Source organism: Zingiber officinale, chromosome 4A (genome assembly GCF_018446385.1).
Source record: "Zingiber officinale cultivar Zhangliang chromosome 4A, Zo_v1.1, whole genome shotgun sequence".
Taxonomy (NCBI): domain Eukaryota; kingdom Viridiplantae; phylum Streptophyta; class Magnoliopsida; order Zingiberales; family Zingiberaceae; genus Zingiber; species Zingiber officinale.
Genome location: NC_055992.1, coordinates 93,744,237 through 93,816,325, shown reverse-complemented (window position 1 = coordinate 93,816,325; position 72,089 = coordinate 93,744,237). Strand labels below are relative to the sequence as shown.

General features: G+C 36.9%; 3 protein-coding genes and 1 pseudogene across 9 annotated transcripts; 1 reads left to right on the top strand and 3 right to left on the bottom strand.

Moving 5' to 3' along the window:
* Positions 1 to 48,230: 48,230 nt before the first annotated feature.
* On the bottom strand, positions 48,231 to 50,488 carry LOC121973451 (probable 3-beta-hydroxysteroid-Delta(8),Delta(7)-isomerase). Its single transcript, XM_042524877.1, has 4 exons — positions 50,112 to 50,488; positions 49,286 to 49,429; positions 49,071 to 49,179; positions 48,231 to 48,618 (listed from the first exon to the last, which is right to left on the bottom strand). The coding sequence occupies exons 1-4, from the start codon at positions 50,266 to 50,268 to the stop codon at positions 48,360 to 48,362; spliced, it is 669 nt and encodes a 222-aa protein (XP_042380811.1). The 5' UTR covers positions 50,269 to 50,488; the 3' UTR covers positions 48,231 to 48,359.
* Positions 50,489 to 55,880: 5,392 nt separating this feature from the next.
* Positions 55,881 to 56,053, bottom strand: LOC121973913 (annotated as a pseudogene).
* A 2,771-nt stretch (positions 56,054 to 58,824) lies between these two features.
* LOC121970189 (DNA-directed RNA polymerase III subunit 2-like) lies at positions 58,825 to 63,110 on the top strand. 7 transcript variants are annotated; one of them, XM_042520727.1, is made up of 7 exons: positions 58,825 to 59,135; positions 59,224 to 59,709; positions 60,098 to 60,178; positions 60,259 to 60,414; positions 62,125 to 62,617; positions 62,708 to 62,770; positions 62,860 to 63,110. In XM_042520727.1, the coding sequence occupies exons 2-5, from the start codon at positions 59,557 to 59,559 to the stop codon at positions 62,281 to 62,283; spliced, it is 549 nt and encodes a 182-aa protein (XP_042376661.1). In that variant the 5' UTR covers positions 58,825 to 59,135; positions 59,224 to 59,556; the 3' UTR covers positions 62,284 to 62,617; positions 62,708 to 62,770; positions 62,860 to 63,110. The 7 variants fall into 7 exon arrangements, 5 of the variants coding, with proteins under 5 accessions (XP_042376661.1, XP_042376664.1, XP_042376660.1 ...); XM_042520730.1 differs by having other exon boundaries at positions 58,825 to 59,709; positions 62,125 to 62,202; positions 62,284 to 62,617; XR_006108866.1 differs by having other exon boundaries at positions 58,825 to 59,713; positions 60,259 to 62,202; positions 62,284 to 62,617.
* An 867-nt stretch (positions 63,111 to 63,977) lies between these two features.
* LOC121972502 lies at positions 63,978 to 66,072 on the bottom strand. Its single transcript, XM_042524162.1, has 5 exons — positions 65,177 to 66,072; positions 65,005 to 65,092; positions 64,244 to 64,898; positions 64,108 to 64,199; positions 63,978 to 63,986 (listed from the first exon to the last, which is right to left on the bottom strand). Exons 1-5 carry the CDS (start codon positions 66,070 to 66,072, stop codon positions 63,978 to 63,980), a joined length of 1,740 nt encoding a protein of 579 aa, XP_042380096.1.
* Positions 66,073 to 72,089: the final 6,017 nt, after the last annotated feature.

Here is a 72,089-nt window from a genome sequence, read left to right as displayed (position 1 = left end):
GCATAATGCACATGACTTGTACATTAGCTTTCCCAATGATGGGAAAACACATAACTATGTGTTTTGATGAACCTAAAACTCAAAAGAATGCACTAAATCAACATCTTGAGTTTTGTTCATCATCCTAACATCTCACTTGTATCTAATGTGCACTAAAACACATATAAGTCACCTTATAGTCTTTGTGAGATATAGATTTTGGTTTTGCCCTATTCTAGGGATCATGCATATCTATCTAGGCATTTTAGAAATGTTAGACATCCACCTAGGATGTCACTTGTCAATAAGTGTCGTTAGATGCCATTCGTCCTTCATTACAAGGAATTTAAAACTTAATGCATGATTATGTTATGGCATACATCAAAATAAAATAGCTTTCAAAAGAAAGATTTCTATAACTACATGATGTATGTATGGCATGACATGGTATTTTTTTTTTTTTTGGATTTTTCATAATAAAACATGAATGTAAAAATAGACATGATGTCATGGCATATGATGGGCAAACAATCATGGCAAGATTTAGCATAAATAAAATATACCTAGATTAACTATCTAAGTATCCTTAAAGTCTTAGCTAAACTTACACCTTAAACCTAGATTGTCCTAAAGTGCTTCAAGAAAATGCCAAAGCCTAAGTTTGCATTTCTTATTCCCTTGATTAATTTATGCCAATTAAAATAAACATGTCCTCAAATGTTGGCATATTCCATTTTTCCTCAAGAGTAGCACTTTTAAATTTAAGGCCGGGATTGCCTTAAATTGCCTAAGAACATACTAAAAACCCAACTTGATAGTTCTTATTAATTTTCCAATATGTGCCATTTAAGATTAAAATCAATTCTTCCACCATTAGGCACATTTTACTCTTTCAAGGAGTAATCAATAATTCCATTTCATTTTCAAAGGTTAACAAAAACCTTGAAAATGCTCCTTGAGTGTCAATTTCCTCAAAGTTGGGTTAACTACCCTTCTAATCGGAGTTGACACTCTCTAACCCATCTATGGGGTAGAGAAGATGCTCCTAGGAACCCAACACCTATTGGTGCTCCTTGGATGCTCTAGGTACTCACTAGGGATAACTTCCCTAGATACCTTCCTAGTGACCTTGTTGGGCTTCTTAGAAGCCTTGGTCACATTTTCTAGGTCAACTCTAGGGATAACCTCCTTTGTGACCTTGTTTGTGACTTTCTTAGACTTCTTAGAAGTCTTAGTCACATTTATTGCAAAAATACTCTTAGGGATGACTTCCCTAGTATTTTTGGCTTGACCAATATACCTAGGGTTTGTTCCATAACTATATGGAACTCTATGGTAAGAGGGCACATCCTTCTTAGCCTTTGGTTTGTATCCCAAACCTCCATGGCCATTAGATGACCTTTGTGCTCCTAGACCTAGGTTATGCTCATTTTGCCCTAATAGGATATTTTCCATCCTTTTTAGGGTCTTTTCCATTTTATCAAGTCTTGACCTCAAGACTTGATTTTCTCTCACTAAGTCCTTAGTATTTGACCCATGAGCATTTTTGTTTCTAGGCTTGTATCTAAAATCCTTAGAGTTTTCGCCTAGATTTTTACCTACAATCCTAGCCTTAGGTGTAGTAGTTTTAGCATGAAAAGCTATATGTTTTTCTTTAACACTATCATGCTTTCTATTTTCATGGTAAATAGCATTAAAATGATATAAATTTGAACTATCATGCTTTTTACCATAATGTAGAGGAGTAGGCTCAATAAATGTTACCTTCTTCTTTACCTTAGAGGCTCCCCCTTGACTAGAGCTTCCTCCATGAGCCTTGACCATCTTCTTCCCCTTGGGGCATTGACTTCGGTAATGCCCTTTTTGTTGACACAAGAAGCACACAATGTGCTCCTTGCTCTTCTTTGTCCCGGGGGTGGTCTCCTTGGGCTTCTCCTTGCCCTTTTGTGCCACTTGGCCCTTCTTCTTGGCCAATTTAGGGCATTTGCTCTTGTAGTGCCCACTTTCCCTACACTCAAAACATATTATATGATTTTTATTTTTAATTGAAACATTTATACCTTCTTGTATAGGGATGGCACTTGCTCCTCCATTTGATATTTCTTGAATTTCGGAGGTGGCACAATCTTCTTCTTCTTCACTTGACCCGGATGTAGAAGCTTCTCCTTCTTCTTGATCCGGCGTCACCAAGAATTGCTCCCCCTCAATCCTAGAGGTGGAGGCTTCATCATTTTGAATGTGAAACAAGGAGTATGCTCCCTCCTTGTTCCCTTCGGTGCATTGAGGATGAAGCTTCTTGGATTTCTTCTTCGGAGGTTGAGTATCTCTCAACCTCGGAGTCCTCCTCTTGGTCTTGCTCCAAAGAGTCACCCTCTCTGGATTCTTCATGATCTTGTACAGTGGAGGGGATCTCTTCATGAAGCTTGGCCAATTTGCTCCAAAGCTCCTTGGCATCTTCGAATTCTCCAACTCGAGCCAAGATGTGGCTAGGTAATAAGTTGACCAGAAGCTTGGTCACTTTGTCATTTGCCTCGCCCCTTTGAATTTGCTCTGAGCTCCATCTACTTTTCTTTAGAAGCTTGCCCTTGGAGTTCGTTGGAGCTTTGAAGCCTTCCATTAGAGCAAACCATTGCTCTATCTCCATCATAAGAAAGTTTTCGATTCTTGATCTCCAAGAATCGAAGCTTGCCGATGTGTATGGTGGAGCCACCCTTGTGTCAAATCCAAGTCCATCTTGGAATTGCATCTTGAAGTTGAGCTTGATAGAATCTTGAACTTGAAGAATTTGCTCCAACTTCTTCACCCTCTAGCTTTTCTTGATATGTTTGCCCCTTCCGGCGGTGATTCCGGTGAAGAGCAACCTCGCTCTGATACCACTTGTTAGGACCAAAAGTAGCTAGAGGGGGGGGGGGTGAATAGCTCGTCGCGTTCGCTCGGTGCTCGGCGTTGCTTGTTCCTTCAAAGATGTGCAGCGGAAAATACAGAAACAAACACACAACGCTAACACGGTTGGTTTTACTTGGTATCCACCTCACAAGAGGTGACTAATCCAAGGATCCACACCAACACACACACCCTCCACTAAATAAAACTCTCCTTTGTGGTAACTACCAAGGGCGGAGAAGCCCTACAATACTCAATACAAGAAGAGAGGGAAAGGATACAATAAATACAAGCTTACAAGCTTACAATGAGTACAAAACCCTAACCCTAGCTTCTCTTCTTGGCTTTGATCCGCCTCTTGACTTGGAGAGCTTCCAAGATCCTTCAAGAACTGGCGATCTGAGCTTTGTGAGCGCTGTGGAGGAGTTGGCGAGAGATCTGGAGTGAATCGGAGAAGTTCTCGTAAAGAGATGCCGAAGACCACGCTCGCCTGCGGCTTTAAACCCGACGCAACGGTCGGATCCCGATCGATTCGAATGTTCTGAATCGATCGGGGAGGCTTTGGATCGATCCACGGATCGATCCAGCGCTTATCGTGCGAAGCAGCATCGTCCCGATTGATCGGCTGATCGATCGGGACCTCTGGATCGATCCACGGATCGATCCAGAAGCTTTCTGTTCGCTGGGAAGAATCTGGATCGATCCACTGATCGATCCACAGCCTGGATCGATCCACGGATCGATCCAGCACTTGGTTTTTGCCCAAAACCAAGTCCCAAACCTCCCTAACCAACATCCGGTCAACCTTGACCTGTTGGTACATCATGCCTCGCATCTGGTCACTCCCTTGACCTGCCAGGACTCCCCACCAAGTGTCCGGTCAATCCCTTTGACCCACTTGGACTTTTACTCGTCGTGCCAAGTATCCGGTCACTCCATTGACCTACTTGGACTTCCACCAGATGTCTGGTCAACCTTGACCCATCTGGACTTCCTTCCTTGCCTGGCTTCACTCACCAGGACTTTCACCTAGCTTCACTCACTAGGGTTTTCCATCTGCCTAGCTTCACTCACTAGGACTTTCTTCTGCCTGGCTTCACTCACCAGGACTTTTCTTCTGCCTGGCTTCACTCACCAGGACTTTTCCATCTGCCTAGCTTCACTCACTAGGACTTTCACCTAGTTTCACTCACTAGGGTTTTCCATCTGCCTAACATTCCAGTTAGGACTTCCCAGTCAAGTATCCAGTCAACCTTGACCTACTTGACTCTTCTTCAATCAATATCTTATTGTCAAACATCTAAACCCAAACCAAGACTCAGCTTGGTTACCCAGGTCAACCTTGACCTGAGGGATATTGCACCAACACTTTTCTCTTCTTCTTTAGTGGTCAGATTATCCTTCCCTTGGAGCACTTGTTAGTGGCCGATTCTAGCTAGGAGAAGAAGGAGAGAAAGGAGGCTTTGCTCTTGCATCCCTTGGAGCTTGGTCGTGGTGGCCGGACCTCTATTTCTCTTGGAGAATTAGTGGTGGTCGAATCTAGCTTGGAGAAGAAGGAGCTTGGTGGTTCTCGTCTCGGAAGATCGTTGCCCACACAACGTCCGAGATTAGAAAAGGAATACAGTAGAAGATCAAGAGGTTATTTGCTTACAAAGGAAGGTATAACTAGTAATTATTTTCCGCATCATACTAGTTTTTCTTTGTATGAATTCCAAACACAAGAGGCATATGATTCTAGAGTTTCAAATTCGTGATTCGAGTTTGTGTTTTTTTTTATTTTTTGAATTTGTGATTCGATTGTTCCTTTTGGTTAAACCTAGAGTTATATAAGGAAATTAAATATTAAATTTCCTTAAAAGGCTTTGTCTAGGAAGTGGTGGTTGCTCCCATATCCAAGAAGGTCTAGTGCCTCGCCATGTTTAACCTGGAAGCCAATTTTAAAAATTAATATTTAATTGAATTTATAACATAGGTGGATTTGGATCAATAATGTTAAGCATCATTTGCGATCCTAATCTAAACCATTAAGGACAGGTAAGTTAAATTTGGAATCAATAATGTTAAGTTCCGTTTGTGATTCTTAATTTAATTTCTAAAGAACACAATAGGTTGTTTAGGAAAGGTTCGACACTTGTACAAAATTTTTGTACAGTGGAACCAGTACGATTTCCTAGGACTAACCAACAAGAAGACCATCTGATCAAGTTTGACAATACCTCCATGCTCCATCAGTATACCGATGGAGTAAAGTACCGAGTCTTCCTCACCACTCTTTCTGGATCAGCACAGAGGTGGTTTAGATGTCTGCCGATCAGATTCCTAGTGACGTTTCTACGTTATTTTGCTGGCAGCCATCGTTGCCAGAAGACGAACGTTAACTTGTTCACTGTGAAGCAAGGGCCCAAGGAGACATTGAAGGTCTACATCAAGAGATTCAACCAAGTGACCATGAATATCCCATTGGTCGCCCCGAAGATATTGGTAAGTGACTTTTCACAGGGACTTACAGAACAAAATTCTTTCGCTCACTCTTCCGGAAGCTGGCAAAAAATTTTGACCACCAGCTCAGGCGCACCAACGAATACATCAACTTGGAGGAGACCCAAGCGGCATGAAGGGAGGAAGTGCCTGTTGAACATATTTTCGCCCCTGAACGACGACCGACCAGTAGCCATCAACCACTAAAAGGCCCTCGAGCAGGAGCAACACAGCTGCACCAGGAGCCCCAGGCCCATGCTGTGCAACACGTGGAAGCAGAGCGGCCGAAGGCTACGAAAGATAGGTCGTGGACACCGTTGTTCTGCTCCTACCATCTCTCGGTGACACATAATACCCGAGACTGCTATGACTTAAGGTCAGTTTCAAGCCTACCGGCTCCTTCAGGATATCGACATCGTTCACCTTGTCCCGATTAGCATCATCGACGCCAATCAAATAGATGACCGGAAGAAGAAAGACCGGCGACCGATCAGTGTCAACACCATCCTCAACAAAGAGGTAATGTAAGTCCCACCCGAGCTTCGGCTGAGCGGGCTCGACCTTCAACTCAGGAGGGGGAAAACTGAAGCAATGTGGCAGGGGTAAAATCGAAATGATCGCGCGGGGGGGGGGGGGGGGGGGCCGATGGTAATTCCAATAGAGCAAGGAAGTCGCACGTTCGGCGACTAAAGATACATGTTGTGGGATGTAACAAGGAAAAAACCGAGGGTCCACAGATCAATTTTGGCCCTCGGGACCTAGAAAGAGTGGAGATCCCTCATGACAACTCCTTGATTATCTGAACAGTAATAGCTAATTCTACTATTCATCAAATTTTTGTAAATATAGGTAGCTCGGTGAATATCATCTTCAAGAAGGTTTCGATCAGCTGTAAATCGACCGGAGCGACTTGCAGCCTATAACGACCCCGCTGTACTAGTTCACGGACAATGAAGTATTGTCGACCGGCTAAGCTCGACTAGCCATATTACTCGGAGAGGAGACTCTCAAGAGGACAAGGACCATAAACTTCATCGTGGTGGATGCGTCGTCCGGCTACAATATAATATTAGGTCGACTGGCCATGAACGGGTTCTGAGCCGTAGTGTCCACCTTTTGCTAGAAGATCAAGTTCCCAGTGGATAATTCGGTGGGCGAAGTTAAAGGTGACCAATTGGCCACTCGGTGGTGCTATGTCGAGATGGTGAAATCCGAGGCTAAGGTCACTCGTAAGGCTCAACATTTGGAGGTGAACACAATTATGGAGGAACCTCCTGTGCTGATCTATGATGAAAAATAGGAGGTTCAGATCCATCATAGCCGATCAGAAGCCACAACCTTTGTCGTCGTCGATCTAACAAATGAGAGGAAGGTAGAGCTGGTCACATGCCTTAGGCAAAATCATAATGTGTTTGCCTGGTCAACTCACGAGCTCCCAGGCATCTCGTCGAGCTTGGTGTAGCATGAGCTTTACATCCGATTGGATGCCCGACCAGTGAAATAGAGGAAGAGGGATTTCAGCTCGGAGCAGAATCAGATCATTCGAGCTAAAATAGAAAAATTATTGGAGACCGGTCACATCCGCAAGGTTTAATTTTGTTGGTTGTTACTGGGAATATCGTACCGGTTCTCCTGTACAAAAATTTTGTACAAGTCCTGAACCATTCCTAACAACCTATTGTGTTCTTTAGAAATTAAATTTGGAATCGCAAACGAAACTTAACATTATTTATTCCAAATTCAAGTTATCTGTTCTTAGTGGTTTAGACTTGGATCGCAAACGATGCTTAACATTATTGATCCAAATCCACCCATGTTACAAATTCAATTAAATATTAATTTCAGAGATTGGCTTCCAAGTTAAACATGGCAAGGCACTAGGCCTTCTTGGGTATGGGAGCATCCACTACTTCCTAGACAAAGTCTTTCAACGAAATTTAATATTTAATTTCCTTATAGTAACCCTAGGTTTAACCAAAAAGAACAATTGAATCACAAATTCGAAAAACAAAAGAAATACAAAATCAAAAACATAAATTCGATAACCTACATTCATTAGCCTCTTGTGTTTGGTATTTCAAGATCTAAATAAAAAGATGAACTAGTTATGATGAGGAAACTAATAACTAATTATACCTTTTATAGCTTATAGACCTCACGATCTTCTGTCATATTCCTTTTCTTATCTCGGACGTCGTGTGGGCGACGATCTACCGAGATGAGAATCCACCCAAGCTTCCTTCTTCTCCAAGCAAGTTTCGGCCACCACAAGAACTCCAAGAGAAGATGAGGTTCGACCACTGTAACGACCCAAATTTCCTCCTTTTGAGCCCAAAAGTAATTCAAAAATATTTAAAAATGCTATAGAAAAAATCTAGAGATTTTTAAGAATTTTTACGTAATTTTTGGAGTTCGTTTGGTATTTTTACCAAGAGGAAGAAGTAAAATATATATATATATATATATATATATATATATATATATATATATATATATATATATATATATATATATATATATATATATATATATTGAAGCCGGGTTTTGAACCCAAGATCACGGACCCGAACACGAGTCTTAATGAACTCAGCCCAACCATCTGGTCTACGGATGTTTTGTTAATCATATATGGAGCGATATATATTTAACTAGTAGTTAGGAACAGTAAAATAAATTAGAAATAAAAGTGCGCGGCTGAGGAATCGAAGCCGAGATCTCTGACTTGGTTAAAGCTGGGCTGACCAAGTGTGCTAGCGATCGTTTGTTATTAAAGAAGGAGAAAAATTCCATTTAAGTTATAGTTGGAAACGAAAATAGCCTTGAGTATAAGTTTTAAATCCTTTTCCTAAAACCTAAAATTTCTCCCGAAATTCCCTTTCTTCTCTCACGCTCACGACGCCGCGCGACGGCTCTCTCTCGGGTGGGAACGAAGACGACTTGGGGCACGTCTCCGGCGGCCGACGAGTATCGTTTTCCGGCCGGTCTTCACCCGTGCGTGACCACCTCGACGAGTGGAGCTCGGAAACGCAAAGAAGCCGCTGGGATTCTCATCTATTCAAAACCCTAGATCTCCCTTTTCTGGCTGTGAGTTCAAGGATACAAGGGGTAAGTTGCTACTCACCTACAGTAGGATAGCTCCGATCATTTCTTTCTTTTTCCGAAAGCTTTGGGATAAATTGTAGGTGGTTTGTGCTTTTGTTTCGGATTGTGTTGTGCCGAATTCATATTTGCTAGGGATTTTGATCTTTTTCTTTACTTCCGGAGTGATGTGCAGAATTGGGTTTTTGCTAGAGGGTTAAGTGTAGTTCTGAGAATTGATTCCTCCTTTGTGCTTCTGTGGTAGCATGCTCAAAGATTGAATAAGTTTTGCATAGGTTTTTATTTTAAAAACAAACCAGCAAGCATAACTTAGTATTGTGCAATGAAAAGGATAAAAACAACTTCTCTTGAAGTGTTCTGTGGAGTTCGGTTGTGCTAGGAAAGGGGCACGAGCAGTTCCTTTTGGGGCTTGCTGTGCAATTCGGATATTGTTGCTGCCATGCAATGAACCTGTGATGGTTTAGATTTTTGAGCATGTGGTTTAGGTTCTGATTTTCCAGCAAATTCTGTGTTGATTTACGCTACAATAGGGGCACGAATAGCTTCATTTGGAGCTTAGAGCAGCCACATTTCTTTTTGCATTTCTGTAGGCGTGATCAGCTCTGTTTAGAGCTTAAAACAACCCCTTTTTGGAGTTCATTCCAATCCAGATTTCTTTATGTTTGCTGCAGAAACGCACAGCTCTATTTAGAGCTTAGAACAGTCTGTAGTGGCAATGCAGATTTATTTCTTTTCAAGCCTTTATATAGGATTTAAACGGTAGCAGATTTCTAGTTTAGTTCTGGAAGTGTTTAGTTAGATAACAGTGGCTTAGTTGTTTCCATATAGAAGTCCAGTTGTAAAATTTGAATGCCACGGAAGTGGATCTCTAAATTATGTTCCTATCCTTGCTGTTGATCCATATATGATAGTATATGTTAAGCATTTAGTTGGCATTCAATTACATGTTTCAGTTACATGTTGCAAGTTATTGATTCTGTTTATGTAGATAGAAATTCGATTTCCAAAGGAGTTAATGGTTTGACTTGAAGTTGAAGATATTATTCGATTTGATCTTCAGACAATAAGAGTATATTTTCTAGTTATGTTTGCTATGAGTTGAGCATGACTAGTCTTCTTTGCTATTAGATATGCACGAGTATATGGTCTAGTTTCTTTAGAGTGCAGATTTGAAGTTTACTACTTCCTTAACGAGCAAGAATAACTCTTTAATTTAAAGCATGTGTTTTATTAAATCTTTTTAGAAGATTATAAGTGGTTATTGTTAGGATCTTAGATGGCTAGAGGGGGGGTGAATAGCCTCTTAAAAACTTAAACACAAATTTTCTTCCAGAACTTTGTTAGCACAGCGGAAATAAGCAAAAACAAACTAATACAAGGAAGAAAACAAAACACAACTAACGCACGGATTTACGAGGTTCGGGGATAACTTGCCCCTACTCCTCGGAGTGTCCGTAAGGTGGACGACCCCTTGATCTTCGGTAGATCGCACCCCGGATAAATTCCGGCTAAAGATCCTCCTTCTCGGTGGAGTAACCTCTCCACAAAAGTCACAGAAAATGATATGAAATGAAGCATAGACTTACAGAGCTTTGTGGCTAAAGGAATGAACAAATGAACTCGACAGCCACAATGAAAAACAACGCGCAAAGACAGAAGGATTCCTCAGCCAAGAGCTCAACCACCCTTGGTCGACAGAGAGTTTTTTTTCAGAACCTTAGCAATCCTTTCTTCTTCCTCCTTCTTATTTCTCTGCTTTCTTCCGTTTTCGCATCGAATCAAGTGCATAGAATCGCCGCAATCAGTCGAATCATCGCAATCAACTCGGCGTAGCCAATCACCTCCTCCTCATCCGCCTCCTCGAACTCACACCAATACCATCCATGGTCTTCACCGGTGTCTTGAGCTCGAACCAATGCCAAGGAGTCAAGCTGATTGCAGCAAAACATACTCGGATCGCCAGTATCCGTTGATGCTTCAAATGCATCATTTGCAGTGAAATACAGCGTGAAAGGCACTTGTTCTTATTCTTGATGGAGATTCATTTGAAATCAACCAATGGCACGATACCGCAACCTGTAACTAAAAGATCTCACAGCAGATAGTTAGGTCGGTGAATCGAAGTGAATCAAGTGAATCGGCAAAATCGAGAAGCACGAAACAAATGACATGGTGTGGATCGGTCGCAGACCGATCCATATCTCTGGACCGATCGGGACACATCCCGATCGGTCGAAGAGCCTGATCGATGCGTGGACCGATCGGCCTATGTGGATCGGTCCACGCACGATCCACCCTTTCTCGCGTTTGATCGCTTCTACGATCGACCGATCGATAACCCTAAAATGCTTCACAGTGTACCGATCATGGGTCCGCACCGATCGGTTAACCCACGAAAGTTTTTGTGGTTCTGATCGGTCACCGGCCGTCGATAGCCCATGTAAAGTCTATGTGGTTATTGATCGGTCACCGCACCGATCGGTGATCTTTAGTATCACCGATGGCCGCAAACCGATCCAGACGACATCCATCGGTCTGCAGACCGATCCAATGCTCATGTGAGTTTTGCAGCTTTCCAGCCCGAAACCCTAAGGTCTTCCTGGTCCCGAGAACGAGCTACCGAGCCCTCTCTGACCTAGTCCGGAGAACGAGCTACCAAGCCCTCTCCGACTTCGTCCGGTCCAGAGAACGAGCTACCGAGCCCTCTCTGACCTAGTCCGGAGAACGAGCTACCGAGCCCTCTCCGACTTCGTCCGGTCCAGAGAACGAGCTACCGAGCCCTCTCTGACTTAGTCCGGAGAATGAGCTACCGAGCCCTCTCTGACTTAGTCCGGAGAACGAGCTACCGAGCCCTCTCCGACTCCGCGTGCCAAGTATCCGTACTTGGACTTTTCTTCTTCATATGATCAACCTTGATCAATGATCAGTCTGAGTTTAATTAATATCTGATACAAACTTAAATCAGTGTCAACATCAAAACAACAGCCAGGTCAGACTGTATCAACAGTTATAAGTAAAGAAAGGACCAAGGTCTTGATAGGATCTCTAAATTTCAGAATTTGGGATCAGCAGCACGCTAAGTGCTCGAAGAAATGCCGAGGCATTCTATAATAAAAGAATTAGAAGATAAGAAACGTTTTAGTTTTTTCCTTGCTTGTGGAAATTTCCGGTGTAGATTAAGAGGTTTCAAGTATATTCCTTTGTAGATTTGTGAGGTTCTATTGGGTTAAAGATGTTCTTTACATGATATGATAAGAATCGAGGAAGTCTTGTAGTTTAGAACGAGTTAGATTAATTTGGAGCATGTTAGTTTTAGATTTTATGAAAACATTTCAGACTCTTTTATTCCAAGTATATAGTTAGATTTTTCTTTAAGTTTTTAGTTTCCCTTTGTTTTGCTATTAGGCAATGAACATAGAATGGCTTGGATTAAGTGTTGGTTTATTAGGCTAATTGGAGATTGATCTGGTAGTGATTTTGGTTTATTTTTAGATGAAGTAGGTGGTGCCATCTCTTTAGTGTAAAGTGAGAGATGTTGAATGACTTTAGCTTGTGCAGTGATAGACCAAGTAGAGAGGAGCAGGATTATTTTAGAGGATCACCTAGACTATTGAATGGATTTAATAGAATCTGAACTTATGATGCTTAAGTAAATGTTCTTTCAATATGCACTTAAGTTATTTGGATTGAATATTCATAGTTTACAATTTCAGTTAGATCACTTCTTCATATTGGTTGAAGTAGGAACGGACTTATAAAAAAAAGAAAAATTAGGGTAAATATCCTTTTAATCATAAATAGATCATGTTGATGATGAAACAGAAAGTTTAGAAAACAGTGGTTGATTTTAGATGAGTGGGGAAACTGAGATAATTGAAATCAATTTGGAAGTTTTAATGTAGTTTAGATCTCCTCATAGTGCAGTTTTAAAAGATTATAGTGAAGTTTGATTAAGTCTTTAGAGTGTAGATTTTTATTAGGAAGAGCTGTGCATATTTTAATAAGTAGATTTTTATAAGTATAGCATGCAGATTTTTATAAGTATAGTATGCAGATTTTAATAAGCAAATTTGTATAAGTATTGTTTGCAGAATTTAAAGTGCAGATTTCATTGTGTTATTAGCTGGACATAAGCAGTTTCCTCTGCAGAATATTAAGTGCATATTTAGTTTAGTTCTTTAGCAAATGCAGTTTTCATTTATGCTATTAGTAGAGCACGAGCAGTATTTCTCATTTGCTATTAGAATAACATGAGCAGTATTGATTCCTATTTTAGTCCTTTACTACTAGATACACATGAGCAGTTTCCTTTAGTTTTCATTTGTTATTTTAACAAGCATGAACAGCCATGTATTCTAGTGGAAAAATAAGAATCCTATTAAATACTTTTAGAAGTATTAACAAGTAAAAGAAAGAAAAAGAAAAGAAAGAAAAGGGCAAGGCCTTAAGTAAATTCCAAAGTCAAGACTTTAGAGATTTTGGCACACAAGGTGTCTATTAAAATGTCAAGGCATTTAAAGAAGAAGTAATTAAGATTATAAGTATTTTACTTTTAAGAAGAGGCTAGTACCCGACTTCACAAGGTTGTCGTTAAACAAATCCATATGTCCAATTCCAAGGTCTTGGCCCTGGTAGACCAAGGTCTGCTCTTTTAGGATTGGTGGCTCGCTACCCCAACCTATTAGGGAACGCGCATAAAATGGTACTATGTCTGGGCCCAAGAGAAGTTGATTACTATTTTGAAGTATTAAAAGTATAAGCTTTTGAACAAGTAAAATAAGTTTCACATCAGTATAAAAGTATTAAAAAATAAGTTTCACATAATTATTAAAGAATAAGTCTTTAAGCAAGTGAAATAAGATACAGAAGGTGTTTAGAATTCAGTAAGTTAAGTTCTTTATGCAAGCATGATAGTATAGACTCGCCTTACATGTTTAGCCTTTCAGTATGTTTCTTTACTAATAGAAGAGCATGAGTTAGCTTACTGTTATTTGCTATTTATGAGCATGATTAGTTATACATATTTAATATTTCAGTTAGTATGATTTCTTTGCTATGTATGAGCATGAGTAGCTTTACATGTTAGCATTCAGTTTTAGCATGTTTTTATTTATATACATGCATATCGAGTTTTTGTGAGTTAGATAGCGCTCACTAAGCTTTATGCTTATAGACTGCATTTCCTCCTACTGCAGATAAAGGAAAAGCTAAAGTATGAAAGGAAGGCGACAAGGTGGTGGTGATAAAGGTGTGTGATGGCTGGACTATGGAGAGATCAAGAGTTTGCTAAGGAGTTGTTAAAACTTACCTGTTTAGAGTTTCCTTTTCTTTTCTCCTTAATGCTATGATGAAGTTGAGATTGTAATTGAGTCTATTCCGCACTTGTGCCTTGTTATGTTTTATTGTTGGAGTATTATCTGTTTACTATTGCTAGAGTAGTTTCCTTCTTCTTATTGAGTTATTATACTGCGTGGTTGAGTGATTATATGTTCCAGCCGCCTGTGGCTGAGTATACACTGTATGTATTGTTGAATATGGTCACCGGTACAAGGGAGATTCTGCCGAAATTTTTCGGTAGGGTTTCCATGTGATTTTTAATCATACCGGTTAAGTAGAGTTAGTAGTTAAGTAACGGTCATCCTTAGAGAGTAGTAGTAGTAAGAAGGGTAGTCGTTACAACCACCACCACCAAGCTCCAAGGGATGCTAGAAACAAAGTCTCCTATCTCTCCTTCTTCCTCTAACAAGATCCGGCCACCAACCAAACTCCTTGAGATGAAGATGCCGCCGGCTAAGGAAGAAGAATAGGAGATGAAGAGGAAGAGAGGGGTCGGCCACCAACCAAGGAAGAGAGGAACCAAAGAAGATATCTTGTGTTGAGGTGAGGCACCTCTACCCTCTCTTTTATATTCCTTGGTCTTGACAAATAAAGAAAGTTTTATTAAAACTTCCTTATTCTCTTTTCCAATGAAAGGAAAGTTTAATAAAATTTCCCTTTCAAACTATTATGGCCGGCCACAATAATCCCTCCAAACAAGGAAAGTTTTAAACACAAAATTAAAACTTCCTAATTTGTTTCCGGAAATTTTTAAAATAAAAATTTCTCTTTTAAAAATTCCCTTCATGGTTGATTATAAAAGAAACTTTTATAAATTAAAATCTCTCTATTAAAACATGTGGATGATTTACAAAAAGAAAAGTTTTCTCTAAAATTAAAATCTTCCTTTCAATCTACAAATAAGGAAAGATATCAAATCTTTGCTCTTAATCTTTTATAGAAACTATAAAAGGAAAGATTTAATTTTAAAACTCTCTTTTAAAATCATGAGGATGGTTACAAAAAAGGAAAGTTTTATCAAAAATTAAAATATTCCTTTTAACTACAAATAAGGAAAGATATCAAACCTTTCACTTAATCTTTTGTAGAAAACTATAAAAGGAAAGATTTAAATTTTAAACTCTCTTTTAAAACCATGGCTTCCACATAAGCAAGATTTTAAAAAATAAAAACCTTTTAATTTATTGTGGCCGGCCACACCAAGCTTGAGTTCAATCTAGAGTCGACCACCTCTAGGGAAGACGATTTCACCCGAACCCGATGGAGGATTTGACATCCGACCCGAATGGAGGAGGGTATGGAGGGGCTATAAATACCCGATACCCAACCCGAATACCCGATTAAATAATATATATACATATATTAAAGAAAATTTTCTTTTTCCAAAATCAACTTACTATTTTTGTTGATATTAGAAGTAGACTATATAAATGTTTAATCTATTTTTTTAATTATATATATATTTTTTAATAGCTTGTTAATTTTAATATATTTTTGTTGAATGATAATAGTTGGATAGAAAGAAAAAAAATTATAACTATAAAAGATATCCAATCATTTAATGGGTATGGGTATACCCATCGGAGATCCTATACCCGATGGGTATGGGGACGGAGGATATAGAATCCGACCCGAACCCGACCCATTGCCATCCCTAGCCAGCTCTCACCTTGGTTTTGCCGGTCACCTTAAGGTGGGTAAGAAGGTGGGTATAGGTGGGTATAACAATTTATAAATAAGAGGCTACGACAGGGACCGAGAGGAGGAATTAGTTTTGGTCTCCCGATGAACTTGAGCTTCCCGTGTTCATCCCGAACACCCAACTCGAGTTCATCAATAATATCTCATTCCACTAAAGAGTTATTATTGAACTACCGCATCAATCCCATATTACTATATGAGCTCCTTTTTATCATGAGTATGTTAATCTCTCTGTGTTTAAGATATCAAATGTCTACTTATTAAATGAGTTACTGACAACTCACTTAATTAATATCTAGCTCCAAGAGTAGTACCACTCAACCTTATCGTCAAGTCGGACTAAGTCTACCTGCAGAGTTTAACATGACAATCCTTATGAGCTCCTCTTGGGGACATTATCAACCTAGATTACTATGATACAGTTTCCTTCTATAATCAATAACACACACTATAAATAATATCATTTCTCAACTTATCGGGCTTCTTGATTTATCGAACTAAATCTCACTCATTGATAAGTCAAAGAAATAAATACTAGATATATGTGTTTGTTATTATATCAGGATTAAGAGCACACATTTTCATAATAACAAAGGTCTTGTTCTTTTATTCAGTCAGTATAAAAAGAACTTACCTTAAATGGTCCTGCTCAATACATTCGGAGTGTACTAGTGTAATTTTATAGTTAAGATAAACTAATATCAAATTACACTATGACTATTCCAATGGTTTGTTCCTTTCTATCTTAGTCGTGAGCTACTATTTATAATTTATAAGGAATTGATAACATGATCTTCTGTGTGTGACACCACACACCATATTATCTACAATATAAATTAATTGAACAACTACACTTAGCATATAAATGTAGACATTTGACCAATGTGATTCTTTATTTCAAAATAAATATTTACAAAAAGCTAGGCATTTAGTATACACTCTAACAAATTTCTGAGCTGGCTGGCCAACCTTGTGTTGGTCTCTAAGCAGGGCAACAAGTGGTGAGTCTACATCGACTTCCGCAACTTAAACAAAGCTTGTCCAAAAGATTTCTATCCCATGCCATGAATTGATCAAATGGTGAACTCCACGGCAGGTTGCAAGCTGATTTGCATGCTTGATGCATACCAGAGCTACAATCAAGTGTCGCTCGCCAAGGAAGATCAAGAGAAAGTTAGTTTCATTACAGTTGATGGGACCTACTACTATAACGTCATGTCATTCGATCTGAAGAACGTCGGTGCCACTTACCAAATATTGATGAACAATGTGTCCCGACAACATATCGATGGGAATATAGAGGTATATGTCAACAATATATTAATAAAATCACTCTGAGCCACTGACCTTTGCGCAAACGTCAAAGAAACCTACCGAACCCTTAGGGCGTATAGATCAAGCTAAATCCAAGCAAGTGTATGTTTAGGGCAAAGAGTAGTCTCTTTCTCGGGTACATCATGACCAAGCGAGGAATCGAGGCAAATTCGAGAAAGGTAAAAGCACTGCAAGATATGCCCCCGCCCTTGCAACTTAAAGGAGGCACAATGGCTGACCAGACATATCACCATGTTGTCAAAATTCATCTTCAAATCATTCAATCAGAGTCACCCACACGATAAAATTCCAGTGGGACGCAAAATATGACAAGACACTAGAAGAACTTAAGAAATACCTTACCTCCCTACCTATACTGGCAAAGCCCATCGCCGGCGAGCCGCTCTGGATATATTTGTTGTCCATAGAGCATGCGGTTGGCTCGGCATTGGTACGGTAGAACGACTCTGAACAACAGCTGGTGTATTTCTTAAGTCATATAATGAAAGATGCAGAATCCTGCTACACCTGTCTCGAAAAATTGGCATACGAGCTAATACTCACCGCTCGGAGACTTCGTCCATACTTTCTCTCACATCCCATCATGGTGATGACTAACAGCTTACTAGGAAAAGTCCTCCTTAACCCAGAGGCATCTGGATGGTTGATCAAATGGACCATCGAGCTGAGTGAGTTTCATATACAATATCAACCTCGAACGGTGATTAAAGCTCAAGCCTTAGCTGATTTCATCACTTAGGTACAGAACACCGAGTCGGACGTGACTTGGAAGATATATGTGGACAACTTATCAACTTGGCAAAGCAGTGGAATCGACATCCTCTTAATATCACTACGCAAGGATAGGATGCAGTTGTTCAGATGGTTGAATTATCGGTCTACAAATAACGAGGCAGAATATGAGGCCTTGATAGTTGGCCTTCAAGCAGCCCGACATGTGGGAACCACAAGAGTCCTCATCCATTCAGATTTTTAGTTGGCAGCTCAGCAACTATCGGGGACCTTCGAGATAAATAATGCGCTCAGCTCAAGATGTATGCCGAAGCTTTCAAGAAATTGAAGATAAGTTTCTAAGAACTAATAATACAGAAGGTCCCCCAGTCGGACAACTAGTATGCTGACGAGCTGGCTAAGTTACCAAGTTCTTTATCTCCAGTCGTCATAGATAAGCCGGTCGAGTAAGCTTTACTGGTTGCACATATCAACAGGATATCTGGAATGGACTCCCTGAGTGACTGGAGGATGTCATTGATAGAGTTCCTCCGATCGAATGCTACACCGACTGACAAGGAGGAAGCTAGGTTGTTAAAAATGAGGGTCGTTCGGTTCACACTAATTGGAGATCATTTATATAAGAGAGCTTTCTCGAGGCCGTTGCTTGAGTGCATCGGATCGGGTGACATTGAGTGCATCCTGTAAGAAGTTCACCAATGCTCCTGTGGTAGTCATCCGAGTGGCAGATCACTAGCTCGCAAGATCCTGGTAGTCGGATATTTCTGACCCACATTGCAAGACGACGCCGCTCGAATGGTAGCCACTTGCCTGTCCTGCCAGAAATACTAGAACATCTTGCACTGAACTACCGAAGAGTTGAAAGCATCCACTGTGTCCTGTCCGTTCGACCAGTGGGGCATAGACATCGTTGGGCCATTTTGCATGGCAACTGAGCAACAAAGGTTTCTACTCGTGGTAGTAGATTATTTCTCAAAATAGGTGGAGGTCGAGTCGCTCACTAAGATAACCGAACATATGGTCATCAAATTTATATGGCAAAACATCTTGTGTCGGTTCAGCATCCCTCGCAAGCTCGTCTTGGACAACGGAAGGCAGTTCTCAGGGCGGAAGCTCAAAGAGTGGTGTGATGGCTATGGCATCCTATAGGCTTTCACTTCAGTGGCTTATCCATAGAGCAACGGCTAGGAAAAAATCACCAATAAGGAAATCCTTAAAGGGCTCCGGGCTCAGCTCGACCATGTCGGAGGCAGTTGTGTCGACAAACTCCCAAGCGTATTATGGGCTTATCACACCACACCTAGAGAGGCGGCAGGCATAACACCATTCTATCTGGTGAGATCGTGGTGTTGGTCGAAGTAGGAGCAGAGTCTGACTGGGTGCAGCTCTACGACGAGGAAAACGTCTATCAGAAGCTCATGGAGCTCGACTTGGTGAATGAAGTATGAGATAAGGCCGCCATCCTGTTAGAGTGTATACTAAAAGCCTAACTTTTGGTATAAACATTTATCTAGAAATAAGAATCACATTGGTCAAATGTCTACATTAATGATAAATGTAGTTGCTCAATTAATTTATATTGTAGATAACATGGTGTGTGGTGTCACATACAGAAGATCATGTTATCGGTTCCTTATAAATTATAAACAGTAGCTCACGACCAAGATGAAAAGGAACAAACCATTGGAAGGTCGTAGTGTAATTAGGTATTAGTTTATCTTAACTATATAATTACACTAGTACACTTAGAGTGTATTGAGTAGGACAATTTGAGGTCGTTCCTTTTATACTGACTTTATAAAGGAACAAAGACCTCAGTTATTATGGAAGTGTGTGCTCTTAATCCTAATATAATAACAAGCACATATATTTGATATTTATTTCTTTAATTTATCAATGGGTGAGATTTAGTTTGATAAATCAATAAGCCCGATAAGTTGGGAAATGATATCACTTATAGTGTGTGTTGTTGATTATAGAAGGAAACTGTGTCCTAGTGATCTAGGTTGAGAATGTCCCCAAGAGGAGCTCATAAGGATTGTCATGTTAAACCCTGCAGGTGGACTTAGTCCGACATGACGATGAAGTTGGGTGGTACTACTCTTGGAGCTAGATATTAATTAAGCGAGTTGTAAGTAACTTACTTAATTAGTGGACATTTGTTATCCTAAACACAGGGAGACTAACACACTCATAATAAGAAGGAGCCCAAATTGTAATTTGGGATTGGTGCGGTAGTTCAATAATAGTTCTTTAGTGGAATGAATTATTATTGATGAAATTAAGTTGTGTGTTCGAAATGAACATTCATCGGGAGACCAAAACCATTCCTCCTCTCGGTCCTATCGTAGCCTCTAGTATATAGAGATTTATACCCACCGATACCCACCTTCTTACCCATCCAATGGGGCCGCAAGCTAGCTTGGAACCCAAGCTAGAGCCGGCCAAGACCAAGTGGATGAGCCGTAGGTGGGCCAAAGCTTGGGTCCCAAGCTTAGGTGGCGCCACTAGAATATTAAAAAGGTTTTTATTAAAATTATTTCTTATGTGGATATCATGATTTTAAAGAGAGTTTAAAAATTAAAATTTCCTTTTATAGTTTTCTACAAAAGATTAAGAGAAGAGATTAATCTCTTTCCTTATTTGTAGTTTAAAAGGATGGTTTTAATTTTGGTAAAACTTTCCTTATTTGTAAATCATCTACATGTTTAAAGAGAGTTTAAAATTTGAAATCTTTCCTTATTTGTTGATTAAAGGAGGATTTTAAATTTTAAGAAAACTTTCCTTTTTAACCATGTTCGTGATTTAAAAGAAAGTTTAAAAATTAATAATTCTCTTTTATTAGTTTCTACAAAAGATTGAGAAAAGATTTGATATCTTTCCTTATTTGTAGATTAAAAGAGATTTTAATTTTTAGAGATAAATTTCTTTTTATCCACATGTTTAAAAGAAAGATTTTAATTTATTAAATTTCCTTTTTATAAACCAATCATGAAGGGATTAAATTATTGGAGAAATTTTATAAATTTCTGGAGACAAATTAGGAAGTTTTAATTAATTAAAACTCTCCTTGTTTGTAGCTTTTATGTGGCCGGCCAAATAAAATTGAGAAAAAAAAATTATTTTAATTAAATAATTTTTCCTTTTCAATGGAAAAAGAATTAAGGAAATTTTTATTAAATTTTCCTTATTTGCCAGGATCAAGGATTATAAAAGAGGGGGTAGAGGAGGCTTCAAGGCGAAGGACTCTATTCTATTTTTCTCCCTCTTTTCCTTGGTGGTGTGGCCGGCCCTATTTCTCTCCTCTCCTCTTGTTGGCCGAAATTTATCTCTTGGTGGAGCTTTTGTTAGTGGCCGGATCAAGGAAGGAGAAGAAGGAGAGAAAGCATCTAGCATCCCTTGGAGCATGGTGGTGGTGGCCGAACCTCTTCATCCTGGAAGATGTTTTGATGGCCGAAACTTGCAAGGAAGAAGAAGGTGATTGGTGGTTTCTCATCTCGGAAGAACGTTGCCCACACAACGTCCGAGGTTAGAAGCGGAATACGGTAGAAGATCAAGAGGTCTTTCTAGAAGGTATAACTAGTAATTTTTTCCTTTCCGCATCATGCTAGTTATTTATGGAAATAATACCAAATACAAGAGGCTTACGATTCTAGTATTTCGAATATGTTTTTCGATGATGTGTTTTTTTGTTTTATTTTTCCTTGTGATTTGATTGCTCTTTCGGTTAACCTAAAGTTATTTTAGAAAATTAAATATTAGCTTTCCATAAAAGGTTTTGTCTAGTCGGTGGTGGTTGCTCCCATATCCAAGAAGGTCATGTGCCTCGCCACGTCAGTACTGGGAACCAATTATGGAAATTAATATTTAATGGAATTAATAACTTAAGGTGATTTGGGTCGAACGTGTTAAGTTCCGCAGGAGATCCAAGTCAAAACCTAAAAGAACAAATAGATTAAGTTTTGGATCAAACGTGTTAAGTTCCGCAGGCGATCCAAAATTTAATTTAAAAGAACACATGGTAGCTAGGAAAAAGTTCAGACCTTTGTACAAAATTTTTGTACAGTGGAACCTCTAGGTTTTCCGAGTAGCAACCAACACATCCAACTCATGGCGTACCGGCAACGTATGAAGAGAGCTACAATTGGAGGGTGATTCCGAGGTCATTCTAGGTCGGTGACTTGGTATGAAAGAGAATAAAATCGGTTGCCAATTTCACCAAGCTAGAAGCCCCGTAGGGAGGACCATATAAAGTCATTCAGAAGCTCTGCTTGGAAGCTTAATATTTATAAGATGAAAATGGGAGAAATCTCGAACGACCCTGGAGTGCAAACCATCTCTAGCCCTACAGGGCCAGGTGAGAGGTATGTGATTAAGTTCAGATACACTTGTAGAAATATTTATTCCATGAATGCAAGAGAATATGAATGAAAATATATCAAGTGTCCCAGAACCTGGAGTTGTCTGGATAAGTATAAGAAAGTAGAGTCTTTGTGTCAAATATAGAAGTCAACAACCGAGCAGCGGCTACAAATCCTGGTAAAGTTAATATCAACAGTCGAGCAACGACTATTAACCATTGAGAAGTGTGCTTAAAGCCGAGCGGCGGCTATAAACTCTAGCCTATTGGTAATCGAAAGTCGAGCGGCGCCTATAAACTCTTGTGAAACAAAAATCAAAAAGCTGAGTGGCGACTATAAACCCTGGTAGAGTTAATATCAACAGTCGAGCGACGACTATAAACCCTTAAGCAGTGATGCTTAAAGTCGAGTGGCGGCTATAAACTCTCGTTTCAAAATTATTGAAAGTCGAGCGGCGACTACAAACTTAGGACCAACGTGAAACAAACAACCGAGCCACGGTTATAAACTCAGGAGTCAATAAAAATAACAATCGAGCGGCGGCTATAAACCCGGGAGTCGATGAAAATAACAACTGACTGACGACTATAAAATTGGGAGCCGGCGAAAACAAGAGTCGAGTGGTGGCTATAAACTTGGGAGTTGATGACAACATCAGCTGAATGGCGACTGTAAACCCAAGAGTCGATAAAAATAATAGCCGAGCGGCAGCTATAAAACCAAGAGTCGATGAAAACATTAGTATAGCAACGACTATAAACCCGAGAGTCGACGAAAACATTAGCCGAGTGACAGCTATAAATCCGAGAGTCAACAAAAACAACAATCAAGCGGTGGCTTTAAACCCGGGAGTCAACAAAAACAACAACTGAGCAATGGCTATAAACCCAGAAGTCGACGAAACCATTAGCCGAGCGACGACTATAAACCCAAGCACAATGTAATTTAAGAGTCAAGCGACGACTATAAAACCTTGAGTCTTGATAATCAACCAGTCAAGTGGTGACTATAAACTCTGGATAACTAATATTCAATAGTCGAGCAACGACTATAAATCCCGGTTCAATAGCTGAGCAACGGTTATAAAATCTAGCGGGTGTCATCGAGACTTTTGAAAAAAAAAACGCAAGTGTCAAACATTCCTAACCTGACCAAGCGAATCATAAGTGGGTGGAGAGTAATCTTCGCATGAAAGAGTAGGAGATACTTGACCTGATTGAGCCAAGCGCCCATTCTTATTTTCTATAGAGGGGTGTCGCTCGGTCACGGCTCATGGGATTCAAACATTTGCACGGGGTAACTAAGTTAAATGGAACACGTTGAATCGACGAGCGGGGATGCATGGATTAGTACTTGGTAGTTGCGAGGATGAAACACGATATGGAGTTGAACGGGAGGACATTGATTCACACTTAGAAGACCTCGAGGGTGAGACGCTCTACGTGCCAGACGGAGGAACGTTGATTCATATGTGGAAATTTTTACAAAAAGCTAGGGGAGTATTAAAAGAGCTGACAAGGAACTTAAACATTAAATCTACTCCAAATTGGCAATAACTTCCTCAGGGAGCAAGGCCATGAGCTTATCTTTCCAAATGGATGAAATGGAGATATCGGCAAACAAGTGGCCACCTTCATTTAGTTGTTGGATGGTGTCGGTTATGTTGGTTGCTACTCGGAAAGCCTAAAGGTTCCACTGTACAAAAATTTTGTACAAAGGTCTGAACCTTTTCCTAGCTACCATGTGTTCTTTTAAATTAAATTTTGGATCGCCTGCGGAACTTAACACGTTTGATCCAAAACTTAATCTATTTGTTCTTTTAGGTTTTGACTTGGATCTCCTGCGGAACTTAACACGTTCGACCCAAGTCACCTTAAGTTATTAATTCCATTAAATATTAATTTCCATAATCGGTTCCCAATACTGACGTGGCGAGGCACATGGCCTTCTTGGATATGGGAGCAACCACCACCGACTCGACAAAACCTTTTATAGAAAGATAATATTTAATTTCCTAAAATAACTTTAGGTTAACCGAAAAGAACAATCAAATCATAAGGAAAAGAAAAACAAAAGAACACTATATCGAAAACAAATTCGAAACTCTAGAATCGTATGCCTCTTGTATTTAGTATTATTTCCAAAAATAACTAGTATGATGCGGAAAGAAAAATTACTAGTTATACCTTTAAGAAAAACCTCTTGATCTTCTACCGTATTCCTCTTCTAACCTCGGACGTTGTGTGGGCAACGATCTTCCGAGATGAGAAACCACCAACCACCTTCTCCTCCTAGCTAGGTTCGGCCACAAAAGCTTCACCAAGGAAGAAAATCAAAACACTAACCAAGCTCCAAGAGATGCTCGCTTCCTCTCCTTCTTCTTCTTCTTCTCCAAGTAGTATCCGGCCACCACAAGAGCTCCAAGGAAAGAGAAGGGTTCGGCCACCACAAGAAGAAGATAGGGAAAGGATGGCCGGCCACACCAAGGAACCAAAAGAGGGAGAGAAAATAATAGAGGTTGTGTCTTGTGAAGGCACCCTCACCCCTTCTTTTATATTCCTTGGCCTAGACAAATTAGGAAATTTAATTACAATAAAATTTCCTTAATTCCCTTGACATGATTTAATTGAGAAAAATAAAATAATATTTCCCCAATTAATCTCTAATGACCGGCCACATCAAGAGGAAATAAATTAGACAAGTTTTAATCAACAAATTAAAACTTCCTAATTTGTTTCCGGAAATTTTAAAAATAAAATTTCTCTTTAAAAATCTCTTCATGGTTGATAAAAGGAAATTTCTATAATTTTAATTTTATCAATATGTGGATAATTTTAAAGAGAAAATAAAATATCTCACCAATCTACAAATAAGGAAAGAGATTTAATCTCTTTCTTTAATCTTTTGTAGATCTTTTACAAGAGAGATATTTTAATTTTAATTCTCTTTAATAAATTATTTCTTCCACATTATAAAAATTAAAATTAAAATCCCTTTAATTTAATTTGGCGGCCCCACTAGCTTGGGTTCAAGCTAGGCCACCCAATTTTATACCTAGGCCGGCCTACCTTGGTTCCCAAGCTAGCTTGGCCAGCCCTTATTGGTGGGTATAGAGGTGGGTATAGGTGGGTATAGAACTCTATAAATAAGAGGCTACGATAGGGACCGAGAGGAGGAATTGGTTTGGTCTCCGATAAAATATCCCGTGTTCGCCTTAAACACACAACTTAATTTTATCAATAATAATTCATTCCACTAGAGAATTATTATTGAACTACCGCACCAATCCCAAATTACATTTTTGGGCTCCTTCTTATTATGAGTGTGTTAGTCTCCCTGTGTTTAAGATAACAAATGTCCACTAATTAAGTAAGTTACTGACAACTCACTTAATTAATATCTAGCTCCAAGAGTAGTACCACTCAACTTCATCGTCATGTCGGACTAAGTCCACCTGCAGGGTTTAATATGACAATCCTTTTGAGCTCCTCTTGGGGACATTCTCAACCTAGTATCTCTAGGACACAGTTTCCTTCTATAATCAACAACACACACTATAAGTGATATCATTTCCCAACTTATCGAGCTTATTGATTCATCGAACTAAATCTCACCCATTGACAAATTAAAGAAATAAATATCAAATATATGTGTTTGTTATTATATTAGGATTAAGAGCACACACTTCCATAATAACTGAGGTCTTTGTTTCTTTATAAAGTCAGTATAAAAGAAACGACCTCTAATGGTCCTACTCAATACACTCTAAGTGTACTAGTGTAATTATATAGTTAAGATAAACTAATACCTAATTACACTACGACCTTCAAATGGTTTGTTCCTTTCCATCTTGGTCGTGAGCTACTGTTTATAATTTATAAGGTACTGATAACATGATCCTCTGTGTGTGACACCACACACCATGTTATCTACAATATAAATTAATTGAACAACTACATTTATCACAAATGTAGACATTTGACCAATGTGATTCTTATTTCTAGATAAATGTTTATACCAAAAGCTAGGCTTTTAGTATACACTCTAACAATCTCCCACTTATACTAAAAGACTAAGCTATCATATCTGCTGTCATGCATCTGATTCTCATCCCTTCAACATGCCCATCAAAAGCTCTTGCCTTAAGGACCTTAGTGAAAGGATCTATAGGTCATCACCTGATGCAATCTAGGCTGCAACAACTTCTCCTCGTTTATACGATTCCTCGTATTGGGTGGTACTTGCGCTCTATTGTGTTTACTTGCCTTATAGACCTATGGTTTCTTCGAGTTTGCTACTGCACCAACATTATTACAATAAATTATAATAATTTTTGGACAAACCAGAAATCATATCTAAATCTATCTTGAGGTTATTGAGTCATTCAGCTTTTATGGCTACCTCAGAGGCTTGCCATATACTAAGCTTCTATGGTGGAGTTCAGAAAAACACCTATGTTTATCACTCTTCCATAGTTATGACTTTACCTCCTAAAGTAAACACAAAACCCCGAGGTTGACTTATTATTGTCCCTATCCGATTGGAAGTCAAAATCCATGCAACCCACAAGGACTAAATTAACTGCCTTGTAAGCTAGCATATAATCTCTAGTGCCTCTAAGGTACTACAATATATGCTTTATTCGTCCATCTCTTGTCCTTCTCAGGTTACTTGATATCTGCTAACTATGCCCTTGGCAAAACAGATTTCGATCGCGCATAGCATACATTAGGCTTCCAACAGCCGTAGCATAAAGAACTGCCTTTATTTCCTTTATCTCCTTTGATGTCTACAGAGACATATCTTTAGATAAAGTTACTCCATCCTGAAAAGGTAAGAAACCTTTCTTGGAGTTTTGTATGCTTAAAATGAGCAAGGATTTTTTCGATGTATGAAGCTTGGGATAAGTAAAATATTCTTTTCTTGTGATCCCTTATTACTTTGATCTCAAGAATATATACATTCTCCCAAGTCCTTTATATCGAATTGTTTGGACAACCATACCCTTACTTCTGACAACATTTTGATATTGTTTCCAACTATCAAAAATGTTATCTAAGTATACTACAAGAAATATCACCACGTTTCCATCACATCTTTTGTATACACAAGACTTATCCGGTTACTAAATCCATAGATCTGGATTATTTTGATAAACCGGATGTTCCAAGACCTTGAAGCTTTGCCTCAGTCCATAGACTGATTGAGCTTACACACAAGATGCTCTTAGCCCTTTGCAATGAACCCTTCTGGTTGCTTTATATGGATGTTTTCTTCAAGACTTCCATTAAGGAATGCTGTCTTGACATCCACTTGCCAAATAGATAAAAGAATCCGGATAGACTTAAGCATGGCTACCAGTGAAAAAGTTTCCTTTTTCATCTAGCCTTGCTTTGAAAGTTTCTACCTTCCTGTCTATCCCTCTTTTCCTAATATAGACCTTTTTACACCCAAAGGCTTTTATACCATTTGGTGGTTCTATAAGCTTCCAGATTTTATTAGAATACATATATTATAATTCTGTTATTCATTACTCTTTGCTAAGATATTACATCTTTATCTTGGAGTGCTTCGTCATATGTCCGGAGATCAGGTTCATGTCCTCCAGGGATCGAGTCCAAAAACTCTCCCAAAACATAAATCTTTTTAGGTTGCCTAACAACCCTCCCACTACGATGAGGCACTATCTGTAATTGTGTATCATTTATGATACATGTTGCAGTTTCTTGTGATATTTCATCTTGTACAGTTGGTACTAGATTAGACATGTCCTTTATTATTTCCTTAAGAACAAATTTACTTATGGGCATGAAGTTTATTACATAGTCCTTTTCTAAAAATCGGTCATTGATGCTAACAATAACCTTCTGATTTTTAAGACTATAAACCTACTTTCATTTCTCTAGGATAACCCACAAACAAGTGAATTCCTGTCCAACTTATCATTGTCTCTCTTCAGCATATGTGCTGGACTACCCGAATCCGAATATGCTTCAAAATAGGCTTACACCTATTCAGCAATTCTATATGAGTAGAGAGTTCTGACTTTGGAAGGTATTATGTTCACTTCCGTTTCCAGAGTATATCCTTAAAATGAATTTGGTAATTTTCTAAATAACTCATCATCAATCTACTTATTTCCATAAGAGTCCTATACCTTCCTTTTTCTACACTATTCTGTTGGGATATACCTAGGTGTAGTTAGTTGGGATTGAATCCCTACTTCTGATAAGTGACTCCTAAATTCTCCCAAGAGGTACTTGCCACTACGATCTCACCGTAGTATCTTGATACTTTTACCTTGACATTTCTCCACATCAGCCTCATACTCTTTGAACTAATCAAAGCACTTAGACTTGCGGCACATCAAGTAAATATATCTGTATCTCAAATAGTTGCCTAGATGAAATATTTGAAACAACCTCTTGCCTGGATGCTCATAGGATCACACAAATCAGAATGAACCAATTCCAATATATCTTTGACTTCATACCCCTTAGACTTAAAAGCTTCTTGGTTTTTTTTCCTTCTAAGTAAGACTCGTAGGTTGGAAAGATTTCCACTACTAATGAACCCAAAAGTTCATCAGCTACCAATGAATCATACTCAAGTTAATATAACCTAGCCTTAGATGCCAAAGATATAATTGGTTCATTTTCGAAGGTTACTTTCTCTTAAAGTTAGAAGATGTGTTTCCATTTGTTGCATCGTGAGAGTTATTGGATTTATAAATTGCCAACCAACGTACCAGAACAGACAACTTCCCTCTTTTTCTTAATAACAACTTTGTTATTAAAAGAGGCAGAATATCATGTTCTTTGAATAGTTTAGAAACTGAAAACTAGTTCTTTCTAAACTTGGTGCGTAAAGACAATTACTCAAAAAATCCATGTTTTATTTTTATCAAAAAAATAAACATCTCCCACTGCAACAGCTGCCACTTTTACAGCAGTGCCCATGTGGACGGTGTTTTTATTTTCATTTAGTTGTCGGGTTTCCTGGAACCCTGCAATAAATTGCGGACATGATTAATGGCATCTGTATCTACACTCCAGGTTCTGGTAGATAACACCACTAAATATGTTTCAACTAATGAATAAAATACACCTATATTGTTCTTAGTTCTAAGAGGACAGTCTACCTTAATGTCCAAACCATATTTCCAATCAATTATAATTAGGACCACTAAGTCTATCCTAAAGTATATCAGCTAGGGATTGACCATCATCCTAAGAATCACAAAAATATTTGGTTAAGACCAACTCCTTAAAAATCCCCATGAATTTTGTATGCCACGTTAGTGTGGACGTATACAAATTCAAAGAGGAAATTTTATCATTTAATTTTATTATCTCGTCAACCTTACTTTATGACGAATAAAATTAATAGTTGGTCTATCTTTAATCAAATATTTGGTCAAGACTTCTAAATTTAAAATAATATTGATTCCTCTAACAATACTATTTAAATTTACCAACACCTCAAACACAGTAAATTTTGCATGCCACGTTAGTGTGGACGTATACAAAATCAACATTTATAAGAGGAGGGTCTTACCCATTAACTATCTTGTCAACGTAACTTTATGACAAATAAAATTATCTCAAACACCGTTAATTTTGTATGCCACGTTAGTGTGGACGTATACAAAATCAATCATTTGTAAGAGAGGTTTTAACCCTTTAATTTTATTATCTTGTCAACCTAGTTTTATGACAAATTAATAGTTGGTTTCATTTGGTCACACAAATAATAACAGTGACTCCGATGGGGAGGATACTATTAGATGTGTCTAAGTGTATACCATTACTTAACACTAAGTCCATTAATAAGATTATGCCCCTTCCGTTGGGGAAGATCACACGCTCTTAATTAACTTCCTATAGTCATCCAAAAATGGAAGTCTGTTCTAGTGATCTGCAAACTAGCTCATCCGTTATGGAGGAAGACACTCAGAGCCAACGCGCAAGCTTGTTTGCATCACTTACAAACCAGTAATGGAGACCATGGGATTTACTTAAAAATCCCTCTCCCACTTAGTTATTTATTAATGAGGAATTTTAACTATGCTAGCCTACTAATCTTGTAAACTAACAAGCACACATAGCACAATATAAAAGCAATAAATAGAAAATCTAATTTTCAACTATTATGACTTTTATCTCTAGTTGTCCTCCGTGTGTTGTCATCCCAAGCTGTTGCCATATTTGGCCACCACCACCGGGTCTAGCTGTCGCATCCATCTTGCTCCTTGTTTCGCTGCGCCTCTGGTCCTTAGAAGGTTCCACGCTTTGCAAGATTCGATCCGCGACATAAATAGAATTTTACAATTTTGATCCTATATTCCATAAAAGGAATGTACATGTATCTAGATCAAAAATAAAATCCTAATAAAACTAAATACAGCTCCTGCTGTATTTTATAATACAATCATGCACACATATAAATGCCCTTGACATGTCCAAGGGTCCAATCACACACATAAAACTATAAGCCATAATAGTTGGATCCTGCATCCACAAAGTTAGCACATCCTACTATTATCCTGCCTAAATTATGTATGACAAGTGCATAATTAAACTAATACCAAATACACAGAGGCAAAACCCTAGCTCTGATACCAATTGTTGGTTGCTACTCGGAAAGCCTAAAGGTTCCACTGTACAAAAATTTTGTACAAAGGTCTGAACCTTTTCCTAGCTACCATGTGTTCTTTTAAATTAAATTTTGGATCGCCTGCGGAACTTAACACGTTTGATCCAAAACTTAATCTATTTGTTCTTTTAGGTTTTGACTTGGATCTCCTGCGGAACTTAACACGTTCGACCCAAGTCACCTTAAGTTATTAATTCCATTAAATATTAATTTCCATAATCGGTTCCCAATACTGACGTGGCGAGGCACATGGCCTTCTTGGATATGGGAGCAACCACCACCGACTCGACAAAACCTTTTATAGAAAGATAATATTTAATTTCCTAAAATAACTTTAGGTTAACCGAAAAGAACAATCAAATCACAAGGAAAAGAAAAACAAAAGAACACTATATCGAAAACAAATTCGAAACTCTAGAATCGTATGCCTCTTGTATTTAGTATTATTTCCAAAAATAACTAGTATGATGCGGAAAGAAAAATTACTAGTTATACCTTTAAGAAAAACCTCTTGATCTTCTACCGTATTCCTCTTCTAACCTCGGATGTTGTGTAGGCAACGATCTTTCGAGATGAGAAACCACCAACCACCTTCTTCTCCTCCTAGCTAGGTTCGGCCACAAAGAAAAAGCTTCACCAAGGAAGAAAATCAAAACACTAACCAAGCTCTAAGAGATGCTCGCTTCCTCTCCTTCTTCTTCTTCTTCTCCAAGTAGTATCCGGCCACCACAAGAGCTCCAAGGAAAGAGAAGGGTTCAGCCACCACAAGAAGAAGAGAGGGAAAGGATGGCCGGCCACACCAAGGAACCAAAAGAGGGAGAGAAAATAATAGAGGTTGTGTCTTGTGAAGGCACCCTCACCCCTTCTTTTATATTCCTTGGCCTAGACAAATTAGGAAATTTAATTACAATAAAATTTCCTTAATTCCCTTGACATGATTTAATTGAGAAAAATAAAATAATATTTCCCCAATTAATCTCTAATGACCGGCCACATCAAGAGGAAATAAATTAGACAAGTTTTAATCAACAAATTAAAACTTCCTAATTTGTTTCCGAAAATTTTAAAAATAAAATTTCTCTTTAAAAATCTCTTCATGGTTGATAAAAGGAAATTTCTATAATTTTAATTTTATCAATATGTGGATAATTTTAAAGAGAAAATAAAATATCTCACCAATCTACAAATAAGGAAAGAGATCTAATCTCTTTCTTTAATCTTTTGTAGATCTTTTACAAGAGAGATATTTTAATTTTAATTCTCTTTAATAAATTATATCTTCCACATAATAAAAATTAAAATTAAAATTTTTTTTAATTTAATTTGGCCGGCCCCTCTAGCTTGGATTCAAGCTAGGGTCGGCCACCCCAATTTATGCTTAGGCCGGCCCTAGCTTGGTTCCCAAGCTAGCTTGGCCGGCCCCTATTAGGTGGGTATAGAAAGTGGGTATAGGTGGGTATAGTACTTTATAAATAAGAGGCTACGATAGGGACCGAGAGGAGGAATTGGTTTTGGTCTCCCGATAAAATTAAGCATCCCGTGTTCGCCCCGAACACACAACTTAATTTTATCAATAATAATTCATTCCACTAGAGAATTATTATTGAACTACCGCACCAATCCCAAATTACATTTTTTGGGCTCCTTCTTATTATGAGTGTGTTAGTCTCCCTGTGTTTAAGATAATAAATGTCCACTAATTAAGTAAGTTACTGACAACTCACTTAATTAATATCTAGCTCCAAGAGTAGTACCACTCAACTTCATCGTCATGTCGGACTAAGTCCACCTGCAGGGTTTAACATGACAATCCTTTTGAGCTCCTCTTGGGGACATTCTCAACCTAGTATCTCTAGGACACAGTTTCCTTCTGTAATCAACAACACACACTATAAGTGATATCATTTCTCAACTTATCGGGCTTATTGATTCATCGAACTAAATCTCACCCATTGACAAATTAAAGAAATAAATATCAAATATATGTGTTTGTTATTATATTAGGATTAAGAGCACACACTTCCATAATAACTGAGGTCTTTGTTTCTTTATAAAGTCAGTATAAAAGAAACGACCTCTAATGGTCCTACTCAATACACTCTAAGTGTACTAGTGTAATTATATAGTTAAGATAAACTAATACCTAATTACACTACGACCTTCAAATGGTTTGTTCCTTTCCATCTTGGTCGTGAGCTACTGTTTATAATTTATAAGGTACTGATAACATGATCCTCTGTGTGTGACACCACACACCATGTTATCTACAATATAAATTAATTGAACAACTACATTTATCACAAATGTAGACATTTGACCAATGTGATTCTTATTTCTAGATAAATGTTTATACCAAAAGCTAGGCTTTTAGTATACACTCTAACAGGTTATGCTTAGATCGAAGAGCCATAGGATCGATCAGAGAATAGTTGGTTAAAGTCCTTCGAGCGAAGATACTTAACTCGAAAGTCCTCGAGTCGAGCAGGCTCGTCCTCTTGAAACTTAGCCAATTGGGCCTTGGATGCTTCCAACTTAGCTTTCAGAGACTTTAGCTCAACATCTTGATCGGCAATTTTCTGTTGTTCCGCCAATTAGCTCGATTTCTCTTGCGCTAAAGCTGTCTCAGTTTCTATGAGCTTCTTGTTCAAGGCCCGAGCTTTCAGGTTTTTCTTTTCCAAGCCCTCTATGGCGCAGAGTTTTTGGGTGTTCCCCGATTTGGCCTTGGCGTCAAAGTCCTGGGCCTGCTTGTTGAGCCACTCAAGCTGCTAATCCTGCTCCTGGCTCTTATTCTTTTCCACTGATAGTGTCCACTTGGAGCCCACCAACTGTTCGGATGACTTTTATAAATCCTCCTTCAGCTGATTGACCTCAGTGGTGAGCGCTTCAACAGCAACTCAAGATGCACTTGCTCCACCGATCAAGGCCCGCAGGTGCTTATTTTCGTACTCAAGGTAGGCCAACCTCTGGCACATCGTCAAACTCTCCACCCATAACTGTAAAAAGTATGAGTTAGAACGACGCAACAAAGACGAATAACGACTCTTGGGAAACGTACCATGGTGGATTTCTGAGTGAAGTCGTCAGCCAGCTCCTCGGGCATAATGGTCATCGCCTTGCTCTAGGCGTCCGCCCAAGTCTGAGCCAGAGAACCCAAAATATGGATTGTATGCTCAGGTGAACAGGTCATATCATCGTCGGGGGAGCGCAAGGTGTCAGTGGGCAGGCGGATCAGAGCCGAGATGTGTCTACGACCTAGCCCTTTGGCTTTGACTTGGACTTTGAGGGACGGATGGTGGAGACTGGGATCCCTAGATCAACTAGCGATGGAAAGAAGGAAATCGGTTGTGCTAAAAGTGTGTCTGTCGACAACTCAAGCACTGATTGAGTCCTGTCGGATGAAGTTGGCTTGGGCAAAACTGTCGCCCTCTCGGGAATGGCAGAGGACCAACTCGAAGTAGGCATTTCCTTGGGCGCAGATGTTGAGGTTCCCGATAGGGCTATAAACGAGCTGAGCCGAGTCGAGCTTTGGGGTGTTCAAGCTTGTTTGATAAGATAACCGAGCCGAGCTTAAAATGAACCAAGCTTTTGAAATGTGTGTTCAAGCTTGGCTTGGTTTATTTTTTATGAGCTTGAGCTTGTTTGAAGCTTGGCTTGAGCTTGGTTTGTTTAGATGTTATCAAGCCCTCAATTCAAGCTTGGCTTGAGCTTGGTTCGAGCTTGGCTTGAGCTTGATTTAAGCTTGGTTCGTTTAGATGTTATCAAGCTCTCAATTCAAGCTTATTTGATTGTTTGAAACTTTTAATTGTTTGATTGATTATTAAGATTGATAATTTAAATTTATTTATTTATTTATTTATTTTATTATTTATTTAGCATATTGAAAAGAATTTTATTAATAAATATGGTTCGTGAACATTGTTCACGAACGTTGTTCACAAATATTGTTCACGAACATTGTTCACAAACGTTGTTCACGAACGTTAACGAGCTGAACACATATGTGTTCAAGCTTGTTTGTTTAGCTTAACGAGCTGTTCAAGCTTGTTTGTTTAATTAATCTAATGTATATTGAAAGAACATAAACAAGCTCTTGCCAAGCCGAACACCAAGCTTGTTCACGAACGCTTGGTTCATTTACAGCCCTAGTTCCCGAGCAGGAGGTCCCCGTCGAGCGTAGCCTCTTTCTCTGCTGGCGTTAAAGCAGTGAATTGCCAGAACCTGTCGAGTCGGTTGGCAGTGACTCAGATGGTACGACCACTTGTACCATGATGCACCGCTCAAAAGGAAGCTCCCCTGTGGTAGTAGCCGCACTACTCCCTACCACTCGATGATGCATATCGGTGGAGCTATCGATTGGCGCAAGTCTACGGTTTGCCAACTCGGTCACACTATGGGTATAAATCTCAACCTCGGAGAGCTTGCTCTTGTCGCTCAGCGGGGACTTTATCATGACTTCGGCTGTAAAAATGAAAGTGAAATCAGTTAGATTCTAAGACGACATAGGAAGAGAAAGTTTATCTAAGGAGTCAGTTAGCTGTGAGCGGAAGAGACTTAGTCCAAAAACATATAGAACGCCTTCGTACAACAACTTGTGCATGTGGTACTTCTGACCAGCAAGATGAGCGACCATCTCAAGGTAGGTCAGCTCCTAACGATACTTGCACAAAGCAGGAGGCTTCATCAACTCCATTTGCCACCCGAGCAGGAATGATAGCCACTCGAGAAGGCGAACCAAAAAGTAATGTTCCTTACAATACTTGTTGGAGGAATGTATTTTGTCAAAGAATATAGAGCTCACTCGGGCATGTATCAGAAACGTTTCCGCCTCTAATAGCTTAGGATAGTAAAAATAATGAAAAATACTAGGGACTAGCAGGATGTCGTAAAGGTGGAATAAGATTGCCACCTTACACAAAAGCCTAAAGGAGTTCGACACTAATTAAGGTAAAAGAATATGAAAGTATCTATAGACTTCAAAGAAGAAGGGGTGGATCGGGAAGTGCAGACCGGCCAAAAATTGGTCTTTAAAAAAAAGTGAGACGGTCATCCGATGGCGTATGTGAGCATGCATATACAGTGGGAATGATTATTTGATAGTTATCGAGAATATTGTAAGACATTTGCATCTACATTATTTCGTCGCCGTTAAAATCGAACTTAGTGGATGTATACCATAGTCCAATGACGGAAGGAGGAGGAGGAGAGGACAAGCCATGGAGAATCAATGAAAAGCAAGGAGCGGAAGAACAAAGAAAGAAAAAGTTTACTAAAAAGTATCGCCAGCGATGAACGATGGAGAAGAGAATTGGCAAAGAGCGTGTGCGAAGAAGAAGATGAAGTGAAGTACGAGAATGACGACGAAAAAGGGTTTATAAACCCTGGTAACAACTGCTCTAGACCGTCCGATCAAGGGCTACGGAAAACAAAGCCAAGATTTGAACATTGAATTCAAAACGTTGCTTGTCACATCAATTAAGAATATTCGCATATCACATCAAACGTGCTACGGCAGAAGCAGGACACATGGTGCTTAGCAACAAGGAGGTATTAATGAGGTTTAATTAAAGTGCATGGACGGCGTGCTCAACATTAATGACCAGAGATTTGCGCAGTCTTCAAGAAATTGGTATGACGTCAGCAACTATTAAAAAACACTCACTCGCCAGAGGAAGCAGTGGGAAGTTGAAAAAATGCTAAGTGCTGCTCACGTGTTGGGGTTGCAAGGTTACAAGCATAGTCCCACATTGAAAACACATGGGAAAGATCATGGATTTATAAGAGAAAGATATTTCCATTGGCCTGAGGCCTTTTGGGTAGAGCCTAAGAGCAAAACCATGAGGGCTTAGGCACAAAGTGGGCAATATCATGTAATTGTGGAGATATCTAAATTCTTTTCGATCCAACAATTGGTATCAGAGCTAGTTTTCTACCTCTGTATGTTTGGTTTTCAGTTAAATTATGCACAGTTCATACATAAATTTAGGCAGGATAATAGTAGGATGTGCAAATAGATTAACTCTGTAGTTGTAGGCATCCTAGTTCCAACTATTATGACCCTATTGTGTTTGTGTGTGATTGGACCGTCGGGTATGTCAAGGGCATTTGATGTGTGTGTATGATTGTAATTATTAAATACAGCAGGAGCTGTATTAGTTTTAGGATCTTTATTCTGTTCGATCTAGATTACATGTACATTCCTTCGTGGAATATAGGATCGATAAATGTAAAATTTTATTTTTTTTGCGGATCGATATCTTAAACACAGGAAGATTAATGCACTCATGATAAGAAGGAGCCCATAATGTAATATGGGATTGGTGCGGTGGTTCAATAATAACTCTTTAGTGGTATGAGTCATTATTGATGAACTTGATTTGGGTGTTCGGGTTGAACATAGGAAGCTCAAGCTCATCGGGAGGCCAAAATCAATTCCTCCTCTCAGTCCCTGTTGTAGCCTATATATATATAAAACCTTGTATCCACCCAAGCTCATCTTCTAGTCCATGTTAGGGCCGGCCAAGCACATCTTGGTGTCCAAGATGTGGTCGTCCAAGCACATCTTGGTGTCCAAGATGTGGCCAGCCAAGCCTTGCTTGGTGCCCAAGCAAGGGGTCGGCTACAGGGGAATTAAAAGGGAGTTTTAATTTTTAAAATATTTCCTTTTATAGTCATCCTTAAAGAGATTTAACAGAGATATTTTAATTATAAATCTTTCCTTTTATAGACATCCACATGGTTTTAAAAGAGAGTTTTAAATTTTAAAATCTTTCCTTTTATACCTATCTACAAAGGTTTAAAAGAAAGATTTTTAATCTTTCCTTTTTTGTAGTTATCTATAATGTTTAAAAAGAGATATTTTAATTTTGACAAAACTTTTCTTTTTTTGTAACCATGATTTAAAAGAGAAGTTTTAATTTTAATCTTTCCTTTTTTTGTAGTCTTCTACATTGTTTAAAAAAGATAGATTAATTTTAAAACTTTCCTTTTGTAGTCATCACAATAGGAAATTTAAAAGAGAGAGATTTTAATTATTATTGAAATTTCCTTTTTTGCCATGATTGGAATTAAAAGGAAGTTTTAATTATGTTTAAAACTTTCCTTTTTAGCCATTACCAAGGATTATAAAAGAGGATAGATGGTGCCTTAGAGGAAGAATAATGATCTACATGATTCCTCTCTTTTTCTCTCCTTGGTGGTCGGCTCCTCTCTTTTCTTCTAAAGCTTAGGGTCGGCAGCACACTTTTGATTCCATTGGTGGCCAGTTGCTTGAAGGAGAAGAAGAAGAAGAGAAGGAGGGAGTCTACCTTATATATCCTTGGTGGTCGGTGGTTCTTTGATTCCTTGGTGGTCGACCCTTCTCTCTTTCCCTTCTCCCTTTGTTTTCTTCTCTTAAGGCCGGTGGCACATCAAGCTCCATCTTCTTGTGGCCGGTTTACTTGAAAGGGAAGAAGAAGAGAAGAAAGTTTCCTATTTTGACATTCCTTGGTGGCCGGAATTTCTTGAAGGAGAAGAAGTGGTTCGGGTGGATTTCATCTTGGTAGATCGTCACCCACACGACGTCCAAGAGGAGGAGAGAAATACAGTAGAAGATCAAGAGGTCTTGTTTACAAAGAAAGGTATAACTAGTTCTTAATTCCATAGTGAAACTAGTTTTTCTTTGTATGGATCCTGAAATATCAACACAAGAGGCTAGCGATTTCGTGTTTCATTTTTTGTGTTTCGATTTAGTGTTTTGATCTTGTGCTTCTATTGAGGTCTCTGTAGTTAAACCTAGGGTTATTGTAAGAAGTTTAAATATCCAATTTCTTTGAAAGGCTTTGTCTAGGAAGTGGTGGATGATCTCATACCCAAGAAGGCCGAGTGTCTCGTCATGTTTAACCTGGAAGTCAATCCTTGAAATAGATATTTAATCAACTTCTGTAACATGGGATAAACTTGGATTAATAATGTTAAGTATCGTTTGCAATCCAAGTTTTAACTACTGAATAACACATGAGTTGAACTTGAAGTAAAAATGTTAAGTTCCATTTCCAATTCAAGTTTAACTCATGAGGAACACATAGGTTGTTAGGAAAGTTTTGTGCTTGTACAAATTTTTGTACAGGGAAAGCGGAATGGAATTCCAAATAGTAACCAACAATAATTAAAAGCTCTCTTCTTTAAATTTCCTATTATGATGGCTACAAAAGGAAAGTTTTAAAATTAATCTCTCTCTTTTAAATAATGTAGAAGGCTATAAAAAAGGAAAGATTAAAATTAAAACTTCTCTTTTAAATTATGGTTAAAAAAGGAAAGTTTTGTCAAAATTAAAATCTCTCTTTTTAAACATTATAGATAACTAAAAAAAAGGAAAGATTAAAATCTCTCTTTTAAACCTTTGTAGATACCTATAAAAGAAAAGATTTTAAAATTTAAAACTCTCTTTTAAAACCATGTGGATGGCTATAAAAGGAAAGATTTATAATTAAAATCTCTCTTTTAAATTCCTTTAAGGATGGCTATTGATCGGACCGACCGGAGGTGACTCTAACCAAGCAAGGAAGGCGAGCATCCGGCAGCTCCAAATCCATGCAGTCGGCTGCAGCCAAGAGCGGGCGAGCGGACCCGAAATCAGTTTCGGGCCCGGGGACTTGGAAGGAGTTGAAGTATCCCACAGACGGCGCCAATTTGATCCTGTCCGAATGCTGAATCAACGGACGCTGGGCACGTGACGCTCTCCGAGTCGCTGATGTAGATCTCTGGCTAGTCGTACGAAACTCCGGCGAACCTGCACAGAAGTCGGGCCAGGAAGGGGTTCCCAGCGGCGACCCTCCGACGCTCAAGTCAGGCAAGCAAGCCGTGAAAAAAGTGGCTCCAAAGGTGTTGAACGCGTACCTCCGGCGAAGTATAAGGCTCTTTATATAGAGCGGTGAAAGAGCTCCTGCACGTCCACCGAGGCGCATACGTGTCCGCAGCCCATACCTCGGTATGTGTCTGTCAGAAAGCTTACCTGACGTCATACTGCTACAGTCCAAGCACGTCTTCGATGGGACAACAGAATACCTCGTTGTCAGACTTGGAGTATGGCCTAGCCATAGGACTTGACAGCTGTCATAAGATGTTCTTGTCCTTCTCTACCGACCACAGGCCGGGGCGTCCGTCCGGCCAGCATTCCTCTTACGCCCGGCCGGACGGCACTTACATCACATCCGGCCTTCTCTCTTCATCGGCATGCTGGGGAGATCTTCGGTAAGATGTTATGTAGGGACTACTAGCAGTATGTTACATTATGTCTTCGGACGATCATGACGTCCGCTCGGCCCTTCGTTACTGTTCAATCGAGCGCCGGAACCCCGATCTCTGTCAGGGCACCTTTTACTATCGGATGTTCATCGGTCGGCCGGTCGGTCTGCCCTTTTCTCATGAGTCCGGTCGGCTCCCCTTCTCCGATGGACCACCTGGCCCTTTGACTTACATGTGGCATTGACCCCTCGCTATGGGGTCCCGTGTTCTAACCGTCGGATCAGCTATAAAAGGAAAGATTTTAAAAACTAAAACTCCCTTTTAATTCCCTTATGGTCGGCCCCTTGCTTGGGCACCAAGCAAGGCTTGGCCGACCACATCTTGGACACCCAGATGTGCTTGACCGGCCACATCTTAGACACCAAGATGTGCTTGGCCGACCCTAACATGGACTAGAAGATGGGCTTGGGATACAAGGCTTTATATATATAGAGGCTACAACATGGACCGAGAGGAGGAATTGGTTTTGGCCTCCCGATGAGCTTGAGCTTCCTGTGTTCGACCCGAACACTCAACTCAAGTTCATCAATAATAACTCATACCACTAAAGAGTTATTATTGAACTACCGCACTAATCCCATATTACATTATGGGCTCCTTCTTATCATGAGTGCATTAATCTCCTTGTATTTAAGATATCGAATGCCCATTAATTAAATGAGTTACTGACAACTTACTTAATTAATATCTAGCTCTAAGAGTAGTACTACTCAACTTCATTGTCATGTCGGACTAAGTCCACCTGCAGAGTTTACATAACAATCCTTATGATCTCCTCAAGGGGGCATCATCAACCTAGATAACTAGGACACAGTTTCTTCTATAATCAACAACATACCATATAAATAATATTATTTCCCAACTTATTAGGCCTATTGATTTAACAAATAAATCTCATCCATTGATAAATTAAAAAAATAAATACTAAGTATATGTGCTTGTTATTATATCGGGATTAAGAGTACGCACATCCATAATAACAGAGGTTATGTTCTTTTATACAGTCAGTATAAAAAGAAACAACCTCAAATGGTCCAGCTCAATACACACATAGTGTACTAGTGTAATTTTATAATCAAGATAAACTAATACCAAATTACACTACAACCATTCTAATGGTTTATCCCAATTCATCTTGGTTGTGAGCTTCTATTTATAATTTATAAGAAACTGATAACATGATCTTCTGTGTGACACCACACACCATGTTATCTACAATATAAATTAAATGGACAACTAAATTTTACTAAATGCAGACATTTGACCAATGTGATTCTTATTTCAAAATAAATGTTTATACAAAAAGCTAGGCTTTTAGTATACATCCTATATCACGAGCACCCCGAACAAACGGTGCAAATTGAGATATAGTCGAGCGACAGCTCTAGACTCATGTTAGTGAGATATAGCTAAGCGGCGGCTCTAAACCCATGTCAGTGAGATATAGCCGAGTGGTAGCTCTAAACTCATGTTAGTAAATGATAGCCGAGTGATGACTCTAAACCCATGTCAGTAAGTGAGAACCGAGCGGCGGCTCTAAGCCAAGAATGCCCGATTGGCCGTGGAGGTCACTGAAGACACTGCTCATCCATTCAATCAAACTTATTGTTGGTTGGTCCTAGGAAGATCGTACTAATTCCACTGTATAAAAATTTTGTACAAGTATCGAACCATTTTTAACAACCTATTGTGTTCTTTAGAAATTAAATTCGGAATCGTAAACGGAACTTAACATTATTGATTCCAAATTCAACTTATCTGTTCTTAATGGCTTAGACTTAGATCGCAAGCGGAACTTAACATTATTGATCCAAGTCAGACCTATGTTACAAAGTTGATTAAATATTTATTTCTAAAATCGGCTCCCAGGCTAAACATGACGAGGCACTAGGCCTTCTTGGGTATGGGATCATCCACCACTGTCTCGACAAAACCTTTTATAGAAATTCAATATTTAATTTCCTAAAATAACATTAGGTTTAACAAAAAAAAACAATCGAATCACAAATTCAAAAAATAAAAAAAATGAACTCGAATCACAAATTTGAAACCTAGAATTATATGCCTCTTGTGTTTGGAATTCATACAAAGAAAAACTAGCATGATGCAGAAAATAATTACTAGTTATACCTTTCTTTGTATGCAATGACCTCTTGATCTTTTACTGTATTCCTCTTCTTATCTCAGACGTCATGTGGGCGACGATCTACCAAGACGAGAACCACCCAAGCTCCTTCTTCTCCAAGCTAGTTTCGGCCACCACAAAAACTCCAAGAGATGTGAGGTTCGGCCACCACCACCAAGCTCCAAGGGATGCTAGAAACAAAGCATCTTTTCTCTCCTTCTTCTCCTAGCTAGAACCGGCCACCAAGGACTCCTCTTGTGTTAATGCCATCGGCCACAAAGGAGGAAGAGAAAAGGAGAAGAGCAAGAAGCAAGGGTCGACCACCACCAAGGAAGAAAGGGAGGAAAATAGAATAGAGTTGTTAGCCATAAAGGCACCCCTACCCTCTCTTTTATAATCCTTGGTCTTGACAAATAAGGAAAATTTAAATAAAACCTTCCTTAATTTCTTTGTCATGAAAAGAAAATTTTAATTAATTAAAATCAAACTCCTTTTCTTAAATCATATGGTCGGCCACCTTAAAGCTCCAAACAAGGAAAGTTTTAACAACACAAGAATTAAAACTTCCTAATTTGTTTCTAAAAATTTTAATAAAAATTTCTCTAATAATTTATCCCTTCATGGTTGTTTATAAAAGGAAATATATAAATTAAAATTTCTCTATTAAAACATGTGGATGATTTCCAAAAAGAAAAGTTATCTTTAAAATTAAAATCTCCTTACAATCTACAAATAAGGAAATATATCAAATCTTTTCTTAATCTTTTGTAGAAACATATAAAAAAATATTTAATTTTAAACTCTCTTTTTAAATCATGAACATGGTTACAAAAAAGAAAAATTTTATCAAAATTAAAATCTTCCTTTCAATCTACAAATAAGGAAAGATATCAAATCTTTTCTTAATCTTTTGTAGAAAGTTATAAAAGGAAAGATTTAAATTTTAAACTCTCTTTTAAAACCATGGAAACCACATAAGAAAAAATTTAAAAAATAAAATCCTTTTAATTTTATTGTGGTCGGCCACCTAAGCTTGGACTCAAGCTAGGGTCGGCCACCACTTGGTTCATCCAAGGATTAACTTGGTCGGCCCCTTGCTTGAGCTCCAAGCAAGGCTTGGCCGGCCACCTTAGGATGGGTATAAAGGTGGGTATAGGTGGGTATAATACTTTATAAATAAGAGGCTACGATAGGGGCCGAGAGGAGAAATTGGTTTTGGTCTTCCGATGAAATTAAGCTTCCCGTGTTCGCCCCGAACACCCAACTTAATTTCATCAATAATAATTCATTCCACTAAAGAATTATTACTGAACTACCGCACCAATCCCAAATTATATTTTGGGCTCCTTCTTATTATGAGTGTGTTAGTCTCCCTGTGTTTAAGATGTCGAATGTCCACTAATTAATTGAGTTACTGACAACTCATTTTAATTAATGTCTTAGTCCAAGAGTAATATCACTTAACCTTATCGTCATGTCGGACTAAGTCCACCTGCAGAGTTTAACATGACAATCCTTATGAGCTCCTCTTGGGGACATTATCAACCTACATTACTAGGACACAGTTTCCTTCTATAATCAACAACACACACTATAAGTAATATCATTTCCCAACTTATCGGGCCTTTTGATTTATCAAGCTAAATCTCACCCTTTGATAAATCAAAGAAATAAATACTAAATATATGTACTTGTTATTATATTAGAATTAAGAGCACACACTTCCATAATAGCTAAGGTCTTGTTCTTTTATTAAGTCAGTATAAAAAGAACTTACCTTAAATGGTCCTACTCAATACACTTAGAGTGTACTAGTGTAATTTATTAGTCAAGATAAACTAATACCTAATTACACTATGACTATTCCAATGGTTTGTTCCTTTCCATCTTGTCGTGAGCAATTGTTTATAATTTATAAAGAACTGATAACATGATCTTCTGTGTGTGACACCACACACCATGTTAACTATAATATAAACTAATCGAACAACTACACTAATCATGTAGACATTTGACTAATGTGATTCTTATTTCTAAGTAAATATTTACAAAAACTAGGCTTTTAGTATACATTCCAACACTTATAACCTCCTTCGACTAGACTTAAGAGGAAAGCTTGCAATACGGTAGTAAAAGGAGCCCACCAAGAACGAGTTAAAGGTACGTCAAGCTGCCGACGTGGAGGTTAAGGCCAAGGCGATCAAAGGCACAAAATCACTGAGTCACCAAGGTTGGTCGAGCGAAAGGAAGGCCCGATCAGATCGATCTTCCAGCTGGACGTTGGCAACACCCCAACAACCGGATGACCAGAGAGAAGCGAACAGATGTGCGCGATGGTGATGACCAATTGAGAGTCAGTCCGACCGGACCTCCTATCCAGCCGGAGGAGGAACAACCTACCAAGCCGAGCGACCGTGTAAAATAATAGCTGAGATCAACCAGGCAGGGAATCCGGGTCGAGTGGCTCCCCTGCTCAGTCAAGCAATGGGACCCCTTGCTTTTCTCATTGTATCCTTCTGGAAGTTGGTACCATTGATAGCATGGCATGTTCAATAGGCAAATCGTACGATGAAAGCTTTCACTGTCATATCAAGGATTTGCACATCCTATTAATTAATGGTGTCAGAGACACTTTTCTGACATGTTTTTTCATAGAACAGTTGGGAAAACATGCACGCGCCTTGAAAAGTGTGCACATCTGCTACTAGAGTACTATATAAAGGAGGGGTCATGTACCAGCGGAGGTATGTGTTATTTGTAATTAGGCTCCTATTGTTGTTACAATTCTCTTTGTCATCCTTCTACTATTCCGGTGACTGACTTGAGAGTCAGATGGACAATACTGGAGACCCCTTCCCTGACACAGCACTGACGTTCTTGATTTTACAGAGCGGAGTGGAGTCTTCATACGGTCAATCGTAGAGGCACATCCCCAGCCAGCTGTCTTCATCGCTTTATGATAGGATTACCATCGATTGACGGTTCGAAATCGTCAGTTGATGGTTCAAGATTATTATATTAAAATTTTTAATTTTTAAATTTTAAATTTCTTTAAAAAAGGATTTGTACTTAGCTAAGTTGTCTACTTATCCCCTTAGGATATAGGAAAATCAAAATACACATAGTTTTTTTTTACATTTTTATCTTCTTACATTAGAAAGTGACGTTGTTACTCACTTTTATTTTTCGTTACCGTTGTATTTGTTCCTTCGGTATCAAAATCTTTGGCCTCGTCATCTAAAAGTTGCATTCTTTGGATTCTTTTCTCGACTCTTATCCAATTATTGAGTAATACTTAGACTTTTAATGAATCAGGAGACAAAGTTAATCGTCGTTCATCTAATATGTTGCCACGGGCACTAAACATCTACTCCACATAAATAGTTGACATTAGACAAGCTAAAATTTCTTAAGTGATCACAAAGAAAACATGAAAGCTTTGAGCCTTTTGTGACTATCACTTTAGAATATCGAAATTTTTGTTATATGCTTCATTAAAATCAAAAGAAATCATAAAATAATTCTCAAATCATGTGTGGAACTTGAGAATCTTCATGGACATTTCGTCCGTTCTTTTAATAAAAGTTGTGTTTTTATAAGTTTTAAACTATTACTAGTAGTTTGTCTGTGTTTCAAAAATACTAGTTTATATTCTATATTTTACATAATACTAATTATAAATATCATATAAATAACATTATATAGAATATTAATGGGATTAGGAAAAAATAATCTTTAAATAGAATTAAAGTATCATGATACAAAGTTAATATTTCTAATAAAATTTCTAATTTAAATATATGATATAAAGTAAATGTAATTAAATAAATTTTAGGAATAACTTTAAAAAAATTCCAATTTAATTTCAGATAATATATAAGATAAAAATTCATTATTAATATATTCATTTAAAACTAATATTATACTAAAAAAATTCTCTAAAACTAAATAAGCAGTAAAATAATAAACACTAAAAGGTTATTTAGTTAAATCGTTAAATATTTTTGAAATTTCACAATTACTACTATAAATATTCTATTATTGTTAAAATAAATATATTATTATCAGTATTTTATGAAAAAAATGAACATAATAATTCTTTATATTGAAATAAATCTTGTAACAATTGTTATATTAAATTCTAACGTATTGTACATCACGCGAAATTTTTTTATGTCTCATTCCATTAGTTTTACAAAACTTACCCTATTATTTCATTATAGATGGATGCGACTATAATAAGAAATTACAGTTCTAATTAGTTTAATGTGATTTTCTAAAAATTTTAATTTATCTTCAACACATAAATTTAAAATATAGTATGCACGACGAATATGAAAAAATAAACCACCAATAACAAGTTAACAAACAAATTTTAAATCTTTTAAACAAATGGTAGGGCAAAAATAAAAGGACACTCTATTTTATTGGAACCATCAAAAGTACCCCTTTTTACTTTTATTCAAAAGATCATTCTACTCCACCAATTTCCCTTATAATATTAGGACACAACTGCTCCTCTGGTACACTATTCCCATAATATTATCTCATACCATCTAATTCATTGACCCTCCTCTTGTACACTATTTCTATAATATTATCTCATACCATCTAATCCATTAACCAATTATATGAACAAGACAAGTACGTGTTTCAGTAGCTACGAATTCATAGCTGCTATGATATTACAGTAGTTATAGTTTCATAGTTGTTACAGTAGTTATAACTATTAGAACCCCAAGATTATTTTTGGTGTGATCAACCAAGTTAGGTTAGGTCCTGTTATGTTCTGATCCCTGTGTCTAAGTATGCAGGAGCTTAGGAGTACAGAAAATCGAGCGGAAGGCGCAGCTAGCGAGAAAAATGACACGGGATAGAGCTAACGGGCTCGGTGCGTCTGAGGGACAAGGTGCTGCGGAAGAGTACACCGGTGGACAAGAAGGATGCGCGCGGCGGTCCGAAGGACGAGAAACCGGGGAGGAAGGCTGCTCGAGGAGAAGGTTGAAATTGGGTTCGGATGAGTCTTATTTCAATTGACTGAAATCACCCAAGTTGAAGAGCGAGAGGAAGAGAAAAAGAAGCTGAAGCCTTCTACTGGAAGGCACCTTCACTGTGCTTGGAAGATGCCCTCAAGCCTTCATAGAAGGCACATTCTTTACGCACGGAAGGAGCCTTCAACTATCATGGGCTATGGAAGGCACCTTCGACCAGGCTAGTTCGAGCTGTTGCAGTGGATAAAACTTTATCCACCAGCGCCTCGCTGGAGGCGCCTTCCAGCCCTATGGAAGGCGCCTTCAGCCTGCGGATAAGTTTTTTCAGAGGCTATAAAAAGACCCCTAAATCTAGAAAATATGTAATAACTTGAGTATTCATTTTCTAGCAATAGTCTCAGCTGTTAATGTGTGTAAAAGGCTTCTCAGCCTTCACTGAAGGAGATTCTTAGTGAGCTTTCATCTGCCTTGGATTAACAACCACCCCAGTTGTAATTAAGTAAATTCTGAGTCTCTTTCATTTAGTTTCGTATTGTTTATTTTTATACTATTGTTGCTAATCTAAATTGAAAGAGGAGAAAGGTAGTTTGTTTTAGTGTTTCAGGTAATTCAACCCTCTCCAGCCGACCTACCGGGTCCTACAATAACAATTATAGTTCGTAGCTGTTAAAATATGAGTGTTATTGAGCAAGATAAGTGTATCTTATAATGACTATAAAATCGTAATTGCTACATTGTAAATATTGTTAAACAAGATAAATCTATATTATATCAATTATAAACTAAGTTATTATGTGAATATTATTTTTTTATATAACACTTTATTTTATACATATGACAATAATAATAATAATAATATATTTAAGAACATCCCTATCATTCTAGAGGGTTGATAGGTGGACGTTCTTTCAATTAAAAATAAAATTAGAAAAAAAAACGCCACCTTAATGATTTCTAAAAAGCCATTCTGATTTTTTCTAAAAGAAAATGAATAAATACTTATTTAAAAATAGAAAAATAACCTTTGTTGTAAAATGTTGAATTTATCTTGCTAAAATATTAAACGGACAACACTCATACACCCGTCAACGCAGAATCCCGGGAAAAAACTGACTCAAATATGTGACTTTCATATCACACAGCAATTTTACTATTGCATGCTACCCTTTATAATATTCCTACCAAAAAGATATAATAATAGTTATTCGATATCTATTTTAATTCCTAAACTAAACAACAAAATATTTATATTTCTTACTTATTCCCCACATCTATTCCGAAAGGAATAACTCTTTTATTCGACATCTATCCAAAATTGGGAATCAAAGGCATCATAACAAGTCTCAAGTTCCATAAAGACAATGCCACAACACAAAAGTATTGCATGATTTAGAAACTTCTTCATACAGCTTTTAACTTCTTCCCTGCTTGAGTCGCTGTGGTTATCTTCTTCCAAACCCTCGTTGCGATAAGCAGCGGTATGACAACCCACCAGACGTTTGCCCCCACGTAGTATGCCCAATAATAGGCCGGGCTAGTTGCGAAATTGTCTCCCTCCAGAAAAGCAGCAATGAAGTAAAAAAGGCAGCCATAGAGATGTCCAAGAGAAACTGTAAACTGAAGAATGTAGCTGTAGGGTTTTCTTGTAGCAATTGCGTACCTGGAAAGTACCACATCAAACTTAAGTTACAAAACTGACCATACCGATAAGAATAACGAAAACTTCTTGGCTGAAGCTTAAGCTTTGTTTAGTTATTCTGTCTATTACTCTTGGCTGAAAATATTATTCTGTTATCGCAAATCTTGCCATACTGTTCAAGTGAACATGTAATACAACATTTATCAACTTCTAGTTGATATCAGACTACTAGCTGCCTTTTTGTTTTAGCTTACTACACGAGAAGATAGCTTATAGTGGAGTAAATTACAAAAGAATAATAAACCATCAAATAAATTGTTTCAATACAGAATTAAAACACAAGATAATTACTTTCAATTAATTGTTGCAAAACACAACTTAGACCTCCCTGGTATATCTAAACACAACTTAGACCATCCCTGGTATATCTAAACTAATATTTACAACTAGAGAAAAGCAGATCAATGTCTTACACTGCAAGAAGACTGGCAGGACCCTCTAAAACGGCAGTGATTATTTCAATAGTGAGAATTCCTGTATCTCTTCCTACGTATCTCGAGTCTCCTTTGCTATATTCCTTCCCTGATGTTTCAGATGATCATAAAAGATACAAACTTCAATTTAAATTATGCCCAAACAGCTTCAGATATGTATGTTAAACAAAAAAAAACACTGGTTGAGCACTTACAAAGTTCAGCTAAATAATGTGGAGTTTTTTCCTTGTAGAAGTCAGGAGAGAAAACAAAGTAACCCTCAACAATTAGATGTGTCAGTCCCGTGAATGCCCACCAGCACATAAGCAACCTATCAATCTTTGTCAACTTTGATCGCCCTGTCATAGAAGAACATGTAACTAACAAAGTAATAGCACGAACTTTAATATCGATCCAACTTTGCATTGAATTTAATCGTGTGATATGCTGCTGTTCTTTATTTATTTATTTATTTATTTCACAATGGCTTTCCAAGCGGGTCAACTAAACATTGCATCAACCAAGAATACAACATCGTTCGAAACTTTATCAAGAAGACTCCTCTTGCAGATGGGACAGCCTTATATAAGGATCGCGAAGAATTCAGGGAGTAAAGACAACAAAATGTTCAAAACACCAGCAGATCTTCTCTCGGAAGCATTGCTACAAGCAGAAGATGGTATGGACAGAATTAGAGAGTGTTTTCTTGCAAAAAAAAAATATCTAACCAACTAAAGCGAGATGAGACATCTCTCACACTCCTTCACGCGTCTAATAGTAAAAAGTATAGAAAGTGAGAAAAGTGAACATGAAGAATAAATTAGTCAAATCGTAGACTCGGATTCAAACTTTTGTAACTGGTTAATCTCCACACAAGCCGCGGAACTCCGCCAAAAGGAAGACAAAATACAATATTTAGACAGTAAATGCGCCGGAATATAAAATCTTTTGATGAGTTACTCCGTCAAATTAGTCACAGGCAATTGAGAAGAACAAGGAAAAACACAAACAGAAGGGGGTAGGGATCGAGACTCCAAGTACCGGAGAAGAACCAGACGAGGGAGACGAGAAGCACGGTGCTGCCGAGGTAGGGGATGACGATATCCATCTGAGAGAGGAAGCAGGGTACGTAGCCCGGCAACTCCAGATCCTTGGGCACGTAGGGGTGCGCCCATCCTCCTCTTTCTTCGCCCTCCATTGCTTCGCCTCTCTCTTCTAATCTGCCTCTTCTTATCGTTCGCTTCCTCTTTACCGACTCCGATCGCAGCAGAACAGGAATAACAGTATGCGATTTCGATCACACCAACGAACTCCCTCGCCGCCGATCTCGCACAGTCTCAGTCGATCACGGTTTCCCTATTTAAATGGATTAGGTTGATATTCATACGCCTCCTTGGCTAATTAATATTTCCGCGAGAGTTTTTCTATATATAGAAACTTGGGAAAGCGTCCCTTATTTAGATTTTTTGGTTTTTTAAAAGGTCACGTTTCTTTATTTATCTAAGCGAGTACTCCAATTTTAAAACTACCCAAAGTATTAAAAATATTATTATTCTCTTCCTATCTTTTTCGTCAACCTTCTGAATTTCTCCTCTCTTTCCATTTTCTATTATATTCCTCTCTTCAATAGATCTAATATGGTCCAAAGGCTAGTCGAGGTATAGACAAGGTCTAAAATTTAAATTCTGACAAAGCTGAGATAAATGTCTCCCTTATATATTAGTCATTATTCCAAAGATTAATAGTCGTCCGTGATTTACCTCCTCCGTGTTAGTCCTGGGACGGGTTGGCGGGAGCGGGGGGCGAGCGTATTCGTCTTTTGCCATAATATGGTCCAATATCAAATTCAGTATGAACCTAATATTAGATTATATCAGACTCAGACTCAGCCTGGGCTTGATATTTTCGATATTAGACTTATACTAGGCCTAATATTTTCTCATATCATGCATTTGGTTTCTGATATAGAAAATATCAAGTCCAATATAGGTCTAATATTTTTCCATATCAGGTTCATGTAGGGTTGTAAATGAATCAAGCGTTCGTGAACAAACTTGATGTTCGGTTTGGTAAGAGCTTATATATGTTCGTTCAATATACATAATATTAATTAAATAAACAAACTTGAACAACTCATTAAACTAAACAAACAAGCTAAACACATATGTGTTCAACTCATTAATATTCGTGAACAATATTTACGAACCATATTCATTAATAAAATTATTTTCAATATGCTAAATAAATAATAAAATAAAACAAATAAATAAGTTTAAATTATCAAGCTCAATAACTAATCAAATAATTAAAGTTTTCAAACAATCAAACAAGCTTAAATTGAGAGTTCGATAACATCTAAACAAACAAAACTCGAACCAAACTCAAGCCAAGCTTGAATTGAGAGCTCGATAACATCCCAACAAGCCAAATTCAAACTAAACTTCAAACAAGCTCAAGCTCATAAAAAATAAACCAAGCCAAGGTTGAACAATCATTTTAAAAGTTTTGTTCATTTTAAGCTCGACTCAGCTTGACTACCTTATCAAATAAGCTTGAACACCCCAAAGCTCGACTTAGCTCGGCTCATTTTTAGTTGTAGGCTCATTCATTGAAAAATAACGTAGGATTTAGGAGGTTGGCGGGAGAGGTTGGAAGAAAATAATATTATTTTTAGTGTTTTTTTTTATAGTTTTGAAATAGAGTGTTTCTTGTTGGTAAATAAAAAAAATATGACCGTTCTTTTGATAAAAAATTATAAATTATTTTTCCCTAGCCTTGATGGGACAAGGAAAGGTTTATTAATAGAAGGGAAAAGGAGAGAAAGAAAGTAAAATATTTTTTCCCTTTGTTTTGGAAGAGAGGGAAGGAGGAAAGGGAGCCGGATTAAAGTTAAACATATAGAATATTTCTTAAAATAAATATATATGTGAAAAAAAATAGAGATAAAATTAAAATGAGTGCTCCTTCCCCTCCTTACATTTAATTTGGATTTAAGAAATTTTAATATTCTCAAACATGTAAAGGTAAGCCGTATCCATCTCTCCTCTTTCCGTTCGTAATTCACTCCATTTTAAATAGGCTTCTCATTTATCCTTACCCTTCCCTTCTTTTTCTCTCACCCATTCTATTTCTCTCACCCATTCTAGACAGAGCGAAAAATAAGGGATGCATTGTCCCCAGGGCGTAGTACAGATGGGGAGTGTATAGTTCTATGATTTAAAGGTCTAGAGGTCGATCCTCGGGGTGTCACTGTCTGGGTTAACGTCTCCACTATGTATTTTCCACCTGTGTACCTGTATTTACCTCCCTCTATATCCGTGGGACCGACTCTAGGGGGGCCGCTGATGTAGCGGTTCCATATTTTTTTTGAAAAATAAGGGACACATTTATTAATTTACTTGCCACAAAGTAAATAATAAAGGTGTCCCTTATTTTTATTATTAAATAATTAAAAAAATTTGACGTTTTAGTATATTAAAATACTTGTATTTAATAGATATTTTAATAGCTATAATTATAATTGTTATAATACAAAATAAAATTCCTCCAAGTTATGTTAAGAAATATTTTTTTTTTCTATTAACACAGCTCCGCTCGACATTAGAATTGAGCAGGACTTACACACACCCCGTAAATTAGAGATCCAATAACCCGTTAGGGTTTGAAAACATGATCTATAAAATAGTATAGCATGGTGATACGAGAGACTACGGTATAGAAAATCTTAATCCTAATTTTATTGTTTTTTATTTTTGTAATATTATTCTATCCTTCTGACTTAAACATCGAATCGGTGTCGTTCTCACTGAGATAATTCTTGATGAGCCCTCTCATTGTGACAAAAAGATGAATATGTTCGCCCCAACGCCTCCGTCAACCCGTCCCAGAGTCAATACGGAGAAGGTAAATCACGGGCGGCTACTAACCTTTGGAATAGTGACTAGCACATAAATGAGGTATTTACCTCAACTTTACCAAAATTCGAACCCCGTACCCCATTGTGACAACACCTCATGCGCTAGCCACTAGCACATAAGGGAGCCCTCTCACACTTATTAATCAATGCATTAGCGACCTCCAATGAAGATATAGATTTTTGCCTCACCAATGCTCTATGCAAAACAATTTTATTATGATCATAATCATTGCAACTAATTGCATATTGTAACAATTAAGTTCATTACTACTATAAGTTGTAGCGAGAGTGTTAAGCAATTTTGATAATTTTAAAGTGATTTTGATTAAGTGAATAATTTTGATAAACTTGATAATGAGTGCTTTGAAATAATGATGTTCTTATATGTAACAAGTTTTAATCAAATGGAATACAAACAGTTAATTAGACTTATTATAACAACTAGGACTATAACTATTATAATGACACTGAAATAATAGTATTTTTTATAATGACATTGAAATAAGAGTATTTTTAGATTAAAAAATATGATGAACAACTTTTTAATATTTTTTTTTTCCAAATTAGAGCATCCTTTAGAAGAGGCACCCTTTGATTTGTATCGAAAATTAAATGGACATCTTGTAGGACTCTTGGCTGTTGACTAGAGGGAGGAGGGTGAATAACTCTGTAAATAAAAAATGAACCTTCCTCGAATTTTAAAACTTTATTTAACTAGCAATTGTATAAAAAGTAATACAAACTAATTAAAGAAAGAAGAGACATAAAAAATTACTTGGTTTGTAATCAGCAAATTACTAATCTAAGGAAATCAAAACTCACTAAAATCTCCTCTTGCTGAGAAGTCTCTTACTGTAGTCAAATCTCATAACTACAAAGTTAAACTGAATTAAAATCGATTACAAGTGTTGTTTTTAATTAGCTTCTGGGATCAGAACTGTATTTATAGTCTTGATCGGGGCGCCTAGAAGGATTCCAAGTGTCTGGGGGATAAAATTTTATCCCCGTTGTGGCGAATCGTGTCACGTTGCGTTTGACTAACTTTTCAATTTCAGGGGCTCAAACTGTGTTTCCAGCTCCCCGGGGCGAGGCACCCCAGGGTCACCCAAGTGATCCGAGCCTCGAAGCACAATCAACTGTAGGTTGATTTTTCCTCCGAGTTTTCCACTCTGACTCTTCTTGCTTAGGTGATTTCGGTCATCCGGAATAGGGCTCACCTGAACCCATCTTCCGACATTCTCAAGCAATCTTCTGCTCCGGCTTCTCATCCCTCGGAAACGTCGCGCGTCTTCTTCTCGTCCACCAGCATACTCTTCCGCAACGCCTCGTCCCTGGAACGCACTGAGTCCGTCGACTCTCCCATGTCGTTCTTCTCGCTACCTGTGTCTTTTGCTCGACCTTCTGTGCCTCTAAATTTCTACACAATTAGACACAAGATATCAAAATATAACAAAACCTAACTTGACTTGGTTTGATCATATCAAAACTTTCACGGCGTACTTACACACCTCTATTTTTGTTATCGTCAAAAGAGCACTATTGAGAAAAAAACTAAATTATTATTGTTTTAATTTGATTAAAATTATTCAATAGTCGTTTTAATTAAAATTGCTATAGCATAGAACAATTGGATAATATACTATACAAAGCCTATAACTGGTTAAAAGTATTGAATAAGAATTTAGTAATTAAATACATTTGTCACTATATATCTTAAGGTTAAAATTTTGTAAAATAAAGTGCATTTTAATATCTAACTTTTATTTTTAAAAAAAAAAATAATTTGTTATCCCACACATCATTTTTTATTTATACTAGTGTGATCGTACACACGCGTTGCGTGTTTAATATAATAATATATAAATTATTTGAGTTTTTAAAATCCGAATTGTTTGGATTTTCTAGTGTTATCTTAGAGATAAACTATTGTAATGGGCTTCTCTATGAAAAAAATTATTTTAATTTAATATTATACTTATCTTAATAAAAGAAACTAAGAAAAATATATTTTTTAACATCGTCGATCTAAAATATTTATAGAAGTTTCTTTGATCATAGTGTTGTCAATTCTAAGATGTGGGACTAAAGAGAACTATATTTTTTATATAAAACAACCAAAGAAAATTACTAATAAACTTTGAAATTATTTTTAGTGTGAATAGAAAAAAGGACAGTAACGTAAATTCATTTTAGGCTTCACCAAAGTTAGTTAGTAAAGGGGGGAGATTTTTAATAAAATAGTAAGATTATAATCCAACGATTAAATCCTAAAGCTAAATTTTATTAGCACAACTGAAAACGTAAAAAAATTGACGAGCACCCATAGTGGATACTAATGACAGATATGCAGACTAACACCAGCCTATATATACATATCATGCCCATAATGGATTTAATTACATAAGAATAATAAACCAACGTTGCATGAGTATATTATCCTATCATTTAGCATTGCACCATTATCTCGAGGACATGATGAATATATTATAGAACTCAATGATAAATTTAGAAATTCAAATATGGAGAGATAAATCATGATAAACAAGGGGTGATATCCTCCATCTCCATCGGTGGAATCCCATAATACTAGGGGTTCCATCACCGATAGGGAGGGCGACCGCCGATGTCACCCCCCCCCCCCCACTGGATCCGCCCTTGATTGAACTTTTAAATATTGGCACAACAATATAAAATTATTTAGGGCATCTCTAATGGTAATGTCACGTCAAAAGTAAAACATACACTCATCTCTCCATTATATAAAAAAAAAACTTTCAATATCTACGAGTCTAACACTTTTTCATTATGCTAGTCATCACACACACATGTTGCATGTATAATATAATACATGTATACGTGTAAATTAATACCTTGGACTTGAGAATTGGACTTGGTAAGAGTGCATCGAACTCATGCAGTGCAACGCAAGGGTGATGCTCAAGAACTCTAATAGCAAGCTAGTGTAACGAACTCTCCCTCATAAAAAAATAATTTAATTTTTTATATCAGATATTAAATTGATAAGAACAAATACTACACTTTATCTTAACTAAAAGCTAGAAGAATTCAGACTTTTAACTACGCATTTTAGCGTCGCCATATGTACGTAAAATGCGTCGCAGAACATTTTGCGACACAAACATGCGTCACCAGCATGCGTCGCAATTGGTTCGTATGCAAATGTCAATATGATCTTTGGCGACGCATTAAGGCACACGTCGCCAAAGGTTACAACATTTCGCGACGCAAGTATTGGCGACACCTTCTTTTATTACGTCGCCAAATGACGTCGCCAAAGGTGATGTCATTTCGCAACGCTAATATTGGCGACACCTTCTTTTATGCGTCGCGAATATGTTCTAACATGTCACGACACATGAAATGCGTCGCGAAATGTATTTTTGCTATATTTTTTTCTTTTATTATTTGTGACGCAATCTATGCATTACAAAATATATTGCTCATTCGGTTACAACATTAAATGTGTCTAAAATACATCATAAAAGTACAATTTACTATTAATTAGTCAAATATTTTTAAAACATAAACACTGCAACTAGCTGTCAAATATTTCCCAAAAAACATATAAGTAGTGAAATGTGCATTACATAATGTTGCAAAATAAAAAACTACATAGTCGATGATGGAGGCGGGGGAGGTGGTGGAGGAGGTCGAATTGAAGAGCATGTTGGTGGAGGCTGGAATGAAAAGCCAGGAATGACCTGTTGAAGTTGGTGCAATAATGCTTCAAATTTTTGATGTTGTTCACGTATAGTCAGATTCTGTTCATCGATTGTTTTCTGCATAGTTGTAAATTTTCCATAATCATCATGATGTTTTGAACTGATGTTTGTAGCTCTAGAACCACCCACTACAGATAGTTTAGGTAATGGACATAAACCCTTCACGTAACGAGACCGTGAGCCTAAGACTTGCGTCATGATATTGACATCCTTTGGCTGGTATACATTATCAACCGTAGAGGTAAACTCTTCACTTTCTGATTGAGTCAATCGAAGATCTACCATTTCAGCATAAAAAAAAATATTAGTATGAAAAATAATGGATTAATGAATTTAAATTTTATGAACAAATACATCAACAATATGTAAAAAAATTATAAACAAATTAATCATCGAATATACAAATAAATAACCAAATGCTATTTCATTTTACATTAATTCGATGAAGCAGAAGGAATTATGTGAAGTACGTATCAACTATATATGCAGACAACACAATCAAAATACAATTGGATCAAGTAGCAAATAATATATATAAATATTCATTAAACAGAATTCTTAAAACAAAATATTAAGAAACATGCAAGCACTGTTAACGTAATTAATTAGTTAACAGTCAAATAAACCTATTTTTTATGAGTGACTTTAAAATGGGTGAGTATATGATATTGAAAATTTGTGCTTTACAGTGAGTATATGAGATACTGGATTTCTCTTTTTTTTTTCTTTCTATCCTTTCTTTCAAATGAAACACAACGAAAGGGATATTCCATCTTTGATTCTTGTATCAATGATGCTTGAGCTATGTAAGTTTATATGTCCAAGATACGATAATTACATTACAAATTACCAAATTACTTGCAGGTGAAGCATGCACATTACTTGTAATTTTTGTAAAATACTTCAGTGAACAAATTAGTTAATCAAGCTCGAAGGAAGATAAAACAAAGCCAATATTTGATGGAAAATGTCTTTTGAACGTCAATCTTCATACATCTACAACTAGTTAAAGTTAGGCAAGTTTCAAAAACTATTCCATAGCTATTAAATTAGAGAATTCAACAACAGGTATTACATATAGTACAGTAGCTTAGTAGGAGTATACATTTTTCAGTAAATCATGTTATGGCCTTTTCTGATTGAAATTATGTCTCATCTACTTGAGTTGCACTAAGTAATAATAATAATCAGAGAGGATATCTAAATATAGCTTCAACTTGAATGTATTAAATACTTACATGTTTTTGTGCAGCCCAATCATTCTTCCATTGTCCTCCTTTGTGAAAAAATTTCTCGAATGTGTCAACCACACTCGGAAGCTCTCCCGTCACAGGATCAACCTTAAAAAATGAAACAATTTATTATCATATAAATTATGATAAGAAATTTTATTTTCAAATAGAACTTACAGCTGTGTGATAATGTTGAACCAAAGTTTTTGATCCATGTGTACCTTCAAGTGGCCTATTAAACCGATTATTAGTATTCTTTTCAGATATTTCCTATAAAAAAAAAAGATAATATTAGTGCAAGTAACAATAAAAAAAATATTTATCAACTAAATTTAACTATTACTAACCATTTGTTTTTTTGTGCCAAAATAATTACAAAGAAAATCTTAATCATCTTGGTTTACTCCCTTGTACGGCTTCCTTTTTGGTGAATCTTTATTTCCAAGTCCCCTCGAGTTGTTTCCAATGCCTCCTCATCTTACACCTTCTTTCTCGAATAGCTCTCATGGCAAGCCGCTCTACCTCCGCAATCACCAAGTTCGTCTTTTCATATTCAAATTTGTTCTGCCAAAAAAAATTCATAAATGCATAAATTAATATAATAATAAAAACATAATACATTAAAGAACATAATGTAATTTTCCAATCACTACTAGAAATATGATCTATTATGACACTTTCTAAACCCTAAACACTTTCTTAATGACATTTGAATTTAAATGTCATTATATATAATTTTTAATGACATTTATCAAAATAAATTATTTTAAATATTAAAATATCGTATTAAACTATTTATAGGGACAGATTTTTATTAATGTCACCATATAATATTCTAATAACCTTAGTTAAGCCCTTTTTTTTCCATGCAACATAACCTAATCGATCACTCTTCTTCCCACTGTACACGCCGATTCTATCTTCTTGTTCTCACCGTCGCACTCCTCTCTCCTACACTCACGCGTACCTGTCGTCGTTCCTCTCCCTTTCTCCTCCCTAACCTGCTATCGCTGTCGCCTCTCTTCTCACCTGCTCCTCTCACCATCGCCGCTCCTCTCATCCATGCTCACACATCCCTGTCATCGCCACTGCCAGTCGACGCCACCCCTGCCAGCCGCTGGCCTCCATTGTGCGTCTCCACGACGATTTCTCCGCAACACTGCCTCCCCGCGATGTAAGAATTTCCTCCGCAACACTACCTCCACCACGAAGAGCCCCAACCTTCATCCCTCCTCCTCATAGGGTTTCTGTTCTCCCCTAAGGTAATGGAGGCACCGCTGAGGCTGTTGCGACTTTGGTGCTTGGTCCAGAACTATGATTAGGGACGCCGTGGGGAGGATTCGACGATGGCGCGTCTGTTTGAGTGGAACTCTAACTCCCAGATCGATTTATCTCGTCCTTACGCAGAGTTCTAGATGGGCACACATGAGTCGGGACCTTCCTTTGCGGGCTCGGATTCGGAGGAAATTCCACTTAAGAAGTGGATTCGGGAGAACCCTGGTGCTCTGGGAGAAAAGGTCTTGGCGAACTAGGGAACAGACTGCCTTTCTTGTTCAAGATATTGTCAAGTGCACCCAAATAAGGAGTTAGCAAGGATGCTTCATATGATGCAACCAAATGTTTACAAGGACCCAAACCATAAGCCAGAGATGGTGATCACTTTGACAGAGTTCAAAGCGCTATGTGGTTTTGTCAGCATGGAGGAACTCAAGGATGTCCTTATCGATGTGCCTAGAATTGCAGAGCTGGTTGGTAATGATGCAACAAGCAAATAGGAAATCTGTTCTTTTTTTTCTTTCCATTTTCATCCAGTTAATCTGTTCTGATGATTCCAGAGTCATGAGCATGAGAACTTAGGTCTTGCATACACTTGGTTTGCTTCTTTGTTAATCATCGCCATCGTATTTCTATTATATTGTTTCTATTGCTTTCTTAAAAGATTGTGGTACTATTCAATTTCGCGTGATGCAATACATCTTTATCACCAGTTATTAGACAAAGACACAAACCAAGAATTACAGGTTTTATGTTTATTTGAAGTTTTTCCTTATTTTGGGTTAATTATTGATCTCTCTTTATTCTCGTTAGTAGGCATATAAAATTGTGGTTTCTGAAACTTTTGTCATTGTATTGTAGCTTGGAATTCGTACTTTTGATGATTTTCTTTGGGATGGATTGGTTGAATATCTTGATGCCAATGAAGAGAACAATGCATTGGTTCGTTAATCTGCTACTGCCATGCTCATTTTGTCATTTGAAATTGTCATATTCACTCTCGGGTACACTTTTGTTGACAGATAGCGTTGTATGAATGTGAAAATGACACGGATGATTCTGAAAAGAAAAAGTGTGATATAACCCACATAGAGATTGAGCCTTTGACACTTTTAGGTGTTTGTGCTGGTTTAATTCCTTATCCTCACCACAACCAATCTCCACGTAATGCATACCAGGTTTGGTTGAACTGCCTTTTATTTTGATTTCAGCTTAGCTCCACACTAATTCTGAAACAAATTCTTGTTGTAGTGTGCAATGGGGAAACAAGCTATGGGTAATATTGCTTACAATCAGACAAGTAAATTATAGATACAACTTTAGCAACATATTGATTTATGTCAAAATTCTCATATCCTATGGTCATAGCACATATGAGTACTAACTTACCCAATTATTTGGGGAAGTGAATTTAGTCTCTATCTGAATTCTTGGACATTTTAGGACTAGATCTTTTAAGGCAAATGCATTGATTTTCTGCCTCAAGCATTGTTATTGAGCTTTTCTATATGCATATTCCTACATCCTGTTAAAATGATTCGGCTGATCCCAATTCATTCAACTATGGTTGTCAAAGTTTGTATTGTTATATGGATCACATAATTTAAAACTTCTGAATATTCATTTGCGTTTGACGGATAGGAACAACAAAATTGAATTAGTTGGAAAATAAAAAAACATGACATGACATTCCAACCAAGCAATTTATTAGTTTATTGATATATCACATTAAATTTTTTTCTCATTATGAGAAACTTAGATCATGATCTAGGTATTACTTCGAGGATGTGCGATTGTGTGTGAGGAGAAGAGTGTTGTTCGACATTCTTGTGGAGGAACATATTGCAAGAGAGCAATGGAGGAGAATGAAGCTTCAACTTCTTCCGACATTGTGTAGAGAGTCATCAATGGTGCAAGGCAAGGAGAAGAGCATTGTTCTTTGTTGTTCGCAAGGAGGACAAATGAGCAAGTGACTAGATGAGCATGAAGTTTCATTCCATGCTTGGGAATGAAGGCTTTCTTCAGCGTTCAAAGCAAACTTATTAATCAATGAGCATGAAGGTTCATTCCACTCCTCAACGAAGAAGGATCACTGAGCAAGTGACTGGATTATTATTATAAATAATAATAATAACAATCTATAGTTATAAATAGTTTGAGAATTAATAGTAAAGTATTAATTAATTAAATTAATTAATCTAACTCATTTTATTCAATCATATGATTAAATTAATTAAATTTAATAACATAATTAATCAAATTATTTGAGATTATATTCAAAGTTAGTCATTTTTTTTAATTTAATGGAAATAACAGATCAAATTTGATTAAATTAAATCAGAGTATAACTTAATTAACCTAGTTATTTGGAGTATTCTGAAATAGTTAAGAGTTTTTTACAACACTTTGGAATTCAACCTGGAGCCCAGTGGATCTGGCCTATTTTCTAGTTTGGTTCAAGCTTATTGGTTCAGGTCTGTTTATCCCCAACCCTAACGACAGTGGTTACTTTCTATTGATTTTTGTGTTGCTTGAATATTTCATTTAGTTCTTTTGGACAAGATGCTGACAACAAAACGAAGAAGTTTTTTGCTAGGTGAAGTAACTGATGCCAATGTAAATGCATAGTGATCTTAGGTTTGTTGTATTATTTGTTAATGGACTGCTGTCTGTTATATTCTGTTATGTTATGCATATATGCATGTTGCTCCTGATTTTTAATTGACTTATGCACATATAGCTAAGTGCTAATGTCTTTTATAGTGTTAGATCTTATGGCATTTCAGAATCACTTACAATTGCCCTAGCGATAGAAATGCTGGCACTGGATTGTATGATATTTATATTTGCCAAGATATTTATTCTTTGACCTGTATTCATTCTGACAGCTTTGTCGAGCGGATACTTTGCTTTATTTGTTGGTGTATCCCCAACGCCCATTGCTGACAACTAAAACAATTGAACTGGTGTGCATTTTCCCTGTTATGATGGGTATGCTTTATGAGTTGTTTCTAACATTTTTTACCATATTGGATACGATATGCTAGGAGCTGGGCAGAATGCAACTGTTGTTGTTATGAGTTACAGTGGATATGACATTGAGGATGCAATTGTCATGAACAAGTCGTCTCTTGATCGTGGTTTTGGCCGTTGTATATCAATGAAAAAGTATCTTTTGATTCAACAAAAATTGTGGCAAAAGGAGTGCTTCTCAACATGGATCCAAATAATATAGTAGGGAGACAAAAACTAGGACCAAATTGGTGTGAAGTACAAGTACTAGTTGTCCTAGAACCCGAAGAAAATTTAATTAGATCTTATGATCTTTTACAAAGATTTGAGGATACACTTGGAGGAATGATTGCTTGACCTTGTCATCTGGTATGATTTAAACCTTTTAGTGAAATATTATTAATTTTTTATATTTATCATGTTATTAAAATTTTAAATAAATATGAAATGTATCTGCAGTTGGCAATAAGCGAAGATTTCTATTAGTGCATATAGAATGATACTTTATATGTTTCTCGTTTGGTAAGATTTTCAATCTTTAAATTATGCTTATTAGGTTTATATTTTCATTGTTTAATTTACTTATACAAATTTATTGATTATATTTGTAGGTGACAGGTACTTGGATTTTGCATATGATGGTTGAAGATGGTTGATAGTAAATTAGTTGAGTTTTTATTTTATAAGGCTTAGTTTTAAAAATCAATGATTTATTAGTATTTAGTTAGCATTGGATTCAATACTTTTATATCAGTATTGCATTTGTACTTTTATGACGATGGGATGAATTGTGATGATATGGTGAATGAATTGGATATTTTGGATGTAAAACGTTTTTATCCTTATTGTGGTGAATTGTGATGATGGTTAAATTGTGATGATGTGCAACTTTTTCTATTATGTGATGAATGTTTTGTATTCTGAATAAATATTAGTAATTTATTGTGGTGTATTTTAAATGTTTTTTATTTAATATTTTTATAAAATATTATAATTGACATTTAATAATGTCATTATAGATTATATAAGACGACAGTTTAAAATATCCTTATAAATTATCATTACTAACATATTTTATTATCCTTATATAAAAATTTAAAATATTTATAATTGTCAATATAAATTAGTTTAGGTGACATTTATATTTGTCCTTATTTAGATAATAAAAGGGCATTCATAAATGTCCATGAAATATTTTTTCGTGACATTTTCGATTGTCATTATATTCCTATATTTAAGACATTTTTGAAGTTAGCATAAATATTTTATAATGACATTATACAAATGTCAGGAATACTAGAAGGTCTATGCTAACATCGCATTTCAATACTTTTTTTGGTGATGTCACCATAGCTTTAGTGTCACTAAAAGTATATTATAAGGACATTTATGTGTGTCCTTAAAGACCTTAATTCTAGTAGTGAATCTTACATCAAGACGGTCAAATATGAGTTGTTTTTCGACCAAAGAGACATCCTCCCAACTCGTAATACGAGGAGATATTGTGTCTCGAACTATTTGAGCTATCAAGTTATTAAACCATTTTCCATTTTCTCCAAGACTACCTCCAGTATGCTCTTCAAATTCAACCTTCAATTTATCTTTTTTTTGCTTTTTTAATGCCTTCTCGAGAACTCTACTACAATATTGTTGTCTCCATGTCATTTGTTTACTTCTTCCATCACCTCCTGATCCACCCCCATTAGCACCTGAACTACTACCATCCAAACTAGACATCCTGTAAAAAAAATAATAATAACATGAATAAATGAATGCATTGATAAATCATGAATAAATGGAGTATATATACAACATGAATAGAATAAATAAATATTAATTCATATAAATATATTTCTTACTTCTTTTTCTGAAGTTGTGCCATTAGTTTCAATGTCAATATTATCATCATCGTCAATTTCAACAGTACTGTCATCTTCTTCATCATATTCTTCTAATGTGTCATCTTCAAAATCATCGTCATCAACTACAAATCACCTATATTTTGCTGCAACTGATCGATATTGATAACCTCGGTTGGTTCGATATCATCACGATAGAAGCTGACGTTCTCTAACTCTGGTAATTCTACCACTAGTTGCAATGGTTGCGAATTAAGTTCTTGCACTATGTGAGCATCAGTAGTAGTTTTGTCAACATCATTTTCAACTTCCATATTTGGATAGTCCCACACATTATGTGGGGCATAAGCTTGCACCAATTTCCACATTGGATCATTCTTGATATCATTCAAGTAATACACTGATTTTGCTTGCGATGCAAGTATAAATGGATCATTCTTGTACCATTCTGCCCCAGTATAGATGCTCGTGAATCTATTGTCTTCTTGAATTCTTCTTCTCCTAGGATCAGTGTCAAACCATTTGCACTTGAATATCAATACTTTACAATCTTTTAAATAACACAACTCTATCACGTCTTGAAGAACGCCATAATAGTTCTGCCCTCCTATGCCAGGTACAAGAATACCACTATTTTGTGTGGTTCGTCTAACATCTCGTTGTTCCACAATAAACTTAACACCATTGATAATAGCACTAGAGTATGAATACACAGTAAAATTAGATATATTAGCTAATGCATATAATTCATCTGTGGCCTCAGATGATCCAACTGCTCGCATTTCATTAACCTACAGAATTTTTGAAGAAGTATTACATATAAATTTAATTTGATTTCTAAGATTATTTAGAATTGAACCATTTATCGTACTAATGTAAATAGGTCTTTTTACTTGCCTTATCTTTAAACCACAATGGAAATTCAACTTCTTGTTGTTGCTCCAAATTACGCACTCCCCTTGCCAGCAGACCATTTCGATGCTCTCTACATGATATTTAAAATAATATTATCAGCTAAAAATATGCATTTAGGTAAAGACAATAATTGAAAGAGTTACATATGACTTACTCAAGGTATTTTTCAACTTCTTGGCAATTATTTAGCACATACCACTCTGCCTTAATCCGTAACGAAGGTTCAAGAACCATGACCTCTTTCTTGCCCAAAGGTCGACCAACATGCTTGAATATAGAAATAATTCGAGACGAACAAGTGTTCACCCTATCATCATTTCTTTCAGGGCGATTATATCGGGTTTCGATATCTCGAAAATACATTGAGCAAAAGGTTAGAGCCTCATTAACAATGTAAGCTTCGGCAATTGACCCCTCTGGATGTGCTCGATTGTTAACATATTGAAGATCTAGTCTTGCCTTTTCCGTGTCTTTTGATTTTCCTTCTATATTCAACAACGTACTGAGAACATTATCACTTACATTCTTCTCGATGTGCATTACATCTAAGTTATGCCGAAGTGGTAAGTGTTGCCAATATTCAAGCTGAAAAAATATGCTCTTTTTCGACCAATTAAGCTCGATGGGAGAACGCTTGCGCTTTATACCTCCATATTGCTTATGTTTTCCCGGAATACCAACATGCACATGTTCTAACTGAGCTAATATTTCTTTAGCAGTTATTTCACTAGGAGGAGATCTCCTTTCCGTCTGACCATCAAACTGTTTGCTTCGTCTCATTGGATCATTTAGAGGAAGAAAACGTCTATGTCCAATATAAGCTATCTTAATCCTTATGCCTTTTGAAGGAGTTTCTTCATTACCAGTTGGGCATGCTTTATACCCTTTTGTACTCCATCCAGACATTAAAGCATACGCAGGGAAATCATTGATGGTCCACAAAACTGCCGCACGCATTAAGAAAGTATCACTAGTTACTGCATCTCCAGTATTCACACCTTCCCACAATTTTTTTAAGTCCTCTATAAGTGGCTGAAGGAACACATCCATGTCTTTTCCAGGAGATGTCGATCCAGGTATTAATAAAGACAACATCATGTTTTCAGACTTCATACACTTCCAAGGTGGCATGTTATATGGGGCAACTATAACAGGTCATATACTGTAAGTAGTGTTCATGTTGCCAAATGGATTAAAACCGTCAGTTGCCAAACCAAGACGCACATTTCTAGGATCCATGCCAAATAATAGAAATTTATTATCAAACATCTTCCAAGCAGAACCATCTGCAGGGTGTCTTAAAACACCATTCTCTTTTGGTCGCTCAACATCATGTCATCTCATATCTTTTGCGGTATGCCTAGAACTATACAAACGCTTTAATCAAGGAGTTAGGGGAAAATATTGCATCACCTTTTTTGGTACCTTTTTCCCTTTTGCATTTTTGTCAACCCATCTACTCGAGCCACATATAGGACAATTCTCAAACCCAACATTTTCTTTCCAGAAAAGAGCACAATCATGTTCACAGACATGGATTGACTCGTACCCTAGTCCCAATTCACGGAGCTTTCTCTTTGCCTCATAGTGTGAGTCGGGTAATATTGCTTGAGGAAATGCTTGTTTCATTAACTTAAGTAACATATCAAAAGACTTGTTACTCCACTTGTTGAGTACTTTCACATGTATTAATTTTACCAAGAAATTAAGTGCCGAGAAATTTACACATCCAGGATATAGTTCTTTTTCAATTTCCTCCAACATATCATCGAAATTCTCAGTTTGGAAACCTTCTTGTTGAATAGGCTCACTGGATTCTCCAATCTCTACTGGTCCTGTCAAATCAGCTAGAACATTTGTCATTTCATCTGGGGCATCAGTATCAGATAAATCTTCATGCTCTATTGGTGGATGTTCATATTGCTCACCATGATAATCCCACACTTTGTATGACTGTTGTATGTCATATCGTACTAGGTGTATCTCTACTAAGCCAGGTGGATGTAGCCGATGATTCAAACAATTATTACATGGACATCTTATTTTCCCCTCTTCATTGATGTACTCAACAGCATGTGCTACAAAAATCTTAACACCATTTTTATATTCACGAGAGATTCGATTCGTCAAACTCATCCAACTTTTGTCAATCGTCATTTTGTAAAACTGGAGCCAATTCAAAATATATAAAATAAATGAAAAATGTTAAGATGCGGGTAGCATCTAATCTGTACACAAGCATGTTCATTAAAGGATAAAATAAAATAAAATTTATTAAAGAGAAAATTCTATAAAAGAAAATTACTTTCTATGAACAGTTTTTGATAAAATAATATCAAACATAATGAAAAGCTTAAAGGATCAGTTGACTCAGCTTCTAGATAGGTTGACAAATTAACCAGTTAAGTTTAAATCTATAAAAGCTTAAAGGATCGGAACAGACCATTATTCTTTTCTAGTTGAAAACAACAATAGATTAGAATTTAGACAATTCTCTTAGTTTTTCTTTGTCATCGTTCCTCAGTTCATTGAAGAACTTTAGAATCATTGTTCAGACATCGATTAAAAGCAAAAGAAAAGAAAGGACAAGAATAAATAGAGCATAGGTCTGAGCTTGCTTTATGATGACATGGATGTCTTAGAATTGCAGAGAAGCTAGGGACGCCATGGAGTATCATGGCGATCTACAAACAATATGTTAACAATCGAGCACGTCCAGAGGGGTCAATTGCCGAAGCTTACATTGTTAATGAGGCTCTAACCTTTTGCTCAATGTATTTTCGAGATATCGAAACCCGATATAATCGCCCTGAAAGAAATGATGATAGGGTGAACACTTGTTCGTCTCGAATTATTTCTATATTCAAGCATGTTGGTCGACCTTTGGGCAAGAAAGAGGTCATGGTTCTTGAACCTTCGTTACGGATTAAGGCAGAGTGGTATGTGCTAAATAATTGCCAAGAAGTTGAAAAATACCTTGAGTAAGTCATATGTAACTCTTTCAATTATTGTCTTTACCTAAATGCATATTTTTAGCTGATAATATTATTTTAAATATCATGTAGAGAGCATCGAAATGGTCTACTGGCAAGGGGAGTGCGTAATTTGGAGCAACAACAAGAAGTTGAATTTCCATTGTGGTTTAAAGATAAGGCAAGTAAAAAGACCTATTTACATTAGTACGATAAATGGTTCAATTCTAAATAATCTTAGAAATCAAATTAAATTTATATGTAATACTTCTTCAAAAATTCTGTAGGTTAATGAAATGCGAGCAGTTGGATCATCTGAGGCCACAGATGAATTATATGCATTAGCTAATAGATCTAATTTTACTGTGTATTCATACTCTAGTGCTATTATCAATGGTGTTAAGTTTATTGTGGAACAACGAGATGTTAGACGAACCACACAAAATAGTGGTATTCTTGTACCTGGCATAGAAGGGCAGAACTATTATGGCGTTCTTCAAGACGTGATAGAGTTGTGTTATTTAAAAGATTGTAAAGTATTGATATTCAAGTGCAAATGGTTTGACACTGATCCTAGGAGAAGAAGAATTCAAGAAGACAATAGATTCACGAGCATCTATACTGGGGCAGAATGGTACAAGAATGATCCATTTATACTTGCATCGCAAGCAAAATCAGTGTATTACTTGAATGATATCAAGAATGGTCCAATGTGGAAATTGGTGCAAGCTTATGCCCCACATAATGTGTGGGACTATCCAAATATTGAAGTTGAAAATGATGTTGACAAAACTACTACTGATGCTCACATAGTGCAAGAACTTAATTCGCAACCATTGCAACTAGTGGTAGAATTACCAGAGTTAGAGAACGTCAACTTTTATCGTGATGATATCGAACCAACCGAGGTTATCAATATCGATCAGTTGTAGCAAAATATAGGCGACTTTGTAGTTGATGACGATGATTTTGAAGATGACACATTAGAAAAATATGATGAAGAAGATGACAGTACTGTTGAAATTGACAATGATGATAATATTGACATTGAAACTAATGGCACAACTTCAGAAGAAGAAGTAAGAAATATATTTATATGAATTAATATTTATTTATTCTATTCATGTTGTATATATACTCCATTTATTCATGATTTAACAATACATTCATTTATTCATGTTATTATTTTTTTTTTTACAGGATGTCTAGTTTGGATGGTAGTAGTTCAGGTGCTAATGGGGGTGGATCAGGAGGTGATGGAAGAAGTAAACAAATGACATGGAGACAACAATATTGTAGTAGAGTTCTCGAGAAGGCATTAAAAAAGCAAAAAAAAGATAAATTGAAGGTTGAATTTGAAGAGCATACTGGAGGTAGTCTTGGAGAAAATGGAAAATGGTTTAATAACTTGATAGCTCAAATAGTTCGAGACACAATATCTCCTCGTATTACGAGTTGGGAGGATGTCTCTTTGGCCGAAAAACAACTCATATTTGACCGTCTTGATGTAAGATTGGGAAATTACATTATGTTCTTTAATGTATTATGTTCTTATTATTATAATAATTTATGCATTTATGAATTTTTTTTGGCATAACAAATTTGAATATGAAAAGACGAACTTGGTGATTGCGGAGGTAGAGCGGCTTGCCATGAGAGCTATTCGAGAAGGAAGGTGTAAGATGAGGAGGCATTGGAAACAACTCGGGGGGACTTGGAAATAAAGATTCACCAAAAAGGAAGCCGTACAAGGGAGTAAGCCAAGATGATTGAGATTTTCTTTGTAATTATTTTGACACAAAAAAACAAATGGTTAGTAATAGTTAAATTTAGTTGATAAATATTTTTTTATTGTTACTTGCACTAATATTATCTTTTTTTTTTATAGGAAATATCTAAAAAGAATACTAATAATCGGTTTAATAGGCCACTTGAAGGTGCACATGGATCGAAAACTTTGGTTCAACATTATCACACAGCTGTAAGTTCTATTTGAAAATAAAATTTCTTATCATAATTTATATGATAATAAATTGTTTCATTTTTTAAGGCTGATCCTGTGACGGGAGAGCTTCCGAGTGTGGTTGACACCTTCGAGAAATTTTTTCACAAAGGAGGACAATGGAAGAATGATTGGGCTGCACAAAAACATGTAAGTATTTAATACATTCAAGTTGAAGCTATATTTAGATATCCTCTCTGATTATTATTATTACTTAGTGCAACTCAAGTAGATGAGACATAATTTCAATCAGAAAAGGCCATAACATGATTTACTGAAAAATGTATACTCCTACTAAGCTACTGTACTATATGTCTGTTGTTGAATTCTCTAATTTAATGGCTATGGAATAGTTTTGGAAACTTGCCTAACTTTAACTAGCTGTAGATGTATGAAGATTGACGTTCAAAAGACATTTTCCATCAAATGTTGGCTTGGTTTTATCTTCCTTCGAGCTTGATTAACTAATTTGTTCACTGAAGTATTTTACAAAAATTACAAGTAATGTGCATGCTTCACTTGCAAGTAATTTGGTAATTTGTAATGTAATTATCGTATCTTGGACATATAAACTTACATAGCTCAAGCATCATTGATACAAGAATCAAAGATGGAATATCCCTTTCGTTGTGTTTCATTTGAAAGAAAGGATAGAAAGAAAAAAAAAAAGAGAAATCCAGTATCTCATATACTCACTGTAAAGCACAAATTTTCAATATCATATACTCACCCATTTTAAAGTCACTCATAAAAAATAGGTTTATTTGACTGTTAACTAATTAATTACGTTAACAGTGTTTGCATGTTTCTTAATATTTTGTTTTAAGAATTCTGTTTAATGAATATTTATATATATTATTTGCTACTTGATCCAATTGTATTTTGATTGTGCTGTCTGCATATATAGTTGATACGTACTTCACATAATTCCTTCTGCTTCATCGAATTAATGTAAAATGAAATAGCATTTGGTTATTTATTTGTATATTCGATGATTAATTTGTTTATAATTTTTTTACATATTGTTGATGTATTTGTTCATAAAATTTAAATTCATTAATCCATTATTTTTCATACTAATATTTTTTTTTATGCTGAAATGGTAGATCTTCGATTGACTCAATCAGAAAGTGAAGAGTTTACCTCTACGGTTGATAATGTATACCAGCCAAAGGATGTCAATATCATGACGCAAGTCTTAGGCTCACGGTCTCGTTACGTGAAGGATTTATGTCCATTACCTAAACTATCTGTAGTGGGTGGTTCTAGAGCTACAAACATCAGTTCAAAACATCATGATGATTATGGAAAATTTACAACTATGCAGAAAACAATCGATGAACAGAATCTGACTATACGTGAACAACATCAAAAATTTGAAGCATTATTGCACCAACTTCAACAGGTCATTCCTGGCTTCTCATTCCAGCCTCCATCAACATGCTCTTCAATTCGACCTCCTCCACCACCTCCCCCGCCTCCATCATCGACTATGTAGTTTTTTATTTTGCAACATTATGTAATGCACATTTCACTACTTATATGTTCTTTTGGGAAATATTTGACAGCTAGTTGCAGTGTTTATGTTTTAAAAATATTTGACTAATTAATAGTAAATTGCACTTTTATGATGTATTTTAGACACATTATAATGTTGTGACCGAATGAGCAATATATTTTGTAATGCATAGATTGCGTCACAAATAATAAAAGAAAAAAATATAGCAAAAATACATTTCGCGACGCATTTTATGTGTCGTGACATGTTAGAACCTATTCGCGACGCATAAAAGAAGGTGTCGCCAATATTAGCGTTGCGAAATGACATCACCTTTGGCGACGTCATTTGGCGACGTAATAAAAGAAGGTGTCGCCAATACTTGCGTCGCGAAATGTTGTAACCTTTGGCGACGTGTGCCTTAATGCGTCACCAAAGATCATATTGACATTTGCATACGAACCAATTGCGACGCATGTTTGTGTCGTAAAATGTTCTGCGACGCATTTTACGTACATATGGCGATGCTAAAATGCGTAGTTAAATGTTTGAATTCTTGTAGTGATAAGATATAATTAAAATTTTATAAAATTTA

What these genes read in the sequence shown, in the direction of transcription:
- LOC121970189 (XM_042520727.1), top strand. Translation starts at nt 59,557, where the DNA reads ATGCTTCATATGATGCAACCAAATGTTTACAAGGACCCAAACCATAAG. An exon ending in TGCCTAGAATTGCAGAGCTG is followed by an intron (nt 59,710 to 60,097) that starts GTTGGTAATGAT and finishes ATTGTATTGTAG; the next exon opens with CTTGGAATTCGTACTTTTGA. An exon ending in ATGAAGAGAACAATGCATTG is followed by an intron (nt 60,179 to 60,258) that starts GTTCGTTAATCT and finishes TTTTGTTGACAG; the next exon opens with ATAGCGTTGTATGAATGTGA.
- LOC121973451 (XM_042524877.1), bottom strand. Translation starts at nt 50,268, where the DNA reads ATGGAGGGCGAAGAAAGAGGAGGATGGGCGCACCCCTACGTGCCCAAG. An exon ending in ACATTATTTAGCTGAACTTT is followed by an intron (nt 49,180 to 49,285) that starts GTAAGTGCTCAA and finishes CTGAAACATCAG; the next exon opens with GGAAGGAATATAGCAAAGGA. An exon ending in CCTGCCAGTCTTCTTGCAGT is followed by an intron (nt 48,619 to 49,070) that starts GTAAGACATTGA and finishes GGTACTTTCCAG; the next exon opens with GTACGCAATTGCTACAAGAA.
- LOC121972502 (XM_042524162.1), bottom strand. Translation starts at nt 66,072, where the DNA reads ATGGATGTGTTCCTTCAGCCACTTATAGAGGACTTAAAAAAATTGTGG. An exon ending in GAAGTTGAAAAATACCTTGA is followed by an intron (nt 65,093 to 65,176) that starts GTAAGTCATATG and finishes AATATCATGTAG; the next exon opens with AGAGCATCGAAATGGTCTGC. An exon ending in TCAGTTGCAGCAAAATATAG is followed by an intron (nt 64,200 to 64,243) that starts GTGATTTGTAGT and finishes ATGACACATTAG; the next exon opens with AAGAATATGATGAAGAAGAT.